The sequence below is a fragment of the Haemaphysalis longicornis genome, unplaced genomic scaffold (genome assembly GCF_048455015.1).
Source record: "Haemaphysalis longicornis isolate Haplotype H1 unplaced genomic scaffold, Haemaphysalis longicornis Haplotype H1 scaffold_14, whole genome shotgun sequence".
Lineage (NCBI taxonomy): Eukaryota > Metazoa > Arthropoda > Arachnida > Ixodida > Ixodidae > Haemaphysalis > Haemaphysalis longicornis.
The window spans coordinates 55,943,016-56,015,104 of record NW_027526245.1 but is presented as its reverse complement, the minus strand read 5'-3'; the positions used below and the strand labels follow the sequence as shown (position 1 = coordinate 56,015,104).

General features: G+C 46.0%; 1 protein-coding gene and 1 long non-coding RNA gene across 4 annotated transcripts; both read left to right on the top strand.

Moving 5' to 3' along the window:
• Positions 1-18,976: 18,976 nt before the first annotated feature.
• LOC144164917 (uncharacterized) lies at positions 18,977-24,872 on the top strand. Its single transcript, XM_077695146.1, has 3 exons — positions 18,977-19,089; positions 24,075-24,204; positions 24,708-24,872. The coding sequence occupies exons 1-3, from the start codon at positions 18,977-18,979 to the stop codon at positions 24,870-24,872; spliced, it is 408 nt and encodes a 135-aa protein (XP_077551272.1).
• A 23,338-nt stretch (positions 24,873-48,210) lies between these two features.
• Positions 48,211-62,973, top strand: LOC144165288 (uncharacterized). Of its 3 annotated transcripts, XR_013321443.1 has the most exons (6): positions 48,211-48,763; positions 48,861-48,925; positions 51,602-51,716; positions 52,141-52,265; positions 54,507-54,626; positions 60,971-62,973. It is a non-coding gene; the product is annotated as an uncharacterized LOC144165288 (long non-coding RNA). The 3 variants fall into 3 exon arrangements; XR_013321444.1 differs by lacking the exon at positions 51,602-51,716 and having other exon boundaries at positions 48,224-48,763; XR_013321442.1 differs by lacking the exon at positions 48,211-48,763 and having other exon boundaries at positions 48,798-48,925.
• The last annotated feature ends 9,116 nt before the right edge of the window (positions 62,974-72,089 follow it).

Sequence of the window (72,089 nt, the reverse complement as noted above, 5' to 3'; positions counted from 1 at the left end):
CGAGCCCGGCCCGGGCCCGAGAAAATGCGTGATAGCCGGACCGGGCAGGCTCCGACTTTCGAATCGGCCCGGGCCCGTGCAGTCCACTAACTAGAGCATTGCACGGGCCGCAATTTCTAGGCCCGGCCCTAACTTGCCCGATATAGACACGGCGCGGGCCTGGGCCCTGCCGGGGCCCGGCAAACTTCTAAAATGTGAGCCCGAGCCAGGCCCTCTGCGTCGGAAAACATTTTCCAACGCAGAGGACGATGAAGCCACGATTTTTTCTGCTCTGTGTCCGCAGCGTGTTTTTCCCACTTCAGCGACCTCGAGGTGATTAAGCAGCGACACGCTCCTTCGTCTGAGCGTCATAAGCGGTGCCGGTGAGTCTGAACATTTTTTCCAAGGCGATGGGTTTAAATGAATGGGCCCAGCTAGCCGGTTAGGCTTAGTGTGGGTTGCAAGCCATCCTGTATAGCCCGCAGGGAAGCCTGCATTGTAGCGCCTGGCGGGATCTTGCTTCAGGGACACAATGGAAGATCAGCCACCCGTCGCGCTCCACCAAACATCTCGTGGATCACTTGTTGACGGTGGTAACGGTCCGAACGGAGACGCTCAACGAGAGATTCAAGATGAAGAGTCGTTACTAGCTGGCAAACCTACTAGCTGGCAATTATACTATACTATACTAGCTGGCACTTACTAGTATACTGCACTAGTATATTGCACTAGTGTATTGCAATAGCTGGCAATTACTAGTATACGGGCGTTGTTGCAGCGGTTTCGTTTCACAGCCCAAGGTTACCAAGAAAAGTTCAGGAAGCCGAGGGCTGAGGATGGAGAAACCGGGAGACAACTAGCGGCAAGGCTTACGGGGTTATTTTGATAACTGGATCGAGATGGCGAATGTGCAAAAAACATTCGAGGCTCTTCGTGATCAAATGATCGGCGAGCAATTCATACGCTGCTGCCATCCCAAGCTCGTCATCTTCCTGAAAGAGCGAGAGTGTAAAACTCTGAACGACCTGGCCGAGACTACAGATCGTTTTATCGAGGCACAAAACCTCTCAAACCTTGGAAATTTTTCCGGGGACGACTGCGATACAGATTAAGTCGCGGCCGATTCACAGAAAAAAGTGCCACCGAAATGCTTTGTGTGCAACCGCCCAGGACACCGTGCACAAGAGTGCCGTTACTCCATGAAAGAACCGGCAAGATGCGCTACTTGTGGTCGCCACGGGCATAAAACTGAGCACTGCGGACATGGATTAAGGGGAACAGAGCAGGTTGCTGCTTGTGCCCTCACTGAGCCCCGGGAAGCTCAACAGCAGTGCATCAAGCTCGATGACACGCTCGATGAGAATCCTGCTATCAAGTATTCGTGTGGCATCGTAAAGGAACATTCTTGCCTGGGGAAAGGAATGCCGGTAGTCAAAGGAAGACTATTCGGAAAGCCCGTCACCATTTTGAGGGACCCTGGGAGCAATACCGTTCTTGTCCGGCGAGACTTGGTCGCAGAAAACCAGCTAACGGGAAGAGCTACCCAAGTACTGTTCTTGGACGGAACAGTCAAGAAGTTCCCCGAAGCCAAAGTCTGCGTGCAAGCACCGTACTTTGTGGGCGAGGTTATCGCCGCTTGCGTGGATCAACTGATCTATGACCTCGTGATCGGGAACATTCCAGGTGTGAAGAAACCTCAAATACCGGATCCCGACTGGCAACTCGTAACCAAACATGGCCCGAATGTAGCACTGGCTGCAACAGTCACCCAACTACACGCCGATTTTCCGGTTTCGGCTGTCGCCAAGACAAGCAAGGCCGAGGTTGAGTTTTTAACTGTGCCTCGAATCAGTTGCTCTGATATCTCAAGACAAGAGCTGGCCGAGGAACAACGAAGAGACCCGACCCTCCGATGTTGCTTCCGGAAGTTAGGGAAGATTTTTTCATCTGAAAAAGGACAGACGTACTGGTTCTTCCATTCAAACAACGTATTATGCCGCCAATAGCAGCTTGCCACCGGCAGAGCATTCACGCAGGTCATTGTTCCCAAGAAACTGCGTGAGCGGATCCTTCGTGTGGCACATGAGAATATCATGTCGGGGCACCAGGGGGTGCGACGAACTACGCATTGCGCTTTGCAAGACTATTTCTGGCCAGCCCTGAGGCGAGACGTTCGCCGTTTTGTCAGGACGTGCGATACCTGTTGGCGTAATTTACTGAAAAGAGACACGGAATTTGGTGGAGGAGAAGGAGTCCTACCATCCCGCCGGAACCAATGCCAGGACTCTCCTGATTCAGAAGCTTTCGAGGACAAAAAGCCACCGCGCAAACGCAACGGGGCCCTTACCGAGCCGACAGTCCAACGACCAGGATGTGAACCCGCCTTCAACAAGGTATTCACTCAGTCGCCGGCGTTTTACAACAGCTTGCCTGACTACCGGTCGACGAACCTAGAAGGCTTAAACGCGACCCGAAGGCTGAACTTCTGTGAAGACGAAGGAGGGGAAGACGAAAATTTTCCAGCACAGTCGATGCGTCTTCGCCTCTAACGCGCCAACCGGACCACAAACGACACCGTCTGAAAGGCGATGAGAAGACCATCCGCAGCAGAATCATCGTTAACTAGTCGGAGGGTCACCCACCGGAAAGCTCTAGTCAGGACAAGGGAACCGACAATCCAGGGGCCGACTACACGAGTGGAGTTTAATCCTCGCCTGTCGCCATCGCTTTTGTACATAGTGTGTGGTCCACAGTTGTGTGTAACGCGTAATTGCGGAACTACCTTTGCTTTAGTGTATTTTCCTATACCCTTCGTGCGTGTGCTGTGCGGTGAAGTGTGCCGATAGGATTGACTGTGCTCTGTGGACTGTGCGCAAAAACGTTTCCGTCGGTACAGTGCACTTCTCCCACCTCCATCGTGCCTTTTTTACTCTTAGAATAGTTGTTGCTCCCCAACAACTTTCTTAGACCCGGGGTCATTGTGATGTAGTGTCGGTGGACGAGGAAGAAGAGGAGACCGAGCGCGCAGCTGCAACGAGTGCGTGCAGAAAAATCGAACCAGGCCGGTGATCAGGGGACGCCTGTGACGCGCTGGGCTTGAGAGCGCGGCCCTGTGATCGTTTCGGGGAAGACCCGGAGCGCAACCGCTGCTGTTCCCGAGAGCCGTCCGCCGCTGATCCCGAAACCCGTGGGCTGGCCGTGCCTGGAGCTGGTGACACGCTGGGCGAGAGAGCGCGGGTCCGGATTCACCTGGAGGTGGAACCCTCCGCTCACACCCGCTGCTACGCCCTCGAGCCGTGACTCATCGGAAAGGTCGACGATGCCTGCCCGACGTCCCGCGCCTGGTTACGACGAGGCCTAGAGCGGGTCATCGAGCCAGCCTCGCCGTGACGTCCTCGTCGACTCCGCACGCATCGGGACTTCAACACCTCGAGGGGCTGCGACAAAACCCCGTAGAACGTTTGCTTTCTTTATTGCGGACATTTCCGTTAGCCCTTGCCTTTTTTAACGCTGATATCTTTCGTATCGCGTAGTTGCTTTCGTTCCCTAACTTCTGCTTGTTTCGTGTCATGCATAAAGCAACGTTACTTGCGCACGCACTGGCCTCTGACTCGTGACTTTCACGCCAATCCTTGGCCCATTCATTACAGTCACTTCAAATGAAGTCAATTCTGATTCTGGTTGTACCATCGGTACTTTTCCGTGTCATTTTTCTTTTCTTTCGTTTTTAGAAAAGGGTGTTTATCAACCTCAGGTTATTCCTCTTTGCAAATCGCATCGGTGCCTCAACTCTACTATTGCGATTTTCTATTCTGTATTTTCCCACCGACCTTTTTCCACTTCCTTCTTACGACCTTTGCGTTAAAATCGCTCTTCACAATCGTAAACCGGGTGTTTGCCTTCTGCATTGCTGGTTCGACGCCGTCGTAGTTGTTAATTAGGGCTTCATCATCATAGCTGGTTGTTGGCGCATAAGCCTGTGCTATCTTTAACCTGTACCGCTTGTTCAGCTTGATCACACTACCCGCGATTCTCTCGGTAATGCTGAAAAACCACCCCACGTTTTCTGCTATTTCTCTTTCGATTAACTCCCCTGTGTTCGTTCTTGCCTTGCCATCCACTGTAGCACAGAATATGCCAGCCAGTGAGCTCCATGAAGCCCTCTCCTGTCCTTATAACTTCGCTAAACCCTACAAAATTCCACCTAATGTCAGAGAGCGTCCTTAGTAGTATAGCTGAGCTTCCCTCTCTAGACAAAGTGCGTGTGTTGAACGTGGCTGGGGTAAAGTTCCAATGGCAGCCTGTCCGGTCCCAGGGATTTTTAGCACCCTGTGCTGTATCCCAGTTCCGAGCGCCCCCGTGGACACGTGCTTCACAGCTTCAGGCATCTGAGTGCCGACAGTGGACTTGGTTAGTCATGGGAGGTGGTGGCCAAAAAAAATTCACCCCCCCTCCCCGAAGGGAATTGTGAGAAAATGCGAATGCATTTCTTTTGCGCGAGATTGCGCGGAATTGTGTAATGCTCGAACTGGATTGTATTACACTTCTTGCTCGAGGTACCGTTGCCGGCAGACATTCCATTTATATATACTTGCGACCGAGCGAACGGGAGAGTGCGGCGAGCGTCGAGAGGAGAAGCACCGAAGCACCGCGCCTACCCTCGCTTACACTCTCCCACACACGCGGGAGCTCCGGCGAGCTCCCGCGATGCGAGCGCCCTCACACGCCCGAGCGCGCTCCTCCTCTCCACTCACTCACCGCTGATCCGCCCGCACCACCTGCTCCGGTTGCTAGGGGAGAGGAGGAGCTCGCGCGCTCGCAGCTGTTGCTATGGGAGAGGGGGTGAGAGCGGAGAGATAACACCTGCGGGCGCGTGGACGCCGCACGGCGCCTGACATGGCTCGACTGAGAAATGCATTCGCATTTAAAACTACAGCAAGGTGACAAGACACTTCTCTGGTGAGCGAGTGCTGTTTATGTCCGTAACTGCCTTCCTAGCATGGCTGAACTTTTCCAGTGTAGCCCCATAGGCATCACGGATGATGGTTACTTCCGGAGCAGGCAGCACTTCATACCTGCAGGGGTTGAGCATAGAGAGCCTGAAGAAAAAAAGCCGCGCCATCTCCACTAACATGAAACCTGCGGAGGGGCGAAGAATGCAGCGCATAAGTTTACTATGCCGTTTCTATGATGCGGGTTAGGTTTATGGGGCCATTTCGAAGTTATGAATTTCAAATGCGGTTTTGATGCTGAGCAGTCGGCGTCTCATGCCTTACCGCTCTGGCGTTTTTGCACACACAGATGAAAACGTTTGGGGGTAGAGGTATGAAGCTTTGCTGTAAAAGTCTCGTGTCTTTGAAGAACGAAGCGTTCTAACGCGAGGCATAGGAATGCGATTGTTCTGGTGTTTCCGTTTAGTACCCGTTATTGCATGTGGAGATGAAACGTTCTAGTGCGAGGCGTTGCAATACAAGTGTCCCGGTGTTTTGGTGGCATTACAAAATGAGACGCTGACAGCCCAAGCACATAAAGTGCTTCGCCACTAAAAGAGCGGGAGAGAGAGAGAGGTTTTCCGCGTTTGACGTTGCTGCGCGAGTCTGTAGTGATTTTAGCAAGCGTTTCTAGAATTTGAATTTTGTACGTGGGGTACTGAATTATTAACACGGTGGCTTACTGATGGAATTCAGTGACGTCTGGCCGTTGGAAATGTAAGCCACTGGTTTAGTCTACTGTATAGCTCTGAAAATATGGCTAGTTGGAAGCTCAGCAGGCCAAAAACACCGCTGAAGTTTGAATTAGAGTCATTCCATGCCTTTTTAATATTATTCACCTTTTTGTTAGTATAAAGCCCTGAAGTGTTCTAAAATTCCAAACACCTACCAGTAAACAGGTTTTACTCTTCGTTACCGCAGACGGTCACTATACTATTCTTCCAAGTAACCCGAAACACTTAAGTGATTAAAATTACTTCAGAGCTTGACTAATGTAAATTAATAAGCTAACGCGTAAAGATGAATGTAGAAGGGCTCAGTATGCGGCTTAGAGGCCCTCTGGTTTATATGCCCCCCTTGCTTTTTAAATAATAATGACGAGATTCGAACGCTTGTGCTACCAATGTAGAATACTCGTCAAGGCAAAATACAAAAAAGAAAAAGCTGACAGCATAACCTAGAAGCCATCGAACTTTACTCCGCTTAAGAGCTTGACTGTCTTGTCCTGCTGAGGCACTGCTGCAGCAAGTGCTATTCGCAAAAGAAGTAAGCCTTTCCAAGCCCATGAAGAAGAAGAGGAGCCCCCTCACCATGCAAACGCTGCCACGTTCGAGCAAATGTTCATTCTGGTGCAAACGGCTATGCCCTTGTTCCAGCTGCTTCTCCTATAGCTGACATCACGCTCCACACGCTTTATGATAAGTTTCAATGTAGGCTCAATTTTTGGCCTGCGTAAAAGAAGTTCACAGGAAAGGCCATGTTCACTTCAGCATATTTTGCCACGCTGACATATTGCGAAATCGCAAGTGGGAAGCCGCATAATGAAAAAGTGTTACAAAATACAGATATTATTTTCCATCGGCACTCTGGTGGTGCTAGCTGTTCATATTATCAAGACGAGAATACATGGGATCCAGTGGCATTCGCAGAAGAAACACGCTGTCTATTGTCCATACGAAGAGCTTAGATATAAATTAGTAAGCACACTGAAAAAAGTTGCTGTCGGTGAAAACTGCCTGAAATTTGCACAATCCAGATAATGTGGAGAATAATATTGACGTACACCTTTATTTCTACGGACTACGATAATTTGCCTCTTTAAAACAGTAAGTATGCTTGTGAAAACGGTAAAGGCAAGAACAGATATTGTACAGTGGCAATCGCAAAATCAAGAACCGGGCTGAAATTGAACAATACAATGACGGTCTTTTAACGGCCGCCCTGGTACAACTAACCCCCAAGTAGAAGGCAACATTGAAGGCTTTTTCTTGTAGAATCTGAGGGCCACAAAAGTATTTTAAGGTCATACAGATTTCACCTGCGTGATAAAAGTAATAAGCGCGTTAAATCAGGGGAGCCCCAAATTTACTTGAAACACTGCGCTAACATAAGTATGCAGACGCAAAAGAGGGAAGAAGGAAGCAATTAAACGGTATCATTTTTAAGAAATCTTTGTGAATCACTATGGCCTTTGAAATAAAACATTTCTTGTCCCCTATTTGTAGATAGCACTGCCGGAAGTCACTGTAGTTGCCATGTTGGGGTGAAAGGCTGCGAACTAATATGCCACCCTTATCTCGAATACCACTGGACAATGTGAGAGCAGTGTACCAGAAAGGGCAGTGGTGATGTCACGTGCATGCCATGTATCATTTGAAAACAAAAAGTGTATCTGAACATCGCCAACGCATTAAAAAAACCCCGCACCTGGTGTGCATCACCCCAACACTTCTGAAGGACAAATCAGCGTGACTAAACGTCCGTATAGGGTGACTGACGCAGTTAACGGTGTGATTAGATTATTCAATATAATTACTGGAGCGACAACAGTGTAAACGCACGTGTTGGTCCGGGGGACGCGCCCGCTGGTGAGCCCACGCAGACTCCAATTGATACTTCAATCGCATTCTGGACTGCGTCATTCACCATGTACGCTGTTTAGTCACGTTGATTTGTCTTTCAGGAGTGTTCATTCCATGTTGCGGGATTAGAGCACAGCTCTTAGGCGCCTGCTCCTGTAGTTCCGCATTTTCGTAGGGCTTGTAGTTAACCGAGTGAACGAAGAAGACACGCAAGACAGAGTAGATAGTGCGAGGAACACAGCCCAGTATGAACTATGGGCGGAGTGCTAGTGGGAGGGGTGGTATGCAGAGGCTGCGGGAGACATTCTCCGCGTTGGCTACGCGCTGCGATGTAACACCAGAATGGCGCAGGACGTCGTGCGTTCGACGCTGCCCCCATCAGTTCCTGAGACAAAGAAAACGCTGTTTACCGCTGCAGCTGAACGAGCATTCAGAGCAGAGATTCAGCGCCTACGACGAGGGAATGCAGATGTGCGCGACGATGGACCAGCAGTTGTGCGCGTCGAACCACCACAGCCGAGCGTCGGGAGGGTCTATGTACTTGCGTATGGGTCTGTCAGCAATGCCCATCGAAATATGTTCTACTCTGATACAGTTTCAAAGCTGTGCGCCGCAAATTTGGACAAGGGCTTGCTGGTTTCTTGTTGTTTCCCCAGGAGAACTGTTCTAGGTGGCGTGCTCATCCCATATCTGGCAGGTACAACGTGCGGGTTTTGAACTGTTTGAACTTATGGTTCTTTAAAAAACTAAATTGTGCCCCTTTAGGGAACATATATTATCGAATGATGCATATTCATATTCTAATGTGTCTGCCAACAGTAATTCGTATACCAGAAAAGAAATATTATTGTAGTTACGCCGTGGACAAAGCAAGATCAAACGGTTGAAGTAGAACAAATCGAACAAAGTTGCACTAGTATGATCAGAGACTGAATCAATATACGCAGTAATAAGGCATCTATTTTTGCTAGACGTTAGTCAGAACAAGAATCCTCAAGATTAAAGAGAACGGCGAATTTTAATTCCAGCGGACCTTTCAGTTATAATAAAATTTGTGAGTGTGGCAATGTAGGCACCTTAGGCTTATATTTTCATCAGTTTTCGGCTAGGGGAGCCTAAGATTTCTATAAAAAAGGTTAACCGATTTTAAAACAAGGTATATGTTCGAAATATTTCGGAACCTTCTAAGGATTGTGAAGATTATCTCCGCAGTTCATAGGCACAGAGTGCATAGGTTGAAGTGGTATTTTGCAATAGGAAATATCCGCAGGGAGTACCACACAAGGAGACCTTTATTCCCCACAAGACCATTGCGTGCAGAAATATGCAACAATGGCACTATTCCATCTCAGAGGCCATGTTGCTTAGGTCGTTGAAATTTGCCGACATTTCGTGGTTGTAATAACCACCTAGTTTTGCGACAGAAAAAGAACAGCCTGAGCAAGCCCTCCAGAGCGTTCTGGAATAATGAAATGATATATATTCGTGGGTGTCACTGTGTCAGTTTCTAGTGCGTGCGTCTGGGTGTGTGCGTTTTTTGAGTTTGTGTGCGTGTTTGTGTGAGCGCTGTGTGTGTAGGCGCAATTTCAATCATCTGTTTGATTCAAAAGCTGAATCTGAATCTGAAAGCCGAAATTGAATCAAAAACCTAAAGCAAAGAGAAATATCCACACTTACCTTATACCTTGTGGTTGCTAATTTCAGAACCGACTGAACCGACTGGCCCGACGGACATGTTTTATATGTAGCTCCTACCGCCTATCCCATTATTGGCACGATTAGGATTACGTTTGCCCGCAATTAACATTATTTTCAATTGTCCCCTGCTATCTAGATTGTAAAATTGGCGGTGACTGAATAACGATGTTTTGTCATTTTCAAAGTTTCCATCACACTGCTAAGGTTAACGACTCTCGTAACGGATGTGACGCAGAAAAACCAAAGCGGGTCGTTGGCTTTCATAAACCGGTATTGGTCGAAGAACGAAAAAGAGTCGCTTTGAAACAGACGCAATGTAGATAATTTTAGAATACACAACTACGAATTTTACCGGGTAACCAAAAAAATACAACGTAGTTTAGCGTTTGCATCATTGGCCTAAACTGAAAGAACGAGCAATCACCTTGCTTTTACAATTCCCTGATTTCAAAGCACGATATAGTGTTCCCTTAGAATAGGTTGAGCTTGCTGATAAATAAACAACGCGCGAAAAACTAGTTTCCCTAAAATTTGTCCTTTTCATAGAAGTTCTTCGGTATGCCTGTTTTAAGCCAGTGTCAGGAAAATAGGTTCGGTTGTCAAATGCTCAAGTTATTGTCTAAACAACTGCAGCTTATTGAGGCCGGTGGAAATAGGATTGATGTGGATAATAGGTGTCTTTTGCACAACAAGGAAATCCGAAAAAAAATATCTACGGATCCTGGCAAGCCCTTGCCAACAGGCCAACAGGTAACCTCCTGCTGGTGTCAACAGCTTAAGAAATAGGCAAAATGTACGCCCACTTAGAAAATGAAAAAGCGTCCAACATAAACTCCACTGCCCCGTGCGGTGCTTTATCTAATTCTGCTGGAGCTTCAATGGCAGTAGAAGGCTTTCAACTGTGCCGTAAAAACATGAACAGCATTATGTCAGTGTTTCGTTCGGCCATCCATTCTTTTCTCACATTCCAGCAGAAGGTTTTCCAGAAATCATGAACCACCTCGTCAAAGCCTAACAATACCTCAACAGCAGTTCGGTGTGACACTTCTGCTGACATTTGTGCTATCTAGGGGAGCTGCAACCTCCAGTGAGGACGCGATAAGGGGGGAAACACTCTTGTCACGCAAATGCTTTCCACACAAAGCACGTATCACGACTGGCCAGTCGGGAGATACAGCCGTGGGGCGAGGTGTGTCTGGGCGCTGCCACAAAGAGGGAAGTTAAATAGGCGCGAAGTGCGTATAGAACTGCTTGTACACAGCAAGTGACTTATCTGAACAGTACTTCACGGGCTCTCGCTCATCAGGCGTCACTGAAAGAAAGCGCAGAGAGGCAACAACGGCCCAAGGCTACGAGCTATCCATTTTGCTTAATTAAGGTGCTCGTGAACTTCTAAGAAATCCTTCAAAACGACAGTGTCCTGACGTTGAAACACTGTCTAATCGTTCCATCAGATACCAAAGTGGGTCGTGTTGGTTATGCTTGGAGGTATTTTGACCTCCACGCATTTTTTGAAACATTTGGCAGAAACTGCGCTATCTCTCGTACTATTCTCTCCACCAACTTCCTGAGGTCTGCTTCGAACAGTTGATATGCCTGCGGGAATGTGTTTAGCTTACTGCGTCAAAGAATGATTGTAGGGATTACTGCACCGACGGAATGCAGGCGATGAGGCTCCGGGTTAATTTTGACCACCTGCGGATCTTTAACTTGAGCGGAAATCTCGAACACACGGGCGTTATCGCTTTTCGCCTCCATCAGAAAAGCGGCCGCCGCGGCCTGAAAACGAACCCGCGTTCTCATGCTCACTAGCACAACGGATTATTATTGCGCTTATACGCCCCCTACAGTGCGTAAAACTAGAAAGTGTGCGTTTCCAAGTTTCCAAAGGCTCCGCAGAAATTACGCTTTGATTGATTGATTGTAGGGTTTAATGCGGCGACGCAACGAAGGCGATGAGGGGAACCGTAGTGGTGGACTCCGGATTAATTTTTGACCACCTGGGGATCTTTGACGTGCGCCGAAATCTCGTACAAGTTAAATTAGGCGCACAGCAAACATGTATGCCACTGTTGTAATTGTTGCTTCGGAAGTAGGAAATGGGGCGTGGCGGTTGTTACTTTCGGAGGAGTAGCCCCCTACTCTCAAGCACTTGACGCTATGCATCCTCCCCAAAATAAAAAAATTCCAAGAGCTGGCATATTTGACCCTTTTCAGAGGCGTAACTTTAGATTAGAGGCCCAAAAAGTTGCAAAAATAAAAAAATAAAAAGAGAAACCTGAGAAGCATAAATAAATAAATGCAAAAGTATTTAAGTTTTATACATTGCCCTCAAAGCCCTGAGGCAAAATGAAAGATCAGGAAGCCCAAACTCAAACATCAATTAAACTGATGGAAAAATACAAATTATTTTCTTTGGTATTTTTTCTTACTGGCACAGTCCCTTCTTTGTAGCCTAGAAGCTATAATTTTCGGGGTCATGTTAAGTCGGATGTGTACTTTCACTATTGGGAATATGTTTTCACCACTTGTGCCTGCGCCAAGAAAATCGATAAATAATTTTCGCACAAAACAAGTAATTCGCAAATCTAACACATTTATGTCTTTAATAGCGAAAATAAAGTTCGTCCACGGAGGGATAAAATGTTAAAAGTGAAATTACGAAAATATAAAAACAAAACACCAGCACAAATGATCTCACAATATCAGATATACTCTCAGCCACAAAATAAATTCGTCCAAGGGAGCGGTGCGCGATAATTATCGACACGACGCCTTCTGACCGAGCGCCTGCTGTCGAGGTAGCTGATGGACCACGCGCGTTCTAGGGCCCAATTCTGGACGCACTGAATTAACCGTGAACTGTGAACTTGCTGGACGTTTTTCTGATTGGCTTTCAATTTTGGTCACATGCTTCAGGTTGACAAAGCGGCTGTGTGTGCTTTCGTCATTTTGACGTTTCATGACGTTTACTGGCACAAGGTTTAGTGTTTGCCGTATTTACCTTTACTGAAAACTCACAATTCTTGGGCCGCAATGAACAACTAGAATAAATGTAGCGGACATGACAATGCAGGCTTGTCTTTGATATTCAACAACAATATGGCTTGTATGCCAGCCCTCTCTCTGATTGGCTGAGAAGGCAGGACGTAATTGGGACAGTTGGCTACAAAGTTTACGTAACACATTGGCAACTTAAGCCTGCGTAGATGCGGCCTGATGTTAGGTAACAGCTTGAAAATGGCGGCGGCTTTCAGCGTGAAATAGGGCAAAAAACTTCACTCACCTTCGGCGCCGTGAAATCCCGCTGAATTTTCAGCTGCCGCAGTTTCGCATGACGCGCGGTATGAAGATGTTTTCTACCGAAACGTAAAATAATTTAGACTGCACCCAATTAAGCGATCACGGAGCGCACAAATAACGTGGTCTAATTCGTTTTCATGTTTGTAAAAAAATAAAAGTATTTGTTAGGCGCAACAGCAATGTAAGAGGGCAGTACGAGCCTCTTCATCACAAAGATAACCCACTGCAAGGCATTTGTCCACACGCCTCCTGATCAAGCTCAAGAGAAAAATAACAACAAAAACTGACTTCCATTCATTTCTGCGCTCATTGAAGTCGATCTTGACGAAACAGCGAATCGGCGGCATCAGCAAGCTCCGCGGTTGTCATGTGTAGCCCTTCGCTGTCCTTTCACGTCATAGAACCTGTGGTCAGGGCTGTCTTTTTCTGTGTTTACGCCTATAAACATGTAACATAGCAGCACACGATGGAGTGGCGGCGGTAACGGCGTGGAAGGTGGTGACGCAACAAAGCTTGCATTGAAGCTGAGAGCTCAACTATGCCACTAAATGCGATTGGAAGAAGCACGTTTAAAAAGATTGTGTGGTGTCCTTTCGCTCAACAACCGCCTTTCTCTCGCCTTTTGATCAATGTAACTCGATCGCCTTGTGCTGTTGACGCCAATTTTGTGCCGCTGAAATGTGCGTCTCTTCCCACTCTCAGCTCTCGTCCTGATTTTCAGAATGCATGCCAAGAGTTTTGTTCTTATTTTCAAAGCGGTCTTATTTTCAAAATACATGCCAACCTTGATTGTGATCTTCATGACTGAAGCGAGAAATTACACTGTATGTCGTCATAGCTTGGCGTGCATCACTTCCTTGATTTCTTACGTTGTCCTTACGCAAAAAAGGCGCATTAACTGTGAATTTGGTCATTCGAGAGTAGGGCCTCCTATATTACCGTCAAGGCATGTCAGTTTTAGCGATCACGGCCACAGCGCTTCGTTATTCTTGATTGTGGGGTCCGGTGGCGCCTTGCGCGCTGCTCCGAGTGAGCGGCAGGATTTGTGGCAGCCGCTGACGCGCGTGGCTTGCGCTTAACCCGATGTTATGCCGCGTTTCTTTCATTGTAATCTTCATTAGTGTAATGAAAACTGTCGTTTCTTCAACTCTGCGCTAAAGAATCACGCACAAGTCAGGCAGTGCTGGTTATGTGACGAGTGTTCTGTTGATATCAAACATTGAAAAGAAACGCGGCGGTTATTTTGCTTAGGAAAAAACAGAACAAATACACAGTTATTCTGAAAATAAACAAATTGCAATTGAAAAGCCATGAGGTGTTTCAGTTGTTTCAAGCCCTGTCCACACACAATGAGCACTGAGTGTGCTCATGGAGGACAACGTGGTGTGTCAGCTGGTGTGGTATTCGTATGGGGAGACCTGGGCACCATTGATAATGTCTGTGGAATAAAAAAAATCCACCTTGCTAACGAAGCGACTGTGGCCCCACGGCTGACGAGTTGAGGAGTGCCGTCAGATAGAAATTTGAACTGCTTCGCTCCCGTGCAGAAATCGTAAAGTCTATTTACGAGTCGCTTCCTCGACGCCTTTGTGAGGTAATCGAAAATGACGGCCACTTTGCACATACCGGCTTGTAGTAGACCACTCGATGTATCGCCTATATTGTTTTAGGAAGCAAATTAACAACCGCGATTTTTTTAGTTCTTGATGTGAACTTTACGTTCACCCCATACGCAGAAGCAGTGATTGTTTATCGCAGACTTGCCAAAATGCCAGTTTTTTTTACAGTCAAATGAATTAAAACAAAATGAGCACCCGACTACATGTAACGATGAACGGCAACGTTGCGCGCCTAATAGCACGCCACACGGCTACGGCTGTTGACAAAAATCGTGTCGCTCGCTCGAAGCACAGCGCAAGGCCCCGGCGGTTGCCAAATTTGAGAGAAACGAAGTGCTGCGGCCGATCGAGAAAGCTAACATGCATTGACGAGACTAGAACGTGCATGCGCCCGCAGCTATTTCGACGCGATGCGCTCGGTCGGAAGGCGTCGCGCAAATAGTTATAGTGCACCGCTGCCCTGGTCCGATTTATTTTGTGGCCGACAGTATTCATCCTACGCATCACCCAAAAAAGAAAGAAAAAAGTAAGAGTACCAAAATAGCAAACTAAATTCTTAAGGAAAGCGAGAACCATATGGCCGGGTATCGCCTTGCTGATACAGAGAAGGAATAATTGTCGACTTCCTCAGTAGTAGTTTTGGTTTGAGGGAAGTGTAAAGGATCGAAAATGCTAATGGATTATTTTTGAGTTCGGAAGATGCCAGCTCACCTGCATGTAACCCAATTCGGGGGAAGGAAAGTAGAGGGGGATATAGAGGGTACAGCAAAGTGTCAATATAGAAAAAGAGAGAAGAAAAAATAAACACGGGGCTGAGTTAGACTAGCATCATTAGTCAGTCCGTGCACCTCAGACAATGACGGGTCTCTCGAGGCCACAGCCGATACATAAGGCCGGTCGTCTTCAGGTAGTTGGGCAGCTGGCTGAAGACTTTCCGTTGGGTGGTGGCAGGCATTTCGACAATAGTTTTTCAGCATTTCCGGCCGTTGATACCGGCGCAGCAAAGGCCTTGCCGCTGGAGTGCTCTTGGAGCTCTGCTCTGGGCGACGCGGCAAGGGTCGGGGGCAGAAGCAAAGTAGGTGTTCCAGCGGCTCTGGTTGCAAACAGTCCACATAAGTGGGGCAGTCTTTGCGCCCGTGCCAGGGCTAGTGCTCCGCCACCTTGCAGCAGTCGACCGGTATTCTTATCGTCAGGCAGCGGGCGTCCCTCCTTATACGCCCAGGCAGCCGCTTCGACTCCAGGCCAAGCAGAAAGTGGTCGGGGTGCATCGTCCGCACCATCCGAGCCAGGCCGGTACGTGATGAATTCAAGGCGTAGACGTCCCGGGAGACTGGGCTACCCTCCTGTTTGGCCTCCCTAGCTAGGGCGTCGGCAGGGGGCTTCCCGGATACCCCAGTTGCACGACAACCCGTGGACTCGCTTGTCCCCGCGTCGGGAACCCACCATGTGCTTCTTGGCCACAAGGGAGCACCGTGGATAGCTAATACAGTTCTTGAGGTCGTCGGACGCATGCAGCCCTGAAAGAGCAGTCCCGGAATCGGCGAGGATGACCGCCCAGGGGTGTCCGTGGGGTCCCACTCGAGGAGGAGGTCATCGGCCAGTGTGGAGGAGGACGTCGTACTCGTAACAGTAGCGTTAAAGGAGTTTAATCTGTCGAAGCAAAATTTGAAATATATAGCGAAGAAAAACACAAATTTATTCAATATAAAGTACAAAAGCTAAAACTACCTTTCTTCGAAACGTCTCTCACATAACAGAATTTTATTACAGCAGAACCTGCTTAGAGGTAGCCGATTTTTTACCCTAAATTTGCTATGTATATGCGAAAGGAAGCTACTAAAGCGAGCTGTAGTGTTGTCAGTAATGGCGTCTGTGAGGCGAAAACGCCCTGATAGAAATCCAACATGATGATGATGATAAGTGATCTTGGGTGAAGTGAAACAAAGAATCGCATCCCGTGGTCGGAATAGAACCTGGGTCCCCCGCGTTATGAATTCGTCGTTTAACCGATTGCTCCGCTTCAACACGGTCAAAACTCATTTTAAGATCAGACTAAAACCCAAGACTGCTTCACGAGAAGACTTTGTGTTCAAATATTGTCCTCGTTAGACGGATGGGTGCATAATTTTTTTGCTTCAAGCCACAAATAATTTTGAATAGATATTTGCTGTGAACACCTAGCATGAACAAGGACAGGGCCCTTTCTGGGCACCAGCCATAAGAACAAACAACGGAACACGACGCTAGCTAATTAACACCTGATTTTCTAAAAAGGCATCCAGGGGTAATCAATTCGATTAAAAATTGCAGTTCGAATAACAGTAGTAAAAATAACTTTAAAATTTATTTGTTATCTCTTCACCACATATAAAAAAGTGGAGTGCGCAGCGTCTTTTGGTTACGAATATGTGGTTCGCGGATTTCCTGTTGTAACTTTTTTTTTGAAGTGTTGAAAAATGTGTCTGTGCGGAGCTAAATCCAAATTATTCGGTCATACACAACACATTAGTAGAAATGTTATAATTATCTGCAAAACATTAAATCAAACAAATATATACTCTGGGTCATTGTTTCGAGTGCCTCGTAATTCATTATGTAATGGATTGCTACCTTGTTATGTAACGCTTCAATTAACGGCTTCAATGACTTTTTCCTGCGGGTGAGCTGGTGCTTTCACGGCTTACGGCTCCTGTGCATTGTTTTTTGGTTTTCAGGACCTAGTCAGGTGGCTTGTTGCCTTCAACCTTCTTATCCTAGCCAATGTATGTTTGAAAGAAATTTCCACATAATCAATAAATTGAATAAAATACAAAAATGCTTCAAAACAAGAACAATAAAATACTGGAAAAAAACAATCCGTTCACTACGCCATGAATCTGCACAAATTTACGTTGTTTGCGGCCATCAGGCATTTATTTATTATTCCAAGTGTCTCAATGCACATTATATGTGATATGCAGAACAAGAATGCTTACGCAATATTAGGCAATTCGGTAAATTCCTGTATATTTTATTCCTCCGTAGACTAGAGACGAACGAACAATCTACTAAACAGAGCCATCCGTGGACAAGAATTTTTCAGTACGAGTAACCATCGGCGACAGAAAATAAACAACGAAACTTTCACCCGCTCCAATAATAACTACTCACAGTTGCCATAACCAAGGGCGCAATAAAAGCCTCATGGCATAGAGAATCCCGGTGCTCAAGGCTTAGTGCGGTGACCCACTGTGCTATTCTTGAAGGGGAGCGAATTCCCACTATCTGTGAAATATGCAGAGTTAATAATGTCCGCCGCTGACATGACCTTCATTATGACAGGCGAAACGACCGAGGCAATGGAAACATGTGGCTCCAATTCATGCTGTGAAGGCGGTTCGATTGCGAAGCTATTAACGACACCACAAAGATTACCCCTGCAGCGTCACTTGAATTTACATACGTGGCTCTACAAAAAAGGAAACCAGATTATGTGGAAGCTGTTACCTGGGTTTCGCAGGGGCGGCGTTCCGGACGCAGCAGTGATAGGAAGAAGAAAACCGAGAGGAGCGCCTCTTGGCGCTCTTGTCAGTATATATATATATATATATATATATATATATATATATATATATATATATATATATATATATATATATATTTATACATATATATATATATATATATATATATATATATATATATATATATATATATATATATATATATATATATAAAGGAAATGAGGTGCTCGTAGAAAATAACACAGAAATAAGGGTTGGCAGTCAAGAAAACCTCGGAAAGTAAGGGGAGGTTGTGGTAGGTCATTGAAACTGATAAAGCATTTGGAAAGAAAGAAAGAAAGCGGAGAAAAAATGCCCGCCAGATGGAATCCGAACCCACGACCTCCAGAATACCATATCTGGTGCGATAACCACTACGCTACCGGCGGGGCGATTTTCCCCCTCGCTTTCTAGGGTATTTATGTCAATGTAAATTTTCCTCTGCTTGGGGGTGGTAACCATGTTGCTGGCAGTATCGGAGATAGCGGCGCCGTAAATCTAAAGACACACATCCCACTCCGGGAGAACTGCGACGTATTAAGGCCTTTCTACATGGAGCGAATTTCGCCTGCGAATTCGCTGGAACGAACATTCGCACTTGCGAAGTTCGCAATGCCTGGAATTGTCGTCTACATGGGGCCTGCGAACGCCGCGATTTTCGCATTTCAGATGCGCCTTGTTTGCAGACTGAATTAAGTTTGCCACCAGCAAAGGTTGTTGTGATTTTAACAAGGGTGGTTTTATTTTACTTTCTTGGCAAGTTGTTTCTGCCTGGTTTGCGGTAAATATAAGTTTATTTGCGTTTTTATATAAGAATCGCCAATTCTTTATTTATATACGCGCACACAGCAGAGAAGACAAACGCAGCAAGCAACCCTGAGTTTGTTGCGCAAGCTTCTTTTCTCCTTCGTGCGCATCGGCGCATCGTGCGTGCCTAGCACACCACCTGGGTAATCTTCGGACAGTTCATTTTTTAGTTCGTCTGTACTTCTCTCCTGCCGTGATGTCCGGCAGTTGCACGGACGAGGAGCTTTGGCTCCTGGAGAGGAAGAAGTACCTTCTTTTGCAGAAGAAAAGGCTGTTGATGCGACGATGGTGGGTGAGACCGCTTTGGGAGAACCACCGCACTGAGTCGGAGTACTACACGTCGGTAAGTTGTTTGAGCAGGGTAAACGATACCAGGTAATTTACGCAATCTTCATTCCCTGCAGACTCTGTTCATGCTGCACAATGACGCGGAGTCATTCCAAAAATATTACCGGATGGCTCCGCGTACGTTCGAGAGGCTGCACGCCCTCACGGAGCACCGGCTCACCAAGCAGTTCTGCGTGCGAGCACCACTGCCGTCGCGGCTGCGGCTCGCAGTCACACTGAGGTAATTTCGCACCAAATTCTCTGCCTCTGAAATGAAAGCTGCCTGGCCTAAAATTCGCGGATTAATATTACCTCATAACATACACATATCCTGCCCAAATGCAAAACTAACCTAACCCAGCCCAACGGCACAGAACAACAGTACTGTGCGGCGATCTCTTGGTATCGCCGCACAGTAATTTCCGGGTGACGTGCTTAGCCAATCAGAGGCGGAAGCCGTGAACACACTACCAAATGTTACCGGTAACCTTTGAGTGAACTTGCCTTCATGAGTCTAGCAAGCCTCATGCCACAGCAAAATCCATTTCACTTAAAAGCATTGTGAGCATGGGGATTTGTTTCGTGTTGATAAAATTTCTAAACTGCAGCGAATGAACCTAACAAATGTAGTCATTCAGGTTGTTTGACAAAAAAAAAGAAAAGAAATAAAAAGCATTGCCAACAGTCCTTTCTGGGAGCACTACACAGCAGCAGTACAGGCACAAGCTATGGGGTTACTTAGCTGATCACTTCCACCGCAGTTTGTTCATCCCACATTTTAGCGAAACATGTGCATTTATTTATTGAATACTGCCAGCCTGCGACCCAGGCCTTGGGGCAGGGTGGGATTACATGTCTACATTCACAAGGACGCAATAGTTAACTGGATACATACTAATAGAACAGAAAAAATAACTCGACACACATTGATAACATTCGTCAAAGAACAAAAGAAAACATGACAGAGAAAGCGCATACCTGCACAAAATTTTACGCGCATGAGGCTTTACGCGCCACTGCATAACAGTGAGCCGATAACAACTATTTGCAATTAGAAAACCACGGCACGATGAAAAAAATTGCTATACCAGGTATTCATTGAAGCTCCGCTCCGCGATGGCGCCACCTGTCTCACCGCTCATCCGCCATGTCGTTGGTCGCCGACTCTCCTGTCGGTCGGGTGGTCGTCCCGTACAGCCCTCGTGCTTCCGCATTGCCGGCGACAGCTCGATTGCGACGTGCGGCATCAATACTGTTTTGCATTCAGACTGTGATTGGGATCACTGATGATTCCAGATGTTATTATATCAGGTTGGCGTCGCACATGGGTGTTATATTGTCACAAAGCCACAGACGATGCAGTTGTCTTCGAAAAAAACACGTTTATTGCAGCGAACTTGTGCTCCCCTAACAATTCAAAGAATACAGAGGCGGCGAAGTAGCAGTCAACAAAGTGACTTACGCATGCGAGCTACAGCGAGTCGAATACCCCGGCGTAAGCTCTGCAGGCTTTTTATCTTTCAGCGCGCGTGGTTCTCGAACCGTCGATTATTATCTAGAACATTGCAGATCCAAGAAGATTATTCTGGGCTGTTCATGTTAGATCAGACTGCTCTCCCTATCAGAACAGATTACACATGCGGCACAGAGAGAAATAATGGAACACGCGCTTCCCTTGGCACGGAGATAACACAGACCGGCGCAGCCGGGCGGTAAAAGCAAAACACAAATAAACACAATGCATGGTTCGCAGCATTACCCCCCCTCTAAGAGTGCATCGACCCGATGCTAACATAAGCGACAGTCTGAACAAATAAAAATGTTCGTCATCGTCCGTAGAAAGGTTTGAGCTAACCATTTGGACGACTTCGGGCCGCGTGTGTCGTCGTGATGTGCCGGAGTCACCATCAGGGATCAGTTCGTAGTAAAGTTGGCCAACACATCGTAGAATGTTGCAGGGTCCGAAACACCGTAGCAGAAGTTTCTCACTCAGTCCGCGTCATCAGATGGGAGTCCAACCTCACACACGATCCCCTGGGTGGTACTCGGCGGCTCGGCGGTGGAGGTTGTAGCAGCCAGCATCCACCACCTGCTGGTCCGTTATATGAACTCGAGTGAGCTGGCGGGCCTCCTCCGCACGCTGAAGGCATCCTTGGACGTCGGCGTTCAGGTCGTCGTCTTCTACTTGCGGCAGCATGCCGTCAAGCACTGTAGTCGGCTGTCTTCCAAAGACGAGCTCGAACGGTGTCATCTGCGTGGTTTCTTGGATAGCCGTGTTGTACGCAAACGTGACATACGGGAGCACTTCGTCCCAGGTCTTATGTTCAACGTCGACGTACATGGACAGCATATCCACAATCGTCTTGTTCAAACGTTCTGTTAGTCCGTTCGTTTGGGGGTGGTACACCGTCGTTCTTCAGTGATCCTAGTTGCTGTAGCGTAAGGTTCCTTGCATGAGCTCCGCAGTAAAGGCCGTCCCGCAGTTCGTCATGAGGACTTTAGGGGCTCCATGTCGCAGCACAACTTGTCTTATGAAAAACTTGGCAACTTCTTGTGCAGTCCCCCTCGGAAGAGCGGCGGTCTCCGCGTAGCACGTCATGTAGTCTGTTGATACGACAATCCACTTGTTCTCGGATTGTGATGTAGGGAACGGGCCCGGAAGGTCCATTCCAATCTGTTGGAAGGGCCTTGATGGGACGGCGATCGGCTGCAGAGGTCCGGCGGGTCTCGTCGGTGGTGTCTTTCGTCGCTGGCAGTCATGGCAGCTCTGGACGTAGTGGGTGACTTCAGAGGTAAGGCGGGGCCAGTAGTACCTCGCCTTGATTTTTCTGATACTGCGGGCTGTGCCGCGATGCCCGGAAGACGGGTCGTCGTGGCACGCTTCCAAAATTTCGTCACGAAGGTCTGCGGGTATGACAAGAAGGTAATTCGTTTTGGTTCCGGGGCTGAAATTTTTCTTCACGAGGACAGAGTTTCTCAGGCAGAATGCTGGTAAGTCGCGTTTGAAGGTCCTAGGAACGGCGACGTTGCATCCCTCGAGGTAGTCGATTATGACGCGTAACTCGGGGTCGGCACGCTGCTGGGCGGCTAGGTCGCTCTCCGTTACGATTCTGAAGAACGCGCTGTCTTCATCAGAGTCTTGTGGTGGCAGGTCGACGGGGGCGCGGGACAGGCAGTCGGCATCGGAGTGTTTCCTCCCGGATTTATAGACTACTGTAACGTCGAATTCTTGCAGGCGCAAGCTCCACCTACCGAGATGGCCAGAAAATGCCGCGAACCATGCATTGTGTTTATTTGTGTTTTGCTTTTACCGGCTGGCTGCGCCGGTCTGTGTTATCTCTGTGCCAAGGGAAGCACGTGTTCCATTCTTTCTTTCTGTGCCGCATGTGTTATCTGTTCTGATAGGGACAGCATTCCGATCTAACGTGAACAGCCCAGAATAATCTTCTTGGATATACAATGTTCTAGATGTGAATCGACAGTTCGAGAACCACGCGCGCCGAGACATAAAAAGCCTGCAGAGCAGACGCCGGTGTATTCGACTCACCCTAGCTCGCATGCGTACGTCACTTTGTTGACTGCTGCTTCGCCGCCTCTGTATTCTTTGAGTTGTTAGGGCAGCACAAGTTCGCACCAATAAACGTGTTTTCCACGAAGACAACTGCGTTGTCTGTGGCTTCGTGACATCTGAACACAATGCATGGTTCGCGGCAATATCGTTTTGTGCCATGATTACGCCACTGCTTGCGGCGTCGTGTTGCCGTGCAACCATGGTGAACTGCTGTGTTCGGATGCAGCAACCATTCTAAAAAGAAGCCCGGGGATGAAACAGCTGCCTCGGTTGGAATTTTTGCCTTACCCCGGGTTGTGAAGAACCAATGCAAGCGGACGGAAGGAGTCACCGCTCGAAGGAGGGCAGAATGGTTGCGGCGTATCAATCGCAAGAACGTGAACCCGAGCGCAACACATTACAAAGTGTGCGGGAAACACAATGCACTTGCCTGTAACGAAGTGTTTCCCGCACACTTTGTAATGTGTTGCGCTCGGGTTCACGTCCTTGCGATTGATACGCCGCAACCCTTTCTGCCCTCCTTCGAACGGTGACTTCTTCCGTCCGCTTGCATTGGTTCTTCACAACCCGGGGTAAGGCAAAAAATCCTACCGAGGCAGCTGTTTCATCCCCCGGCTTCTTTTTAGAATGGTTGCTGCATCCGAGCACAGCAGTTCACCATGGTCGTACAGCGACACGACGCCGCAAGCAGTGGCGTAATCACAGCAGCAAACGATATAACACCCACGTGCAACATCAATCTGATGTAATAACACCTGAAATTATCAGTAATCACAATCCCTAATTCTGAATGCAAAACAATATCGGTACCGCACGTCGCAATCGAGCTGTCGCTGGCAATGCGGCAGCAGAGGGCTGTACCACGGGGCGACCCGGGCGACCTACCGACCGACAGGAGAGTCGGCGACCAACGACATGGAGGATGTGCGGTGAGACATGTGGCGCCATCTCGGAGCGGAGCTTCAGTGAATACCTCGTATAAAAGGAGTAACTTAAAAAAATGTACTTGGAGAAAAACGTTTACACATCGCTGAGGAAATAAAAATACTGAGCACGTCTAAGGAACAGACATGCCGGGAAGTTTCAGAGGCTGCTTGATTTGCCAATACTTGTAGCAAATGCGTTAGTAAAGCTCCAGCCAGCCTGTTGCGGAAAAAGGCTCATTTGAATGTGGACACGTTTTGATAGTATGATAAGAGGCTTAGTCACTACGTAACAATGGTAAATCTTGAAATGCTATGTCTTTCTCGTTTCCTGATTTATTTTATCCCTGTGTGTGGCGCTTGCACTGTTCCATCCCTATGTTATTCTGTCCTGCTCTCTCTTGTGCTGAGTAGTTATGTGCCACAAATACTGACCTCAGGCACGGCTGCTTAACGAGCTTCCATGGGCTGCGTGCCACAATAACTGCCCTCTGTAACTTAGATTACTTGATCTCGCTATCAAGCAAAAACGCCCGTGTGTACGAGATTTCGGCGCACGTTAAAGATCCCCAGGTGGTCAAAATTAATCCGGAGCCCTCCACTACGGCGCGCCTCATCGCCTGCGTTGCGTCGGCGCGTTAAAACCTACAATCAATCAATCAAATCAATCTCGCTATCCTTCAATAGCAAACAAAAGCAAATTGTGTGAAAATTTATTGTTCACTTTTCCAGGTACCTTGCAACAGGAGACGCGATGCAAGACATTGCACTGAACTTTAAGATAGGGGTGTCCACTGTGCCGAACATTGTGCATGCCACAAGCCGGGTGTTGTTTGAAGAGCTGCAGCCAAGGTGCATGAAGGTAAGCTTACCATTTTATTTAATTGTCATGCATAAGGTAGCACATTCAGCAATTAGGAGAATTGTTGTTCGTTGGCCAGCTGAGGTCCAGCTGTGCTAGTAGCATTACAAAGGCCGCTTTGGTTCGTTGTATACGCAGCAAACCTATTGCCGTTAACTAAGTCAAGGCATCCCAGACTAGGGATGCCTTCCACGGAGTCAGGCCCACACATCAGCCTCTGCTGGAGAAATAAAAATATCTCTCTCTCTCTCTCTCTCTCTCTCTCATGAAGTTTAAGTCTTTATGCAGTGACTATGACGTTGCACGTTAAAATAACAAATGTACTCAAATTTAATGTATGCGTGCTTTGGGCAGAAGGCCAAAGACTGCCAGGCTACGTTGTGAAACTCATCTAAAGCTACCCTGCCCATTTTCCAGGTTGAAAATTTGCCACATGTGCACTTTTTTTTAACTGCCACACGTGAGTGCATGAAAACTTAGTTTGAAAACTGCTATTTTCACAGTTCCCCAAGAACAGTGAGGCCTGGCGTCAGGTTACGGAGCAGTTTGAACAGTTGTGGAACTTTCCCAACTGCTTGGGAGCTGTGGACGGAAAACACATCCAGATCGAGGCTCCTTCCCACTCCGGAAGCCTTTATTACAACTACAAGGTAGGCAATACTGTTTAATACACTTTGTAAGGTGTAATTTACATTTGTGCAGCATCTTCAGTTTTTGAAAGTTTCCATTTTATGCATCAATACAGGGCACCTATTCAGTTGTGCTGATGGCCATTGTGGACAGCTCACTGCGGTTTGTCGGAGTGGATGTGGGTGCGTACGGGCACCAAAGTGATGGGGGCACCTTCAAGCTGTCGAAGATGGGGCGCCGGCTCAGCAAGGGCTCCTTGAATCTGCCACCACCCAGCCAGCTACCTGAATCCACGACAGTGGCACCCTATGTCTTCGTTGGGGATGAGGCCTTCCAGTTAAGGCTGGATTTCCTGAGGCCATACCCAGGGCGATATTTAGAGGATGACCGCCGCATCTTCAATTCTCGCCTAAGCCGAGCAAGGTAAAATATTTTCTCAGGGGTGCTATAGGGAGTGTGCAACAGCTACTGAGGGCACAGAGCGTCATCATCCCATGGCAGAATAAATGCGCCTTTGCCACCTACTAGACAGGCATCCTCTGTGGCGAACAATATAATTATCCGGCAAGCTGAACTTCGTTACGAATTTTTTATGCGTGCAAATCAGAGAAAGGCAATAAAACATCGCAAGAGCAAGCACGTCTTTTACGTGTCTGAGCAATGCGTTGATGCACAGAACTTCACTGTAAAAGGTGGCTGCATCAGTCAAGCAAATGTAAACCCTGTAAACAAGGTCTCTCACCACTTCAATTCAGGTTTTAATCATTTTTATTTAACTTCAGCGTTGTTTACATGCAAATGTTGGTGCAACTGCTTGAAGCAAGAGGCCATCTGTCAGCGAAAAAAGGCTAAAAAGGGACCGCCTATGCAGGCTTGTCCGTTCTTCTGCCCCTGCACTGAAAACCAGCACATGCTTACTTCAGAAAAAAGGTGCTTATATTTTGAGAAGACTGTCTTAACAAGTTTAATTGAGATCAACGAGATTCTGTGTGAGAAAGGTGTTTACTATGCGCACTAGTCGCTGGAAAGCTGATCCCTCGATCAGCTACCACTAGCGAAATGAGCACTGCATATTCTTATCCTCTTTGCCTGCTACCAGTCATGGGCACGTTACCGAAAAAAAGTAACAGTGTTACAGTTACAGTTACCTAACCCAAAAAAGTAACTCTGTTACAGTTACAGTTACGAATTTTCCAAAAGTAACTAGTTACAGTTACAGTTCCTGGAAAAAGTAATGTCGTTACTTTTCCGTTACTGTATAAATAGCTAAAAAAATTGGCTTATTTAATAGAAACGTACGAAGGCATGCAGGCAGTAAAAATTACACGTAGTAAAGCCTACACGAGGGGAACCTAAAATGATGCGCACTCATGCCCTAACCAACAATCGTTGTGTACGCCTCATTTTTTTTCATTACGGAAGTTTTCTATCCATCATGAGGAATTTTATTTTTTTGTTGCTGCACTCTCGCTGTAAGAAATGTATTTGCACACATCATTGTAGCATAGAATTAGTTGTTTTTCAAAGTTGGAATCAGAGAGGCCGAACTTACACTATACAGAGCTGGAGGATGACACAGGCGAAACAATCTTTCAATGTCAAATTAATTTATTTTCGCCTACAATGCCGTCGCTTGACCGCCCCGCGTAGTGAGAGAGAATGGGAAAAAGTGGGCGGAGGTGGCGGGAAACGGGCGTGGGAGTACATCGATTGTCGAGGTGTTTTGAAAGATACCCCCCCAAAAAAAGCGCTTCGTTAACTTCTTGTTCCGTACTTGCGGTCGGAGACGGGGACCAATTTGAGCCATTGACGAAGCGGCGTTTGTCCATGGGCCCTCGGAGTCATTCTCCCGCCCCAACCCCCCATCCACCCCCAACCCCGGAATGAGACAAGATATTTCCAAAGGGAATAGAAACTGAAGTTAATGCTTTACTGTTTTCCCCCTCCTCCCCCCCCCTTCCCCCCATGTCCCCACAAAGGCGGATTTTGCCGTTTTGACGGGAAAACACTGCTCTCACAATCCCAGCCTTCCACAGCAATCACGTTGCCGATCCCACGAACCCCTCCCTTCGTTTGCTTTGAGGCGTAGGCCGAACGAAGCTCGCCCAAGTATTCCTTGCACCCAACATTCAGGAGCACATATAGCTACTGTTTTCGTTTCGGCCACAGCCTTCGAAATGAAGTCGCGAGGCTTTCCAAGAACATTTTTTCGTGCAGTGGCAGTGTGGTCAGACGCCTTCGGGCCAAGATGCTGGCTGGTGTGAGTGCAGTCGGGGGCCACCATTGTTGGGGTCGTCGTGTGTGTGGAGGGGCGTGAAATTTATTACTTCCTCGACCTCGTTCGAGCACTGTTGACAGCTCGATGAAGCCTCTAGACCAGGGGTCCCAAACGCGTGGTCCCAAATACGGCCATCGGTCTCGCACAATGGTCGCAAGTAACTGCGACTTGTGAATCGAACACTCTAGAGTGCGCTTAGGGCTAAACGAGCGCGAGGCCGCCGAGATACTCCCCGCGGCGTTTTATGACCCGGCAAGCGGGGCTGCACGTCGCTAATGAGAAAGAGACGCCCTGACCGGAGTTTTCCAGGCTTCCGCGAAAGTGCAAAGGTTTCAGAGCGTTGTGCGGCGTTTGTGGGTGTTGGTTTTCCTGTTCGCCTTTGTGTCAAACACTTTTACTGCGCCCCAGATGTGGCGAAAATGGTGCAGCCGCGCGACGGACTATAGGTTCTGGCCCGTCAACATGCATCCACGTGCGCTTAGGCGCGTGTCGCAGCGTATGGGTGAGAGCGATGTCGCGCTGATGGCTAAAATACTGCAGCTTAGACTTAGAAACTTCGAGCCCTTAGTGGACCGCGTGGGACACCACGCACACGTGCATGCCTAAACATTTCTAGACCAGATCTTTTTCACCCATGCAAAGGGAGGGAGCTGGCATAGATGAAGTAGACGAACGTTCTGCGGAAGAAAGGCCGAAAAAGTGAAACGTGCAAACTGTACATCGGTCGTTAATGAGTGTTGCTGTTGGATAATTTTTATAGAAATAAAGTAACTGTAACGATATTTATCCTTACAGTTACTCCACAAAAAAGTAACAATGTTACAGTTACAAGTTACTGAAAAAAGTAACTAGCTACCGGTAACGCGTTACTAGTAACTAGTTACTGCCCAAGACAGCCTGCTACCATACGGCTCTGTTGGCTCCATGTTAAAGAAAATTTATACCCATCTTCCGCACCCGGACATACAATGAAATTTGAATAAGCACTTGCTTTACCCGAGGCGCACAGTGTTTTTGTCGTGTTCGCTGGTCATTGTTTGAAGAGTACCATTAGACGGCAAAGCAGTATTGCTGCATGGTCTACAATATTTAACTTGAGTACTTCTGTTCCACTGCAGGCGCTGCGTGGAAAATGCCTTTGGCATCTTGGCTGCAAGGTGGAGGGTGTTTCGCCGCACGATAGACCTGTTCCCAGAAAACGTGATGGCAGTGACTCTGGCGGCATGTGTACTCCACAACTTTCTGCGGAACGATGTTCTGTACATTCCACAGAACTATGTGGACAGTGTTGACAGGTCTGGCAACATCGTTGAAGGCCACTGGCGCCAAAGGGTGCAGCCAAATGCCTACCTGGACCTTGAGCACCGCTGCAGCCGGAACCATGCAAAAGCCGCAGCCGACGTGCGCGACAAGTACCGTGCCTACTTTGCCAATGAGGGCGCAGTGCCATGGCAGAGGCAACGTGCTGGACTTAGGCCCTGAGGTGAGCAGAAAAGCCGGTTGCCACAGCAAAACATTTAATGAAGACCATTGTACATGATAATACATTGTGCATGCCCATTGTCGGCAATATTGTCAGCTTAATGTGGTGGGGTACAACATTATTCATCATGCATGTCCACTCGAGGGAACGTTGTCAGCATTAAGCTGTTGGGGTAGATCCCCCGACTATAGCTTGACGCAATGTGGAGGAGTTCTATTTGCAGATGGTGTAGCATTTCGGGTGGTGTTGCTGCAATGTATGGCTCCAGTGTCAATCCAAAGTGCGCTGCTGCACTCATAGGCCTGTGGGAATTCATCCGCCGGTCTATGTCCTCTAATTCTGCATCTATTTTTTCTATTGCCCTTCTTTTAGTTGTCTTCGACCGGGCAGGGGTGTCCAGAGGCCTTTTCATGGGAGGCCTTTCAAGTACTGCTTCAGGTGCCGAGCTGGCGGCCGCATCCTCTTCCAAGCGCCGAGAGACAGTGCTAATGACTGGAGTACTCGTGAATACTTCAGGCGAGCTGGAAGTGCTGCACTGTGGAGTGCTCGTCAAGTCTTCAGCCAGGCTGGCAGTGCCAAAGACCAGAGTGCGTTCAGGCGGACCGGCGGGGTGAAACAGCCCAGTGCTTGCCATTATTTCAGACGGGCTGGCAGTGTCAGTGCTGGTGTGCTCCTCGGGGCTGTGCGTTGGCTGGTCCTCCTCTTCACTGTCACTGAGGTTGCTGGCAGTCCTGCGTGCAAGAATGTGTGTTACTCTCCCCTTGCAGGGGCCATGAAGGCAAAATACAAGTTTGTTGAAAGATTTGGTGTTGTAGTTGTGGTGTTCTAGTGTTCTTAATGCTCCTGCTAAATTGCGTGTCGTGACGTCAGGGAGCATACCTAACATGAAAATTAGTATGTTGATTATGGCTGTCTTTTGTAAGCCTTGTAAGCTTTGACTTAGTGGATCAAAAAGTGCTATGGCATGATGTTTGCAGCCAGTTTGTGTGTTCATTCATGACTATCTACATAGTCGACTAAACTTTGTACTGATAGGTGGGATATACTGCCTAAACTCGTCAGGTCCAAGAAAGGTGTCCCACAATGATTTACCGTGGGCCAACTTTTGCTTAATGTTTTTATTAATCACCTTTCCCTTTTTGTTAGTAATAGTCACTCTCTTCTGCCTGCAGGTGACATAAAGCTATTTTGAAAAGTCACACGTGATGACTCAGCCATAGTGTCAGATATTTTCGTTGATTCTGCGCTACGCTTTCATGCACATGTTGACTTGGTTGTTAATTTGTTAATAAGGCTTACAGTCAGGTAGGAGCGTTGTCCCACATCATGTGCCCTCTTTATAATCTATCACTGCAACATTTTGATGTCAACACTTCAAGTGCAAGTACTTTATAAGTCATTTCAAGAATGAATGGTGTTTGCAGGTGAAAATGTTAGTTCTCGTGCAATGATAATTTGTATAATGTGAGGTCTAATGATGCTGATATTTTTAGAATCATCTGTCTGCATTTGATTGGTTCTTGCTATGTTATGGTGGCGTATTATTAGAACTTGTATTTTCTGTCTTTTTGGTTATTACTTTTATTTTTTCCTTTTTTCTCTTTTTTGTGCACCAATGGCTAAGGCACAGGCTGTTGGCAAGCACGTACAAATAAAGGTGACTGAGTGAATGAATTGTTTACCAATTTCCTTCATAGATGGCTTGACGATACTGCTCATGAATGGCTGTTCGCACAAAGCTCTGTTTTTTACCTATATTGCACCTGGCTTACTGTTTACTGTTAGTACAGTTGACAGCAGTCGTTTGTGAACGTTAGAGTATGCGTCGAAACAGCATCACGTAACTGGCGATGTCACTTATGTCAGTTGGCTAGTGTTATGTAAGACAAGCCCATGCGCCCGACGACTGTGCAGATGCACCCGGTATTGTGCGTGCAATACGCACTTATGCTTCTACGTTTACGTGCTTGTCATTGCTATTGCTTACTGCACCAATCCTACTGCTATAAAAAATGTGCACTAAAATTAAGTGTTAGTAGCTCGTTCTGCAAGCTTACAATCTGTTTAATTTGTGTTATATTATTGCAACGAGGTGCCCAAAATACAGCATAATCTAGGGGCAGAAAATTTACTAGTGAATCGTATGGCTATTCTCTACTTGCCTCATTACACAGCCTACTTGAGTAAAGTTGGTGATAAAAGTGGTATCAGCGTCATTCTAAGAGGAAATCCTTCGAATGAACCAAACTTGAATTTTGTCTTTATGACCTCTATAGTATATACTTTAATAAAACAGCATCTGCAAACTATGTATATTTCTTTCTGGCACAATGCTAATTTTGAACAGTTGGATGGGCCTGTAAATTTTTTTTTTCACTGCTCCTGTCAGATGCACCACTTCATTTACTACTACACGTCATTAACCAGCTATTCTGGAGCCCCTACAGGGACATTGCTCACCGATTGCACATTATAATCTGAAAAATATACGTACAAGCGTTCTTCCATTGTGTCCTTCAGGAAGTCCAACAAAGTAAAATATGGCCATTGTTTTTTCGTCTTTTGGGGGTCGCTTTGAGAGCCGCTTTTGCCTGCAGCTTTTTTCTCCCGTCGCTTCTTCCTGTATGTGTCGCGCAAATTGCGCCAACGTTGGAACACCTTGTCTGGTGTCACTGTAGTAAAAGAAAAAAAGAACAGGGGATTGAGAACAGAAGCCGCAAATTATTTAGCAGTGAACGCAAACATGCGACGGCGCAACGTTACCGCAAAAAAATCGCGTTAAAATTACAAATAGAGAATGGTTCTGATGTCCAAAAAGGGCAATGCGCCGTTAACCACGAAAACATGTTGCTGCCGAGGTCGCACGAGACTGCCGCATCGGCTGCTTCGCGCTTGTTTTCTAGTACTTCTGCTTAAGCTTAAAAGTACACGAACAGCGGGAAATTTCTCTGCTATGTATTGCGTATAGCGCAGACACCGATTGCATTGAATGTCATCGCTTTATTACGGGACATAGCGAGGAAACAGACGCCAATAAAACGTTGCCGCCAAAAGCTGACGTGACGGCGACCGCTTTCTTGGCACATGTAAATTCTCGTAAATTCCGCCTTTTGCTTTATTCAGGGCGTGACCTTTCCAAAGTTTAAACTGAACCCTATGCGCAACGCAATAGTTAGTGCTGGAAACGTGCATGCAAAACGTGCATGCAAGCGCACTTACCGCCTGGCTCCAATCCTTGCAAACTGGCGGCCACTTCCACCCACAGACTGTCTCGCAGCGCAGCATTGCGGTAATCTTGAAGCCGCGTGTTCCATAGACGCGGCCTCCGTTCCACCTCGGCGATCAAGCATTCGTTGAATACGGCGCGGGACATCGTGTCGTGAACGCACGTGCGTTTGTTTTGGTGTGCCCGCGCTCTTGTTGCGCTCATACAAGCAACGCCATCTAGTTTCCAAGCGTGCAAGTGGTGCCGAGCTGTGCTCCTATTGGCCGCAGGTCCGGCCCCTCTACGCCGCACGAGCGGCGTTCGCTCGACCGCTTCAAATGTTTGGCACTTCGCCGCAGCAACGAAAAAAGGTGGTTTTGCCGCACGAGCGGCGCCGCATCAGCGAATTCGCAGGCGAAATCGCTCCATGTAGTACGGCCTTTACATAGGTCAATCACATTATGGTGAATTTTGGAGCACACGGCTGTTTGCGAGAGCCGAACTTTGATGCATCAAACGTAGAAAACAGCACGGCGTACACAGTTCATATAAAAACTTGCACTGTACACAAGCGCTTACCGGCATTGCGTTATCGATTATCCAAGCGCAGAGACAGACCTTGACAGCTCGGAGCACATTTTGGAGCACTCGACAGGCGGGCCCACGATGAACTGGACTGAGCGGTCGTCTAGGGCTGGCGACCGGGTCGTATTATATGTATATTTTATATTCGGAGATGAGCATGATGAGCATATCTTTTCACACATGATAGAAAAAGAAAACACGGCGCACCGCACAGCAGACGCTGGTACTCGTGCTTTATCTGCTTCGACGAGTATCGGAGGCATTCTTTGTCGTACCTTCTGCAAGTGCTTGTGGTTTTGATATCACAATCAAGTTGCGCGACGCACACCATCCCCGTATGTCGCCGCCACCATCTTGCCGAAGGCCGATGGGCGGAGCCAAGTCGTGCTGGATGGCCGAGCCGGATGAATTCACTCGCCGAGTGAATTCGGCATCGGCGTCCAACTTGGCCTGGCACAGCCTCTCCGACAGGGCACAACAGGCCGAGTCGGACCATGTCGGGCTCACTCGGACTACGAAGAAAACAGGCTTTAGTGGAATCAGCTCTGCTGCTGTGATGCCACGGCAGCAACTCATTGCTGACCCAGTGCACACGTGTTTTCTACACCTGCTGCCAGTGGCTCTACCTCCCAAGAAATTTTCACCAGTGGCTCCGAGATCAACTTTGCCTCGCCGCCATTTCTGCTTTGGTTTTGGCCCTTTCTGTTCGGTTTTGGCTGACTTACTACTTATGAAATAAAAGTGGAAGCCAATTTGAAGAGGCTTTTCGGAAAATGCTGACAATAGAAAAAGGTCTGCCCCTGACTACTGTTGGTACCTAATGACAATCTTTTAAACAATAAAAATTACAAGAAATTGGCAGAATGAAAAGGGAAGTTTTAATTTTTATTTGTAGCAAAACTACGCACTGTTAGCTGTTCAATAAAAGCCAAGTGACCTACAAGTGATTGCTTGCTGAAAAATAGTATTTCAGTGCAGCTTTTAATGCATTTTTACGAAACGGGTGCTGTTTTATTTTGCAGTTTATATTCATCGCCCCTGCAGCCGCCATTGGGACTTTCAGCTCTGTTCCAAAATAAGTCAGGCAAGCTTTCACTCACGCGCAAGACGAATGTCAAAACTTTTGTAGGTGAGTATTCCCAGAGGCATATTGAAGATTCAGTATCGTTGTTTATTTGCCTAGTTGTGGTGCTAGTAATCGTCGTCATATGCATCGACGAGGTCGTCGTCTTCTTCGGGCCAGTTCGAAGCGCAAATGATTCTCAGCATTTTAAACTTCCACCAGCTCGTCGCCATTGACTCCAGGCAGCTGTGGCGGTATCTGCGAGTCGTATCGGGAAGGATGGGCACATCGATAGCCGTGTCCCCGATTATCCCAAATGCCTTGCAGAGAATGTGGTGGCCGTTCTGACGCCTTCCAGGCAGTGTGTTTTTTTGAGCTGTTCCATTAGCTCTCTGGGTTTTTCCCATGTCCGGTAGCCCTTGACGACAGCGCTGGAGGTTTCTTGCCTTTTTTCCCTATAGCCACAGCGTGAACCTGGGACTCGGCGCCCGCCGGGACATACGCGCTCCCGATTGCTGAGAATTTTTTCGCTCCTCCCGATTTTTTGGAGTACCTTTTATTTTCCTGCAGCCTCTGCGCACGCTGAGGACGCTGGGCGGTCACCGTGAGGCAGGAGGTCACGAGGGCTTCGCATTTTCTTGGTATTTGTTTCTGCAACAGAACACTTACCGCCTCTTATAAAAGCATTGGTGTTAAAAAAACATTCGCCGTTATTTTTGGTGTGGCGATGTCATCAAGCCATGGGTCATTTCCAATGTCAACAGTACAGGCCAGCGTAATGCTGCAGCAGGACTTCTGATGTGGATAAAATGAACTACCCTTTCTTAAGAGAGAGATGGTTAAAATGCGAAGCTTTCTCCCATTTAACCCTAGTCAAAACCAAAGAATGTGTGCTGCCAAACGATATTTTGCGTATTGCCAGAGGCCCAGTCCGTTTGGAAAAACATCCCACTGTTATGGTATGCGGTGTATGCTTGGTGTACCTTTTGTGAATCCCAATGCTTAATGTTGGCTTTGCTGTAGTGTGTTTTTCTCGCATGTCAACGCCATCAGGAAGGCATAGAAAACTTCGCTTTAAAATGGGCATACAACAAAGAAACCGTAACATATATGTGACTGATTGTGTGCACAAAATAATACCTAGCTATTTAATTCCTTTTCTGTGCAGCCCTGTTCCCCGTTTATAATAGAGAAAGTGTTCCCTACGACAAAACGCTGAGGTTGACGTCTGCGCCAGGAGCTGGGTGATATGCAGCGCAAGTAATATCATCATCAACAGCCAATTTATGTCCACTGCGGAACGGGAGGCATCCCCATTGACCTCAAACGAGTCGTGGACTGCATTGCACTATACCATTCTTTACTCCCAAATTTCTATATTTCTTCCCCCCATTCAGGTTTCTGTACTCATAAAGAGAAGCGCCCGACTGACGTACTGATTCACAGATTCATCAACACCCAACCAAACCTGCTACACCTACAGACTTGCAATTTTAAATGCGGAGCATTTCTTAGGCTCGCCTGGTCCTCCATCGTTGATGGCGGCGCCGTCCAACCGCTTACTGCGCATGCGCAACTCTCCTCATTATACCCAAAACTCCGCGATACTACACTATAAAAAAAGAAATAGTTAGCGGCGCCGGGTTTCGATCGCACGACTCTCTGGCCGCAACGGGAGGTACGCGGTGCTCTTCCCACTACGCTACAAATCCGGGACAGGAACAAGTGCTACGAACGCGCCTTATGTCCTTGACTCATTCAAACTACGTCAAGAAGCTACTGATACAACGAAGGCACGCGAAGCTGAACGTCAACGGAAACGACGAACTGAAAACGACGAACTGAATTTCCCGTGGGAAAGCTGTGGCGGGAAGCGCCACGCGCCTTGCAGCTCAACCAGCCCCGTCCGCAGCGCCTCTGATGCTTATTGTGGCAGGATGCCCCTAGGGATTGGACAACCAAAGAATCCATCACGAGATAGGTTCGCGTTCAACCACCGTCGTCATCTTCCCGTAGGGGAACCACCGAAGAAGAATGAGAAGACATTTCTGAATATTTTTTTTATTATTCTCCTCCTTCTCCCTTCTCCTTCGTCTTCTTCTTCTTCTTCTTCTTCTTCTTCTTCTTCTTCTTCTTCTTCTTCTTTTTCTTTATTTAGTTATTTATTTATTTATTTCCTTTTTTTGTTTCAATATTGACGAAATTCCAAACTCAATTCCTCCAACACAAGAAAGAAAAAGCTTCCAAATTATTCAAATTTTCTTTGAATCATCCACCTAGGCAGTAATCTCATTCGAATTAACGACTGATGTTTGGCCAATACACTGATTGGGTATGCCAATAACATCAAGGAACAACAACAACAACAACAACAACAAAGCTGCGAAGAGGAGGGCGTGTACATTGCTCTCAGCCGGTGCACCAATGTCAACAACCTTTAACTCACCAAAGCTGACGGAGACTACCGATTCTACCACAGAGACAACATCGACAAGAACATGATGGACGAGTTTCGGCGCCTCGAGAACCACCGCCTACTCACCGTACCACAACAGCACTTGCGTGCCTTTGCAATTTTTATGGTGTTGCTATTGTAATTGGAAGCCAGTTGAGGTATTGAACTGCTTTTTGTCGCTAAGGTAAATGTGACAGGTATCTAAACACTGTTTTACAAGATCATTCCACAACACCGAACTGATATGAACAATCATTATTTCGGGAAAACTCTGTTTTCACAGATTGCTCAAGTGATGACGCACAATATCAAGAAAGAGACGACAGCAGTGGCTATAGAAGAAGGGAAAGCGGAAACCGCTGTTCCTCCGACGCACGAGACGGTCATAGATAAGATCACGAAAATCTCCAACCAAACAAACGACTTCACAACAATAATTGAGAACGTTGAAACCAAATGCGGTCAATTAAAAGTGAGAATGACGCTAGAGGCGCGCTTCAAACGCAAGACAATGACTAGCATTAGAACTGCGAAAGACGAGATAAGAAACAAGCGGCGACCGTACTGAAAAAAATCATCCCATAATCTCAACGATGCTGAAGTACGAGGTTATGGAATTGCTTTGGAAGTTGTTATGGAATTGTTATGGAAGTTGTTTTCCCATGCGCTCTTAAGGCCTATAACGGCCGACCGTTCTCTGGATCAGTTCAAGACCTGCTAGAGCATGTGATTTTAAGCAGAGTACTGCATTCGCAAACGTGAGACCCGGAACCAGTACTCCTTTCCTCATTCCTGTCACTACTTCATAATTGCTATACAACCAGAGAGGTCTAGCTTCATTATAGCAGCGTTTCGCTTTCCCTTACCCTTAAGGTCCTCCGCGTGAGTTCTAAGTAGTTATCCCCTTCGCTTTTCCACACTCCGAAATAATTGTATTCCTTGAATCTGGGGAATTGGACATGCTGGACTAGTACCGCATGAATACTAGGGTCATTGAAAGCCATTATACCCGATTTTTCTACGCTAAAATTTGGCCGTGGCCGATGGCTTCCTGACGGGTAATATTTATGAACATTTGCATATCGGTATGGTTATCAGGTAAAATAACAATTATGTATGCGTGTAACATTCCCGGATTAAGGCGTTCACCACATCATTTTGCAACATATGCGTTCAGTTGAACCGTAATTTATTTTCTTCTAGTTTGTATTCCAACCCTGCCACGTAAATCATAAACAGTGTTGGGCTTAATGGGGCATCCCTGTTTGTCACCGATGGGTGTTTACCGGCTGTGGGCGTACTCCGCCCCTTAGCCATCATCCACTCCGTGAATGATGGAAAGGGGGCGGAGTACGCAGACTCGAAATGACATCCATGTTGCGCCCTGAGTGACATCCGATTTGCGACCCGACCGTCATTCGCTTTGAGCCGTGAGTTGCAACTTGATTATTTGCTAAATGAAACTGCAACTCACGGCTCAAATCAAATTTAGCTTGATATTTGCTCGATGGTGGTGTGCGCACGGATGGACGCGGACGGACATTGGGAGGTCCTAAGGTACTCCGCGCCGTTAGAGCCGTTTGACTCGGGGGTATACTAACTTATGGTCGTAGCCCAATGGATTCTGCTTCCAGCTCCGCTAGCGTGAGGTCACAGAATGTCGAGCTCTGCCCAAGGAGCGGCTTCAGCGGGCCTTTCGGCCCGCGGTGAGAGGATGTTTGCCCAGGATTCTCAGGACTACCAAGTACTTTTGCCCCAGTTTCCTACAGGACAGTCGCTGCTAAACACGGTGTTTCTGCATGCGGACATGCGTGCCCGCCCCTACCGTGTCGAGGATTTTCGCGACACGTTGGCTCGTCTGGCGCTGCTCCCCGATGTTTCGGCATTGGGGGTGTATCAGATGAGTCCCGTCTAGGCGGTTACGTTCAAGTCAGCGAAAGGAGTGAAAAAGATTTTGGAAGCAAATGACATCAAGGTGAAAGACAGACGCTGCCTTGATATCGACCGAGGAACCCGGAAGCGCGTCTTAAGCTACATTGGCTTCTGCACAACGTGCCGCACGAGGCAGTGCGCGCAGCGGTGGCGTCTAACGGGCGTGTCGGCGAGGTGCGCAGAGAGCGTTGGCGCGTTGACGGAACTCAAAATGAAGGTTCGATGCTGCGGTCGGTGACTCTGAAACTGAAGGCCGGAGTGACTCTGGATGACCTGCAGCACAAGCTACGCGTGGCGGGCGACAAGGCCCTTGTCATCGTCAGCAAGAGGGCCCCGCCGTGTTTGCACTGCAACACGAAGGGGCACGTTCGCCGGAAGGGAAAGGTGCCACGTTGTTCGGCGTGCCGTCGCTACGGGCACGAAGCGGCAGGCCAGCGAAGCGGCCTGCGAAGCGGCCTGCGTCAAGTCCTACGCTAGCGACACCCGGCCTTCGAAGGAGGAGGACCTCCGCGAAAACCTCATGGACGAGGCAGACGCCGAGGAGGCCGCAGCAGGAGTCACAGGCGGGGCGCAAAGGAGGAGACGCCGGCGGAAAGGGTCGAGGCCGAGCCTGGCCAGCGCGGTCCTGAAAAGGAGCCGCCCGGTCAACCGAAGACGCCACCCCAACTTGCCGCGCCGAAGGAGGCTGGCTGCACCGGAGCATACAGCAAGGTGACGACGGCGGAATCGTCTACCGTAGAGGACGGCGTACAAATAGACCTCAGTGGTGCCGCCGCAAAGCGGCAGCGCGAGGTTAACGACATAGGGCAAGGTGACGGACTCCCCGGTAGCGGGGAGCCGCCTACTAAGGCAGTTATAGTGAGACGTTCGAGCTTCAAACCGAAGCCCCACGTCCCCCCAGACCACAGAAATCCCCCGGCTACGCCCACATAGTCAGCACGATGCTTCGAAAGGTAGTTGGCAACTTTTTGATCTGTGTCTGGTGTTGCACTGCTCTACCGAAGCGCGAGCGAACTAAACTGAACTACGTAGTTGGGTCCAGGTTTTGCTTTTGGAGCATCTTCGGCGACTTTGTTGCCTATAAAGTGTCTTTCGGTGTGTTTTGTAGGGTGGGGAAGGGAGAAGGGGCAAGTATAGCACCGTGTTTAGAGGTGCCCATGAAGCGCTTAGAGTGTTTGCAGTATAATGTATGTATGTATGAGTGTTTTATTTTATTTTTTGTCGTTGTAGTTGCGTGTTAGAATGCGCGTGAGTTCTTTAGTGTCTGCGGAGGGCTTTTTATTGGAATGTACGGACATAAGTGTTTCACGGTAATCCCCGTCTTTTTCTTGGAATAACTTATTTAGGCAAGCCTATACGCACAGCCGCGCTTAATTTCAGGGGGCTTGCGGATCGGAGACGTCAAAGTCAGTTGTACCGCCTTCTTGTAGATTAGGATCTGGATATCGTCACCTTGCAAAAAACCAAGGTCGAGAGAGAGGACCAGACGGACCGTATGGTAAGGCTATGCATGTCGCGTTATGACGTCTGTGTTTCTCCCGCAGTCGGCTTCTCGGTGGTTGCACGCTCATAATACGGCGTAGTTTAGGGGCCACCCTGAATACTGTCACTGCGTCTGATTCGGGGCGGTTTGTGGTATGCGATTTGGCCTTGTTATCAAATGAATGGCGTGGTATTTGCGTGTACGGCCCTACCAAAGCCGCCGGAAGGAAGTTGTTTTTAGAGGAAATTAGAAAGTGGTGTGAGACAGACCGGCTGGTAATTTTACTGGGTGACGTTAACTGCGTGTGTTCTGCACGCGACAAAAGTAGCCCGTCACCTTGGGGCTATTACGGCAGTACTAAGTGATATTGTCGCAGACTTCGCAGTAGAAGGCGTTGGTGATAGCGTCCGTAGTAATGGCGTCGTTAGCTATTTGCACTTCCAAGGCAATAGCCATGCGCGTCTGGATAGGGTGTATTTATCGCTTGATCTACTGTCGCAGTGTGAAGAATACCGTGTGAAACCTGTCTCATTCAGTGATCACTGTTTGGTATCTTTAACGCTTGGTAGGAACACGAAGCGGCGACAAGCCTTTTGTTGGGGCTTATGGAAGATGAACAATAAGTCAGTCGAAGACGAAACATTCGTAAAGGCAGTAAACACAAGCGCACGAAAGATTTTCGGCAGCGATGAAGATGCGAACTTCGCTTTTACAAGGGAACTCTTCAAACAAGACGTAAAAATGAAAGCCCTGGAAATATCGGGGGCAATGAAAATGAAGTTAAACGCAAAGAAGCCCTGCTACGAATTAGCCTTGTTGTCTTTGTAAAGAAGAATGAAAGTCGCCGGGTACGTTCAAGGATGACAATCGAACATTGAAGGTGCAGCTCGAAGAATTAGATGAGGAAAAGTATCACGGTGCACTTGTACGCACAAATGTTGCACGGTTCCTAATCGGTGAAGTGCCTACCAAACGAGCACTGAGTTTAGAGAAACGATACGCACGTAGAAACGTGATTGCGGAAATAGAGTACAATGGCGGAAACTGTAATGACCAGGCAAGCATCGAGCGTAGTTTCTGTGACTACTATGAGAAGTTGTTCGCGCGCCAGGCTATCGATGCTAAGGAATTTATGTGTTTGTTGCCGCGCCTCATCGAAGAAACAACAGCAGGTCTCGAAAGTGATATAACAGTAGCTGAAATAAGGAGAGCCATTGTCGAGGTGAGCCCGGGGAAGACCCCGGGTCCGGATGGACTGAGCTCAGCCTTTTATAAAAAGTTCAAGGAGGACCTAAGCCCTGTTTTGCGTAAAGTTAACGCCGAGTCTTCCCAAACAGGAGAACTACCTCCGTCCTTTCTTGTGTCACACACAGTCTTTATACCAAAATCAGAGGACGATAATAAACTGAGGGAAGTATCTGCCCACCACCCAATCAGTTTAACCAACATCGATTATAACATAATAATGAAAATATTAGCGAGTCGCTTACAGTGTGTCAGAAGAGACATTGTTGGACCACACCAAACTTGTGGAATAAAGTAACGGTCAATAGTCACGAACATTCACACCGCCAGAAGTGTTCTTGAATGTTGTGACAGTATGCAAAATGTTGGGGCCATGCTCCAGATATACCTGGCAAAAGCATTTGCCCAGGTATCCCATGAACTACTTTTAGGCATGTTACAGCATGTAAACGTAGGATCTGTTGTTCGCGAGGGAGTGCGTATGGCGTACATTGGGTGTTGCACTCACCTTGTTGTAAACAAAACGACAAGCAAGCCCATTCCGGTTCAACGAGCCATGCGTCAGGGCTGCCCATTGTCAACGTTGGTTTTTTGCGTCTCCATTGAGCGTTTTGTTTAAGCGTTATAAGAAGTAACAAGTGAGAGCGTCAACGGGTTTCAATTAAAGTCAGCTGAAGTGCGTGTCTTGGCCTACGCTGATGACATTGCCCTTTTTTCTGTTAATAGAAGCAGCATCAGCGTTGCTGAAAACGTTCTGAAACGCTTTTGTAAATATAGTGCCAGTGGAGTAAACTGGCAAAACTGTTTAGGATTTGGCCATGGGGACTGGGACAGTGCGCCAGGTGCGTTTGAATGTGTCAGCTGGCGGACGACGCCAGCTGATACATTCAAACACACCTTTGAAAACCGTCTTCACAGTTTTCTAGGGGCTGATACTTGGCAGTGCCCCTAGAAAACTGTGAAGACGGTGACACTTACTGGCGCAGACAGACCGCTGAACTGCGCGAAAAAGCTGACAAATGGAAAGACACTGGAGTTTCCATGTTTGCTAGAGCATTAGTATGCAACATATTTTTGATAATCAAACTGTGGTACGTACTTCAGGTGTTGCACTCTTCGTGTTCTCATGTACAGGCCCTGCAGAGGGTGTTTGCAGTGTGCTGATCTGGGAATCGACGTGGGAAAGGACGAGCCGCATGAATCTCTTTCGGCGCGTCATCAGGGGGGGGGGGCTTTCATTGTCCCATTTGTTTTTGCGGCAAGTCGCCAATCAATTATTGTTCTTTCGTGACGTGAACGATCCTTTCCTGCGCACAGTGTGTCAGCTGAAGTTCCCACGGGCATTACCTGAATTTGTTGTTACGTCTGCACACTTTTGTGTCGGAGTAATCAAGGGCTACTTCCGTGAAGTCGTTCAAGGGCCCAGTTTTTGCGTGCACGTTTCTGTACAAAGTACGTATCTAGTGTTACGCGGAAAAAGTTGTACCGTGATTTGCTTGACAGTGTATTACCTGTGTCGTTGTAAAGGTCAATGTACCATTCAGGGCCGGGAGAGGACGTGCTCAAACGGGTGAAACGAATGGCGGTACCGCCATGGGTAAGTCATTCTTTTTTAAACTGCATGCGGGTGTCCTCACCGCAAAAACGTGGCGAGAAAGAGAAGGGTTTGTACAGGCCATGGGGGGTTGAATGCTACCCGTGTAAGAAACCCGAAACGGTAGAACATGTGTTCCTCGAGTGCTGGGATGGGATATTTTTTGGGGACGGGCTTCAGCGGACCTTAAAAAAGGACTTCCCTCTAGGCGCACATGGGATCAGGTTCCTGCCCATTGAGAGTGACAACGAGGTACCATACGACCTTGTCATGGTCCTGGCTTTGCAAGGCATTTGGAAGTCGCGTATGGCGATTCGGCATCCTGACATTGATGCCAAACGCTCAAAAGAGTGTTTTGCTGATACTATGCGATTGATGATTGAAGTGTGGAGGGCTCAACCTGAACCTCGAGACTGGCTGTCCGTGATGGAGTCGCTAACGGACCTCAAAATTTTAACCGCTTTCTCCTAGCAAGGTTTTTAGCGAGCAGTTTTATCGTTATCCTGTTTTTGGTTTGTTTGGTTACAGTTCTGTGTCAAAATATGGCAATAAAGAAGAAAAATGGTCGTAGCCCAATCGGTAAGACGACTGACACTATCTCTGTCTGGTCTACCAGAGACAGGCTTGAATCCTGCCGGTACCTGTGTCATTGTTTGCAATTGTAAATGCCAATCGCATGGACACGGGTGCACTTTCTGCGATCCTAAGGTACTGGGAACATAAAAACTTCATGGAAGCAACATGACGCCGGCGCTACAGAGGTGCCAGGGGTGCGTGACTGCGCATGTCCGTTGCACTGTAGTGCCAAGAGTATTTTGAATAGGTGAACCTAAGGACCATGTTCTCCAATCTTTCAAAAGACCATGTTCTCCAATCTTTAAATCTGTCGCGAAAGTAGTTTTGATGAGGGTCCAATACTGCACTTCCGTATTCTACAATTGGTCTGACCAGGGTTCTGTAGGCGGGAGTTTAACAGCTGGAGGTCCTTTGCTCCATTTTCTGCCCATAAATCCAAACAGTTTAAATGTCTTGGCGCATGTATTGATAATGTGCTGTTCCCGCTTTATGTCTTCTGAGAATGTGACCCGCCAATATTGTACTTTGTAAACTTTACTACTATTAAAACCGTTTATATTATACACAAAAGATAAAGGTCGTTTTTTCGTGGTTGGGCTGATAAACGTTGTTTTAGACACGTTTATTTCCGTTGCCCACATCTAGAACCATTGGGCAAAGTTTTGTAAAGAAGAATTGAGCTTTGATTGGCCATCAATACTGCGTATTGTAGTGTAAATCACGTACTGTCATCTGCGAAAAGTTGCAATGTTACATGTGGTTCCGCGCAAGAAGAGGTGCATCTCTTGATACTTAACAAGATAATAATAACATGATAATAACAAGAGATACTACTCTTTTCTATTTTTTGATGATCTGCCCTTTTGCCCCCCTTACCCAATGCCCCGCTGGGCCTATTAGTTATTTTGAATAAATAAATAAATTAACGTATATTAGAAGTATTGTTGTTCCCAAAACAGACCCTTGGAGTACACCGAAAAAAAAAAACCGGGGCAGTCGGAATCTTCATTGTTCAAAGTTACATACTGGAAGGGATTGGTTAAAATACCCAAAAACCATGCAACTACTTTGCTTTTAATTACAAAGGATACAACCTTGGCTAATAATTTGGAATAAGGGACGCGATGGAAAGCTTTTGCAAAGTCTATGAATATTGCGTCAGCTCGAAGTTTGGAGTCAATTATGCCAGCGAAGTCGTGTTATTTCTGCAAGGTGTGCTACTGTTGACCGCCTCCTAAGGAATTCGTGTTGTCTCGTCTACGGCATGTTGTTAGACTCCAGGTAATCTATAATGGCTTTGTTGAGCATAAGCTCCATTAATTTGCAACAGCAATTCGTTAGCGGTATCGGTCGACACGGGTCCACCAGAAATGTGTTACCCCTTTTATGGATCGGAATTATTCTTGCGCGTAGCCAGTCTCTCAGAAATGCACCAGTTCTCAGTGAAAGCGTAGGTATTTTAAACAAAAAAGTTGTAAGTTTTCCTGCATAACGCCTAAGAAACGCATTTGGGATTTTATACGGACCCGGCGATTTCTTAACAGCAAGTGGTAAAAGCAGGTTCAAGATACTCGGTGCGGTTATCTCGATTTCCGCCATTGCCGAGTCCCGTTCAACGTGAGGGCCTTGGACAGGGCATGTCTGGGTGAATACAAATTGAAAAAAGGAATTCAACGAGTTAACTACTGCGTAGGTGTTTTCAGTAACGATGCCGTTGACTTCAATCTTACGGATTGGACTGTCCGTGTTGGCTGGGTAACCCAAAAATTTTCTCGGTTATGTTGTCATAAAATCAGTTAGGGTATGTAAAAAAAGTTTTTTCTAGCTTTGCGCAACTGGCGTTCAAAATATTGGTAGCACTGGTTTATTAAAGCTGGATCGCATTTACACTTGCGTATTGTTTTCAGTTTTCGCTTCGATTTCCCGCGCTATCCAAGGTGTCCTTCGTAATGTCCCCTTACGTTTTGTAGGAATGTAGGTTCCTTCACAGTGGAAAATTTAAAATTGCTGCCTGAAGTTTCAGCCACGAGATGTAGACATCGTCGGAAGGTTCAGCGTAAAAATCGCCTCACTTCATTTCTAGGTAATCAAAGTTGCTTTCATGGGCCGCCCCGGAATCTTCTTTAATAAATACATGTGAAATTTCTTTGCCACTTTTTTTGGGGCTAATATTGGGAAACTGAACTAAACGAGCTTTCATTCAGAAATTCAATCTTCCGTCAAAGCGTGAGCATTTATTCAGCTAGAAGTTATTGCAAGATCTTAGATATCGGAAGCAAGCCATTGGATGCGTGTCACATGCGTTACACGCTGACATAACGAGAAACTTAGCATGGTATCTAAAAGTTTCTCGCAGCTGTTTGCCTCTCTATTGCTGACGGTTAGGTTATCCCACTCTATTCCTGCCAAGTTCAAGTCGCCAACAAGTACTAGCTTGAAAGCCTCGACCTTGATTCTAGCGAACACACACATGGGTTTCCCTCTCGCTGCCCAGCCGTAGGCATCTAATTGTCTGGGCAACACACCAACCCAGACCCAAACCGGGCGATTGCGGAGGACAGCTGACAGGATGCATTGAGCAAGGAGACTCCCACGTTTAAGTCTCCTACTACCACGACGGCTACGTCATCGGTGGCGGCTTTAACCCCTGCTTTGCGTGCATGCCCCATTCCTCCAACCCCAACCCGGGACGCCTAAACTGGCAACCGGGGACTGGCGCATAATTACGCGTGAAATACACCGGCGAAGGGGCAGAGAAAGACTCTATACAGCCATATTAGGTCTACTATTATTCTTCCACCAGAACTATGACCAGCTCTTCAAAGGGAGCCGCCGACGCGACAATGCCTCGAGGAATGGTTTTCAAGTTTATGAAGAACTATGTGCTCACGCACGGGTTCGAACGGGGAAAGTTGCTTTCAACCGGCAGCAACCCGCAGCTAGTGGGTGACGTAGAATTTTAGGGAGCAACAGCTGCGGCTACATTCTCGGCGCTGGTGCGGGCGGCGGCGTTTGAACGTTAATACATGCTGTTGATTCTCCCCAATCATCTGATAACGGTGCTACGACCGCTGTCAGCGGACTCGCAACTTGTGAAAGAGATATCCCTGGTGGCGAATGAAATAACCGCTGTGGTAACCGTTGTGAAAAAGAGGTCGGCGGTGGCGAAGAGGAGCACCGGAGGAGTGTCTTGCAAATCTGGTTTACAGCAATGAAAAGGGGGGGGGGCAGAGGGGGGCGCGCGTGAGACATATACTGCTTTGCAGTAAAAAGCGAGCGGGAATTTTTAAACTGAACCTGTTATGCGGTTAATTTAGTTCAATCTTCGACATTCGGAGAGCGCGCGCGATTTTTTTTACGTTCTGTATCAAGGCGGCTTTGGTAGAAGAACCCTGTTATTACCATAAATCCATAAGGGATGGTTATCCCGCACATGTGCTGGAATAAAACTTCCAAAGAGAAAGCAATTGTTGGATCACACTATCTTCGTAAAATATGCGAAGGAGGAGTTCCAGCTGATGATTATAACCAGTTGCGTCCAGTTCGATTGACCCGCGTCCCGTTCGACCCCACGTTTTGAGCGCAGGCGGGAGTGTCTAACTGGGTGCAACTCCACGGCGAAATATTTATTACGAGTAAGAAATACCTCAACATTAAACACCATGACACCTTGGTGGCTAGGAGGAGGGCCGAAGCGGCACCGAGTAAATCGGCTTTACAGGATTGAGAAGTGAGGGGGTGAGGCATTTACTGCTTCAAAGTAATAAAAGTTTCTGTAGCTGTGAGAAAATATTTACAATAAAGCGAGTTGAAGGGTTCTTGATTGACTCTATTAAAGCAGAAAAATAACTGGTAAGGGTCCCAGGTCGCTGAACTACACTCTAAGAAAAAGGGTGGTCAAAAGTGAGTCAAAGCGACGACGACTCTTCTTGCAACTTGCTGACTCCGGTAAACGATTAAAGGTAGTCACACAACAGAGTCGTCGTTTCATCGACTCTTTTTTGACTCGTTTGCTTCCGAAAGAATCTCGCATGCATGCATACTTTGCGGCATACATATTATATGCATGTTTTAGAGCTTTGACGTACATTCCGGGTTATACGTGTATAAGATATGCATACAGTTATTTCGTTATTCCACTGTTATCATTTCATTTTTATGTTCACGTATCTTTTTTTTTATATTTGATGGATGATTCTATAAATGGTCTTCATTTACGTTATTATCACGATTACACCTGTTAACTCCGCGAACTCGTATTTTTTGTGCGAAAGCAGGGCATTACGCAGTTGGTTCGCTTTCACGATTTTTTATTCGTGTTTTCTATGTTTTCGAGACTTTTTGAAAGCGAAGCCTCAGTGCCCTAACTGATGCCGTTGTATGCCAATTCGCCCTGCAGGAAAGCCAACTTTCTGTGAAGATGATGATGAATGATCTTGGTTGAAGTGAAAGTAAAAAGCGCTTCACGTCGACGGAATCAAACGTCGAGTATCTCGCGTTGTGAAGCCGGCGTCTATCTTATTGCCAAATTTCGGCATACACTGTTAAAAAATTCCGTATTGTTACGAACAAAGCCTACGTGAAAAAAACGTAAGCTGCTTCGTATTTGAGAAAACGTAGGAAGTGTCCATAAGCAAACGTAAACAGCTTCCGTATTTTAGAAAACGAAAACAATTTCCGTAATACAACAAAAAGAGTGAGGAAAACAAAATTGAATCTGGCTTAATGGAGATATTAGCAGAACGTAATTGCGTCACCTGCAGTCGTGATGGAGACCTCCTAAATGTATTGTCACGTAGCCAAAAACGACTCGGTTGTCTTGAAGGCAAAACGGTTTATTGGAGCGAACTTGTGCTCCCCTAACAACTCGATGAATACACAAGCGGTGAAGCTGCAGTCAACAAAGTGACGTCGTGACGTCGCAGGAGAGTGTCACCGAATCAAATGCCGCGGCGTCTGCTCTGCGGCATTTATCTTATGGCGCAAGCGTTGCTGGAACCGTCGAATTACATGGAGAACACTGTAGCTCAAAGAAGACTATTGTAGGCTAGTGACGTCAGGGCGAAAAATTCTCCCTATCAATATTTATTTGTTCAGCTTACTACATTCACTCAGAGGGCATTGTTGTAGGAGATACATAAAAAGTGTCCAGCGCAGAAACGGGATCACGAATCTCGTAATATACGAAAATAAAAATCAACAGAGGCGTCTTTCAAAAGTTTGAAGCAAAGAACCTTGTACAACATCAAACGACCACAGAGCCGGAGTCAAACAAAATAAATAAAAGAGAGAAAAGTAAACAAGACGAAAGGCGAGATTTAAAAAAACATGGACATTCTATAAAACGAGTCACAGCGGTCATCGCACATTGCAGTGGGCAGCATCACGCAGCAGCAATAATGAATAAAAAAACAAAAACAAATAATTGACAGCAACAAGATCACGGCAATTCAAGAAACACCTGTTTCAATGTCGCCACGCAGATAACACCTTAGAGCTGTGTCAAATCTAACGCCAGATGCGCAAACGATTCGGGAAGCTTATTCCAATCGCCAATTGTGCGTGGAAAAAAAGATGTTTTAAAAAGGAAGGTGCGGCAATGAATTTCTCTGATCAAATAGGATAACCCGCGCGGCATAAGAAAGAGTGGAACACGCGCTTATCTTGGGATGCAGATAACACAAACGGGTACAGCCGATCGTTAAAAACAAAACATAAATAAACATATCCACTGCATGGTTCGCGGCAGTATCTTTTGTCTACAACGCGCCGCAGAAACAAAATTCAAGCGTGACCTGCAATCGCGGTGGCGCTAGTTACCGCACTTCATCACTGGTTGCTCTCAAGGACTCGTCGTGCGCACGGCACCGCATTCGTCCATCGCGCGTGGTATGTGTTGTTTTTCCTGTGGCGGTTGTGGCATGGGGTTTGAGCGCGATAAGTCTCTGTTCGCGCTGTGTTTGCGGTGTTTTCTTGATATCTTTCGCACGTTCGCAGTTATCGCTCGGTCGACAGATAGCGTGACAGCAGGTAAGCGTCATTTCATTGCTTGCTTTGAAGTACGGCGTCGCGGGGCGCATTGAACCAACGCCTTGGTTGAACCTGGCTTTGCTCTCCCCTAATTCAGAGCCGTGTTTCGACGCACGGAGACTGACACGTCGCTGCGAGACACCCGTCGTGCTTTTAGAGAAGGTGAGCGCGCTTTTTTTCTTTCCTTGAAGTGTTAAAGACTTTCTCCTCGAGGCTTGTCGTGGTGCAAGCGCGACATTTACGAGCTTCGCACGCTCACACGAGTTATCGGCGTCGTGGCTTAGCTGGGCGAATGAAATATGAAATGACTTGACAAGCTGTACTGTAAACACGCTTATGGGGCTTAGTTCAACTGGCACGGGAGAGCATGTCATATTGGTTGGCGGTTCTAAACAGCCGTAGGTTGTAATTGGCGTCCATTTCAAACCTACGCTGGCCATAACTGTCGCGTAGTTTTCTGGTGTAGTTCCGCAGTCGAGTAAAATTGTTCGAGCCCCACATTCATGTTCAGTTCTCATTACAGTGTAAAGTCCTTTGAGAAGCACGCTTACGAGCATGCGGCGAGTATTTGCTGTTGCTTCTTCAGTTTTAGCATATCGTTACCGTGTTTGCATTAGCGTGTTACCGGAAGCCGTGGCGACGGGGAAGCCTGTGCCGGTAATTTACCGTTCGCGGTAACTCTCGCGCTGCGCACTCGACTCCCACAAACACGGTAAACGGTAACGTAAACACGGTAACGATATGCTACAACTGCCTAATAAGTTTTACTCGCACATCTTTTGCGGCAGTCAAGCTGCCGGTTCTGATTTTACGAATCTCTTTCAATCGTCGAAGGCGTAGCTCACTATCAGAACCAGCGCAACACATTTCTGTGTTAACCAAGGTACAGGTGCGCCAAAAATGTAACTATGCAGCTAAATGTCTCCCAGGTGTCAAAAGTGCTCACGTACTGAACATGTACAGAACAACAGAACATATACAGGCTGCAGTGCTTTTTACATTTAAATAATAATGTCATGGGCAGATAGCAATGCAGGATGAAAAGCTGCAGCTGGTGTAGAGAAACCTTTCCTGCGTGTCTCGCTTGCTTTGAACATTTTGCATTTCACAGCAGTGGACTTAGGGTTATGCCTTGTCCCACTAGCTTGCGCGGTGTGGTTTTCAGGAAATACAAAGCCTTCAAAACCCACATTTTCAGACACAAAAAAAAAATCAGGATGGACGAACAAACAATGTTGCATTTTTGTATTCTCTGCCGTCATGTGGGAGCCACGAATCAAGACGTATGAAGCCCATCCCACACATTGTGGACCACTTCAAGAACAGGATAGTCTGTTGTGCATTCTTTCATAGGCTGTGTCAGCGTGCTGAAGTCAGCTGGCTCATTTATGACCCACAAAGAAGCAAAGGATACATCAGTGCACTTTGACGACCTAAACAACAATTTTTAAATGGAACCAGTAACTGCCCCAGAGCAATTACAGGGCCCCTGCCCATATGACAGCGAATTTTGCACTTTGACTACAGCTGCAGAGCCAGCAACGAATGCTGTAATGGCTGTCCAGAGGTATTTTATTTAATATTTGCGCAGGAAAAGTACTGAGAACAAGAACAAAATAAACCGCAACCCATAGGTGTATGTTGGTGGCACAAGGTGGGGTTTACTTTGTTCTCTTACCTCCTGCCAACTTTGCATCTCTTGGCTCCCATACTGCCGTTTCAGCTTAGGCTGTCCGTGACGGTAGATTATCAGATCTAATTTTCAAAGGAACTGTGTGAACAATGACTGTTAAAAAAGAATCGTGTGAAATGTCTCTGGGTGTTCAAAATTAATTGGAAGCCCTGCACAAAAGCACACCACATAGCACAGGTGTAGCTTTGATAAGTTAAACCCCATACTTTTTTAAATGCACAGCATTTCTTTAACTCGCACTGTCACCCGTCGTCCCTCGGCGTTGTCCGCAGCCAGCCTCCCCCTACACTATTAAAAAAAATAATAGTTACGGGCGCCTGGTTTCGATCCCAGGACCCTGTGGGCGGAACGCAAGGTACATGATGCTCTTCCCATTGCTCCACAAAACACACAGAATCAAAGGCTACGAACGCACCTTATATCCTTGACTCATTCAAACTACGTCAAGAAGCTGCTGATACAACACATTCACTACCTGTGGGCGGAACGCGAGGTACATGGTGCTCTTCCCACTGCCCCACAAAATCGACACAGAATCAAAGGCTACGAACACGCCTTATATCCTTGACTCATTCAAGCTACGTCGTCAGCGGCGTGGGTTGGCGACTCAGCGGCGTGATAGCTGCGTGGTGTACACGTGATACCACCAACCCCCCAAACACAAACGTTAACGCAATACACCCACCCCCTATGCGACGCATTTACTCGAGTCCCCTCGCGGGGAGATGGGCGCATTTTTTTGTTTTTTTTTACATTTCTAAGAGTTGTTTTGGGGACTTCCTTAAATAGTGAATTGCGGTCACGTTTCCTTCAAGCCACTCAGAATAGTTTGTCGACCTGCCAGTAGCTCAGAGACAAAGGCGTCTGCTCCTGCTTTGCACAAGGTCACAGGTTTGATATTTGGCTGTAACACGTGTTTCTGATGGTGAAGTAATAAAAGGATTGTGTACATGCTATGTGCATGTTAAAAAAACTCCAGGTGGGCCAATCGAAGGCCAACTGTATTCAAATTTCGCATCGGCAAAATTTATTTTGGACGTACAGTGCGTATCACCGAACCAATTGCGACATTACTCGTAGCCCTGTGAAATTCTTTGATAATCAGGTGGAAATGTTTAAAAAATAGAAAATAAACTTCATCGCAGACAACGTGAGACCTGCCAGCGGATCGTGCAAACAGTGATGAAGCAGAAGTGACATTGCAGCCAACCAGGCGATTGGTCCTCCAGCCAGCCAGGGGAACCAGTCAAGCTCTGCTGGGTGGGCTTTTCCTGGACCTGATGCAGACATGAAGCTGTTGTGCGCATGTTTGCTCTGGCTTGCTGTCTGCGACGTCACTTCAGCCTGGTTGTAATGTCTGCACGCTTCTCAATTTCGGTTTCAGAGTCGCTGATTTTTGATGGTCATTTGTGCCATGCATACGCGTATGTCAGCTGTCATATTTTGTATGTTGCTGTCTTTTGAGGCAGACTAAATAGAAATTAGGTTTTCAAGAGGTCACATTTTTGAGTGCACTTGGCTTTTAATCTGGAGTGTTGCCCACCTTGTAGCAAGTTGTCGAGTGTTGAGCCCAGGATTTATTTTTAAATACCTCTACTGAAACACTGGAAGGCAAGGTTTATCAGAAGTGTTTTCAATTGCTTGCAGGCAGCATCTAATAGTGGTGCCGCTGTTTTTTTGCTAGCAAGAGCCACCATACACGGGGCTGACGATCCTTAGGGAGGCAACTTGCCTGCTGCTACTCGTGTGCTGTGGACTCGACCTGGAGTAGGCTGAGCCAGCAGCTACCACAGTTGAATTTCTCCAGAGGTTAGTTACTTTTTCAGCAAGTCCAGCATTGTTTTCTTGTTTGCCGTATACTTAGGTGCTGAGTTCATTTGTTATGCCCGGAATTTTCTTGGTAAAGCTTGGACATGTAGGGCAGACACGATTTCGTAAATTTTTAACAAATTTTTTTTCTTAGGTATTGTGTCTGCCATGATATTCAATCAGCAGTAGAGCGCAGAAATTTTAGTAGTTCTGTTAGGTTTTGTATGAAAACTATGAACCAGATAAACAAAGAACATAGAATAACCTGGATTGTTTAATAAGAAACCTGTTGTCCTCCTGAGCAAAATATTATGGGGTTCTCGAGTGCCGTGGGTATATTTAAATAAGTTATTCATATTTATCATCATCATCAGCCTATGTACGCCCTCTGCAGGGCAAAGGCCTCCGCCATAGATCTCCAAAAACCCGGTCCTGTGCTAACTGCGACCAATTTATCCCCGCATACTTCTTGATCTCATCTGCCCATCTAATTTTCTGCTGCCCCTGCCACGCTTCCCTGCTCTAGGGATCCCACTGTGTTACATTTAATGACAGATTGTTATCTCACCTTCAGACGTACAGTGTTCATATTATCCCATTTAAAATGGGACCTAAAATGGGATCCGTGTGGCACATATCACAGGCTTGGCTCAAGGCATAAGAACTCAGATTTAAAAAAAAAAGAAGAGGATCCAGTAGCGTATAGGGTGTATGCACTGGCCCCTAAAACGCACGGCGGGGCTACACTCGCAAGGAGGCTGACTTTATTTTTACAGTGAAATGCTGCCACACAGACAGCGCATTTTCCGACGCAAAACATGGTATAATGCTTGGTGTTCGCAAAAACAACTGTGTGTGGCGCTTTTTTTTTTGTTCATTCGTCGGTTTACAAATGCCTTGTCGTAACGAGTAGCTGGCTTTTTCTTTTGCTTCGGGATGCCAGACTGCATGTTCATGCTTCTAGAACCGCGGGCCTGAAACAGGCCGCATGATAGAAAACAAACGCCAGGTTTTCGACTGTTTCAAAGCAAAGAATAGGGTACCGTTCGAAGACGGTATGGCCGCATGCAACGAATTCACAAAGAAGGCATTGATGATGGGGTGAATCAATACCAAGTCTTCTGGGCACATTTAATTGCAGGTGAGGACGATGCAACGTTGACACTGTTATCTCGCACCGCGCCACATGCTTGAAACCTTAATTAGTGCGTGAAACTTTCACTATTTAGTTCATGCAGTGTACCGTATGGATTATGCGCACCCATTCGGGCATTCAGCATCACCCTGGGCTATTTGAGTGTTTTGAAGTGAATGTGCTATACAAGGCCACTGGTAAATCTGGGCTTCCAACCATTTCCTTTCAACTGTTTCCTAATGACCAAGCCTGTTCTGGGAGCTTGTTCTGTTCATGTGCATCAAAAAAAAAAACACTTGGAAACAATCGGCATAGTCTTCGTCACCTCAAGTCAGTGAATTGTCCCTGCCTCACTTTATAATGCATACACACCTCACAAGCACTTAAACCCAGACCGTTTGCATAATCGCTTAACATCATTGGAAACCCAGTTTGAGGATGGTCGCGCGTTCAATGCATCAGAATACTGTCGCTAGAGCTCCTTAACGTCTCACACTCCATAAGAAGCACGCTACAGGCCTTGGGGAAATGGTAATATGAATGGCTAATTTGCACATGCCCCTACCACATACAATATTGTCACAAGCTTTGGTAGAAAAATTTTTGTAACTCCAGCCATGGTCTTTTGGAGCAAGGCAAGAAATAAGGAAACGGACGTTCGGGGATGATACTGAGCTAGCGCAGAACGACTGCACTGCTCGCGCAGCTCTCAAACCACACAAATAATATTGGCTCCACTTTGTGGCTGAGTGGCCAGTGCATACACCGTATAGAATACAGTACAGCATGAATGTAAGCAGCATGAAGAAAAAAAAATACCCGCCGCGGTGGCTCAGTGGCTAAGGCGTTGCGCTGCTGAGCACGAGGTCGCGGGCTCGATTCCCGGCCGCGGCGGCCGCTTTTCTGATGGAGGCGAAAAGCAAAAACGCCCGTGTGTACGAGATTTCGGCGCACGATAAAGATCTCCAGGTGGTCGAAATTAATCCGGAGCCCTCCACTACGGCGCGCCTCATCGCCTGCGTTGCGTCGGCGCGTTAAACCCCACAATCAATCAATCAATCAAATCAAGCATGAAGAAAATCAATCGTGCCTGCCCTCTTTTCCAGGCAGCTGTTCAAGGTCAACCCGCCACGGGCAGCAAGTAAACAGGCAGCGAAAGGATGCGCACTAGCGTGCACTCGGAGCTGGTGCAAAGGCTGCGGACCAGTGAATCAAGCTGACGGCAGGTATTTTACTTCTTTTATATGACGCTTCTTTTGGCAGCCATTCTTAAATTCACACTTTTTCAAAGCTTATAAGCTATTTGTCAGGCTAAATATTGCAATTTAAATGAATTTTCAGTGTATAACACTTGAAGGTTTGAACAAGCGCTTACAGAAGAAGACAAGCCTTCTGGGTCTTTTTTTTTTGTTGTTGTCCTTTGACATACGTCAGTTTCTCATATTAGGCCATATTCTTTTATGGCACTATAAGACAATTTTAGGAGGAGAGGATAAGCATGTGTATCTGTTAGACGTCTGTATAAAGACGTGATGCCATCAGCACTTTCAGACTTTGAAAAGGCACTGTCTGCACTGTTGTTCACAAAGCTCAGCATTTCAGAAGCTGCAGACTTAAAAAAAAGCAATTCAATGTTGGAGAAATAGTGAGTTGTGCCTCTATTTTGGTAAGCATGGGGCCAAACCATTTATACCCAAGATATATCAACTTCGAATAACCATAAACAAAATTTTTCATTGGGAAATAGGGCTTGACATAGTGGTTACAAAAGGCAAATCACCCCTCTTGTTTAGCTAGCCAGTCATCTTGTTTATTTTTTGTGTTCGGTGTTATAGCGTTCTGCAGCAATGAACCAACAGGCTCAAGCAGTGAATTTATCAAAACTGGGAAGCATATTACCTAAACATATGATCTTGCCAGTATGACTAAAATTTTAGAAGTTCTCATTAATGCGTCAAACTACATTTCGCATCCTAGTTATGCCCGTGATGCTTAAAGGTTATACCACGCAAGAAATGCTGCGTTGGGTGCTAACTCTGACTGTGCACAGTCCGCTTTACGCACATTGGGAACATTCAACCACCTCAGGAGCTGTACACCAGGGCCGGCTGCCGTACCTGCTTATTTCAATGCTTTTTATTCTCTTCGCATTGAGCTGTCTAGCCTCATTAATGTAGCCTTCCTAAGATTACAAGCTTTCTTGTGCACATAGTGGGCATAAAAAACGAGTGTAACACAATTTTGTGGCCCTTGTTGACATTGCAAGTTAAGGGGCCTTTGATTTTACAACCAAATCCAGGTAACACACAATTTACAGAGCATGAAGGCAAAGCACCGCTGAAGAGGACGTCGGGCCAAATAGAATCGTAGAACCTCACTTTCAGCACCGGCACACCATGACCATGGGGCTGTATTTAACGTGTCTTCTAGCTAGACCGAATACCGGTATTTGTTTAACAGACCTTAAGACGCACCAACAACCTTTTCATTCTGGCTCTGCTGCCAGGCAGGCTGCCAGCAACTGGTTACAGCAAGTCCAAAAATCAAATAGAATAGGTTGTTTTTAGAAAAACAAGCTCATAGTGTAAGTATTGGGTATGATGATATATCATCATTTGCTCTTGTTGGGAAGTTTGATGTGGGTTCATACGTGCGCACAAAACGTCTTTTAAAGGAAAGGGGCAGAAAATGTTTCAGGCTGACCACGCTGCGAGCACTTGGCTACCAGTGAGGGAGCAACAAAAATGAAAACAGAAGTGAAGAAAAGGGGGTGCTTCGGCCACTGCAGATTAGTCACGCGAGCGTGCGCCTGTTACCGTGACATCAGTGTGAAAGGCGTGGGTGACGGGTGGGTGCAGGAGGCACTGCAGGGCCACGATATTTCGTGCTCAGGTTCCCTGAAAGCCAAGCATTTTTGGGGCATGCCTTACTGCCAGTTCAGGTTCACCGTGGTGGCCGCTGGGGGACCGGTACTGGAAAAAGGTCCATTAGGTTACGGCGCACACTGCACGCCTGCGAGGTGCGCTGGGTAATTTTTACCTGATTTTTGCCAAAAGCGAGGTGGCTAAAGATAGCAACGTTATTTAAATTATGATCGGGGTGAGCATGTGCTTTGGAGTGTGAAATGGTGCAACGACTGCCACATCGCTTTGTACAACATTAGCTGTGGCTCGATCGGGTATTGCACAAATAATAATTGCAGCATTCAAATACGATTGTAATGTTTTTCAATTTAAAAACTTTTTACTACATTTTACGCTGTCTATGCATACAGACTCAATGGAATCTAAGAAGTTTGCAAGAACGGAGTGCAGTTCGTAGGTTGCGGTACTCTGTTAAAAATCGTTTCTGTAATGCAGTGGTTCTCAAATAGGGGTCCTTGGACCCCCTGGGGTCCGCGAGGGAATTTTAGGGGTCTGCAAAGCTCTCCCTGATGCTCTCCAAGAACCTTCCCACCCCATTCACTCTTTCTGCTAAACCTTGCTGGAAGTGTGAAAAGGTGGCTTTGCTCCATGACCTGTACGTTAAATTTCTTCATGAAACCCGTTTTAATGTTGGGTGGGTTTAGATAAGGACAGCCCAAGCGGTGCCATGTCCATTTTTTTGTTGAAATGAAACTTTAATATTGAGTAGAACATTGTATTTTCACCATGGAACTGGCATTAGTTTAGTGAGAAGCACCATCGTTGATTTAATAAAAAAATATTTAGAACGCAATCGGCCGTGCTAGTTTCCACATTGCTTGGTGTGCCAACTTTGGGGACCCCTAACACGAAGTGAAATTTTTTTCAAAATTTTCCTATTAAACAAATATTTGCAAACTTCTTCTGGATTCGCGAAAATTGAATTTGCAATATTTATATTTTTTGAGAAAATATTTCTCAAACTTAGTAGCGAGAGCAATGTCGTTCAAAAGTGACACTTCTAAAAAAAAATTTTTTACACATCGCCCTAAAGGCTAAGCAGTCTAGTTTTTTAGACGTGTTTATGAGGGGCTGCTGAACACCTCATACCCTTCTCAATGCTCTACAAAGAACATTTATCAAAATAACGCTTTGTGAAATGCGACCAAAAATGAAAATTTGGAAAAAGGTCCACCTTTTGACGTCATTTAAAAAAATAATGCTTCTCAATTTTCGCGATATTTACACAAAATGGCACTCAATTCCTGAGTATTTAGAAAGCTAAACATTTGTTGCATTATTTTTGTTCTAACTGAGAAAAATGAGGTCACATTCAACACATTTTTTAATGTCCAATCAACGGTTGAGTAGCAGTTCGCAGTGAAAAAAAACAAATAATTATGGCTGTTTTTTGCAGTTTAGAAAAAGAAAGCGACTGATATAAAGAAAACTGATCGTAGTATTCATATTTACCCTATGTTCAACTTGTTATTTGCGGTAGACATTAAAATAATTGTGAGGTTTTTGAGCTTGTTTCTTCCATCAGACTAAGGCTACCATTTTATTTCGTTATCGCATTGCCCTAGCTGTGTCATAAACCCATATGTTTCATATTTCTGACGCTGCTTAATCGCACTTTATTGGTAATTTACCCCATTTATAAGCAAGTAACCTCACTGCTGTCACTGAGAATATTTGACATGCGATCGTCATAGTCAAATGTGTATTTCTGTTCTACCTGGTACATGCGAAATGCTAACTGCAAAACAACTTCGTCTTCCCAACTGTCCGTCTTTCAGCCTCCCGGGGATAATAAATAGATGTGCTTTTTGAACATTTTGTTTTTAGCTGTTGGAAAGATAAACTTTTATCCCACTACAAAATCGGCCATGCTTTACTGTGAACACTTCAATGTTAAGGGGAAGGTGCAGCGTTCTAGTTCGAAGGCCCTTCAAAGTGTCGACAAGCAGAGGTGAAAACCGTCGCTGCCCCTCCAAGTCCGAGTGCGATGTTGGGTACCTTCATTTTATTTCGTTTGAGTTTGCTATTTCCGGGAGGATACGGGATGCCGAGTACCGGCGGAACATTTTTGCTTTTCTCTTCTTTGTTCTCAAATGTGGCAATATTGGCATCGTCAAGATATAGCACGACGAAATTCACTTTTTCAGGATGCTGTCCACGAACTGTTTCGTACTTTGTGCGGCTTCGGTTGAAGGTCAACGCAATATATGCACAGCAGCTGCTTCACAAGGCTTTCCATGCCGTTGTACGCACTTTTGTCATGTCCGGTTCCAGAGAAAAGCCACTTTGTCACACTAGTGACCCTACATTCACTTCTGTGCACCTCGAGGAACTGATGCCTAAATAGGGTGGCACCACCGTTATTTATACACATTATTAAAGCGCATATTGATGCATGCTCTTCAAGAAGTCGCTTGATTTCGACCAACCCCAAGCATGCATGAGCCGAATCAAGGCTGTGCTTCCTCAAAGAGTCGTAGTCTTTCTCGACATCGCAACGCACGTGAACACACTTTTTTGCCTCTGGTCAATGGTATCTTCTATCTTCGTCGGGAAGTAATTCCTACAGCACAAGCAAAGCTTCTGACCACTGTTTGTCGGATCTTTGAAGATCTCTGTAACTAGAAAGCTGCACCTTCCCCTTAACCTTGAAGTGTCCAAAGTAAAGGTTGGCAGATTTTGTAGTGGGATAAAAGTTTATCTTTCCAACAGCTAAAAACAAAATGTTCAAAAAGCACATCTATTTATTATCCCCGGGAGGCTGAAAGACGGACAGTTGGGAAGACGAAGTTGTTTTGCAGTTAGCACTTCGCATGTACCAGGTAGAACAGAAATACACATTTGACTATGACGATCGCATGTCAAATATTCTCAGTGACAGCAGTGAGGTTACTTGCTTATAAATGGGGTAAATTACCAATAAAGTGCGATTAAGCAGCGTCAGAAATATGAAACATATGGGTTTATGACACAGCTAGGGCAATGCGATAACGAAATAAAATGGTAGCCTTAGTCTGATGGAAGAAACAAGCTCAAAAACCTCACAATTATTTTAATGTCTACCGCAACTAACAAGTTGAACATAGGGTAAATATGAATACTACGATCAGTTTTCTTTATATCAGTCGCTTTCTTTTTCTAAACTGCAAAAAACAGCCATAATTATTTGTCTTTTTTCACTGCGAACTGCTACTCAACCGTTGATTGGACATTAAAAAATGTGTTGAATGTGACCTCATTTTTCTCAGTTAGAACAAAAATAATGCAACAAATGTTTAGCTTTCTAGAATACTCAGGAATTGAGTGCCATTTTGTGTAAATATAGCGAAAACCTGTCGCGGTGGCTCAGTGGCTAAGGCATTGCGCTGCTGAGCACGAGGTCGCGGGTTCGATACCTGGCCGCGGCGGCCGCTTTTCTGATGGAGGCGAAAAGCAAAAACGCCCGTGTGTACGAGATTTCGGCGCACGATAAAGATCCCCAGGTGGTCAAAATTAATCCGGAGCCCTCCACTACGGCGCGCCTTATCGTCTGCGTTGCGTCGGCGCGTTAAACCCTACAATCAATCAATCAATAAATATAGCGAAAATTGAGAAACGTTTTTTTTAAATGACGTCGATAGGTGTGGACTTTTTTTTCCAAATTTTCATTTTTGATCGCATTTCATTAGGCGGTATTTTGATAAATTTTCTTTGTAAAGCATTGAGAAGGGTATGAGGTGTTCAGCAGCCCCTTGTAAACACGTCTAAAAAACTAGCCTTTAGGGCGATGCGTAAAAAAAAATTTTTTAGAAGTGCCACTTTTGAACGACATTTCTCTCGCTACTAAGTTTTCTCCAAAAAATATAAATATCGAAAATTCAATTTTCCCGAATCCAGCAGAAAAGTTTGCAAATATTTGTTTAAAAAATGAGAAAAATTTGGAAAAAATTTCGATTCGTGTTAGGGGTCCCCAAAGTTGGCACACAAAGCAATGTGGAAAGTAGCCCGGCCCGATCGCGCTCTAAATATTTTTTTAATAAATCAAAAATGGTGTTTCTCACTAAACTAATGCCAGTTCCATGGTGAAAATACAATGTTCTACACAGTATTAAAGTTTCATCTCAAACAAAAAATGGACATGGCAACACTTTGGCTGTCCTTATCTGAACACACCCTGTTGTTTTTCTGCGCGATACAAGCTATGCGAAAAAGCCAGACTCTCAAAACACCTGGCAAAACGATTCGCTGGCAACCCATTCGGTTTCGTTCGCATGGTTTGCGAGCATGTGTGGTTTCATTTGGGTGTAATCCAGTGTCCAATCCTGTGTGCAATCCAGGTTGATAAGGCTGACGGTGCCATACCGAAGAAATATAAATAACGATGTGCAAGTTCATATCGATGCAGACTTTCAACTGATCGTGTCGATCACTTTTATGTTTTACTGATTACCGATTTACTGATTCCTATGAGGAGTTCACCGACCCCTATGAGAGGGATCAACCACATTTTTTTTTAGCTGACGGGGCCCACATTTCAAAGGTGTTCTAAGAAATAGGCTTTTTTAATAGGGCTGTTTATTAGACAAAGGTTCAAATGAATCTAGCTCTTAGTTTTTGTTAAGTGGCTAATTGCTCTTGCGGTTTTTGTTTCCTTTTCTCTTCTTTAGGTGATGCCAGGGAACACGGCAGAGGGTGAACATGGCAGTTTGTGTGAAAATAAATTGCAACGCGTTGTAAAAGACATCAAGCGCCCGCGTGGCTTACCGATTAAAGAAGGTCGCGGGGAGGTTTGATGTCAAGGTAGTGTTCTCGGCACCAAACAAATTGTCCTGTTTGTGTGGGGCTATTGCAAGAAAAGTCAACCAAACGAAAGAAACTCGGGCAGACAGGTGCGGGGTCAGGTATGAAAAACAATTCGTAAAATGCGCGAAAGGCGTTGGTTACCGAATCCCGTTTGATTACGGTGGATCCTATGTAGTCCAGACGGGCAGGTGCCTGGACATCCGTCTTCGAGAACACTCGTCTTCCTTGAAGAGGACCCCATGTTCCCATCTATCTGACCATTGCAGGAAGCATGTGTGTGTGCCTCTGCTGGAAAAAACAGAAGTCCTGTTTGGGCACCCTCAGCAACGTACACCCGAGGTAGCAGTGGCTTACTTTATCTATCTTTTTGTGCTATAAGAATGTAACTTGTGTGAGCGCCCCATCCGTCGCCCTTCTTAATGAGGAATTCGCCTATCTTGAAGACAGCGTCCAGTGAAAAGGCAATAATTTTCTTGGATTCGCAATGTTCGGTGCTGATGTTATCGATCTGTTAACATTTGCGCGGATCATCGGGCAATTTGTTGCGGCGCATGTGATTGCTGATTCCTTCCCGATTGCTGTTGAAGTACGTCAGTTTTGTGTGTATGATGCGGCAGAAGGGTGCGCTGTGTCGGGATTTGTTGTTTTTGTTTTCATTATACTCGGTTGTTAGTAAGTGCTCGTCCTTTGTGGTTCTTCTCTTCCCGCGTTTTTCTGTGCCTTTATTTAGCAAATAAATACATTGTCCAGTGCCAGCAAATCAAGTGGTGAGCGTTGCAACATATAGTTTCTGAGTAAATTTCTGTGTTCTAAAGTGAACAAAATATTCTCAGAAAACTATAACAATCATCAATTAGGAATTTCTTAACACCGTTTTTCTTTTTAATGTTCATTTGCATTGGGTATGAGTGGTAAAAGTGGCCGTTTCATTAAGCCGAACCAAGCTGTAAGCATTAAATATGAATGTGTTCAAGATTACTATTTTATAAAGGAATAGTACTCCCGAACTCTTTTTTGTGTATTTTATTGCCGTGTTTTCGACTTGTGAGTTGTATTGTTCTACAATTTTTTTCACTTCATTTGTCTAAAGGGACATTTTTGAATATTTGTTCTAATGGGGTTTTAAGAAAATTTGTGTTTTCATATTCACTTATCAGCTGATCACTGTTGTAGGGTTGTGTTTTGTATATGTGAGCTCAAGTGTTGCCTGTCCCGTTGAATGTTACAAGTTTTTGTTATTTGAGACAAATGTTGTCTAAGATGATAATTTTGAATCTTGTATTTCTGTTTCTTCTAGTGTGTATATACAAAAACCCGTGATTTTTATTTCTTGGAACATTTTTTCTAGTCATTGAGCCAATGCATTATTTAAAAGGTTGTAGGCTTTATTTCAATAAAATAGTTCTTTTGGTACTTTGCATTGATGTTTCTTGCATGTATGCATACCCTTTCGACTCTCAAGGGATCCTGTTTGGTCGATTTGCAAAATAGTCGACTGGACTTTTTCTTTGCAGATTTTGAGTCTCGGTGACTGTGCTGCAGAGTCCTGCATGCTATATCTCTGGGGTCACGCGACTCCCTTTCAGCAGGTCAGGGCAACTTGGCTGGGGTCATGTAGTAGCCAAAGTAGCCAAGCGGGCTCTTTCTAGCCAAACGGAGAGTATGTGTGACTACTTTTACTGGTCGCAAACTAGTCATGACGACTCTCTTCGTTTGAAAATTAGGAGTCGAGGTGACTTCTTTTACAGAGTCCTGCATACCCTTTTCTGACTCGGTCTAACAGAGTCACAAGACTCTTTTCCGAACAGAGTCAGGACGACTCTTATTACTGGGTCATAACGTAGTCAAGCGGACTCTTTTTGTTTGCTATATCGGAGTCGCCGTGACTAATCTTCAGGAGTCCTGAACACTCACTCTTGACTCTTCGTCACGACTCCCTCCCTAAGAGTCCCAGGACTCTGTTTGAAAGAGAGTCTGGTGACCCTCCCCATAAGAGTCCAAAGGTAGTCGATTCTGTAGCAAGCCAATGACTCTGTAAAATGAGTCACTAGTGACTACCATTTTTCTTAGAGTGTATACTGAAGTTTACGTATATCAAGCGTTTTATGTAAATACAGTAGTAAGAAGAGTGGCGCTAGCGAAAAATTTCGACGCAGGAAACCCGGCTCGGGGTTAGTATTGTAATGATATATTTAGAATTCTTGTGCCTTAAGGCATCTCTAATAATGCGAAAACCTACGTATTTTCAGGAAAGAACTGAATCTAATACAGTTGAATTATGAAAATATTCGGCAGGTTTTAATGACTAGCAGTGTAAGAATTGCCGAAATATTTGCACCTATTAGGGTTAAGGTTTGTGAGTAAGTTGTTACACCAGGGTAAGACGTTGTTGAGGCGGCACTGTAGTAAAGAAGAGTCATTGGATTTGGTTATGTTGTGATTGATATTATTTTGTCGTTTGTTTATTTTGTTGCTTTTAATTTTATAGATTTTGTTATTCTGCGACAGCTTTGGTCTCGTCTGGGTCTTATGTTGGGTTGTGGTTGATGGGGTACGGGTGGGTTTTGCTTGATTGGGGATGTTATTTGGTTTGTGTAAGGGTAGTTTTGGAGTTTGAGTTTAAGTTTGGATTATGCTGACTGGAGGCAAGCCTCGCGGCATTCGTAATCTTTTTACGGGTGGAAGGGGGGGGGTTGAGGATCCGGGTAGTTTTGTTTGATAGAAGTGTTACTGACCCAGCGTAAACGCAGTGTTCTGGAGGCGTAGCCTACTCGTACGCCTCCTTTGTGCAGTGCGGAACAAAGGAGGCGTACGAGTAGGCTACGGCGGGTACTAAACAAAAGGTACGTGATTTGAGCTTTACTTTCTCAAACGGTCCGCGGGCACACGGTGATACAAAGGCTCTGCGCTAGTTCGAAAAATTATGCCTACAAACTGGCGTTCAATTACGAGAATTTACGAAATGCTCTTATATTTATTTTGCTGCAATCGCTAGCTCAATCTGTATTTGAAAAAGTATAGATAACGTCATGCAGTAGAGGCACCAACGGGGCGACGACGTTTCAAAAAATGTACAGTCGGTAAAACATTCGTCTATAACAGCGAGTTAAATTTCGACTTGTTATATATGAAAAGTGCCGAAACATGCCCTTTACAAACATGTTGGAGGAAAGAGGGAGGGGTGGGGGGGGGGCATAGACTTGTTTCGTCGAATTCTAGATCAGACGAGGAAGTATGGCACTGAAAGTACGAAAGTTGCTTTATATTGAAGCGTTTTCCTGAAGGCGCTGGGCTTACCATTGCGGCGAAAATTCGATGACAGCTGTCTATAAAAGCCCTTATGGAGGCGTATATTGCGATTCCAGGCTATATTATCGCTTCCTTTTCCGTGTGTGGAACTTTATTTTTGCCAACAGTGCCTGGCATGCCTGTAGCCCTGGCTATATACACCCGTTTGTGAATGCGCCGGCGCCCAGTTGCCGCTCGCGGGGCCGCGTGTATCAAGTGACGTCACGAGGTTTTGACGACTGCTCTCAGCGTCACTTATTTTGGATACTACCGGATTATGTCACGCTGATGTCCATTTCCTGAGTGCCGCTCTGCATGCTATTTCATAGGCGCGATAATTGAGATCCAATTTTAAAGTATGTTCTTCGCGTCGTACGCCGCTCGTATTTTAGTAAGAGTATTCTGTTGATAAAAGGAAGCGAACCGTGCAATAATATGAACGCTGAAGATTGGTGTCAGTATTTATTTAAGAAAAAAAACGCTTTTCCCTGACTTAGAATACCTGATATGCCGCACCCCAAAATTTTAGGCCCCCAAAGTTCCTTCTCTATGAACCTCGTGCACTACGGTATTACGTGGCCTAGGTATTTCCTAAATTCAAATTACCCTTCATATAATCAAGTAATTCACAGGAGCAGAGGGAAGGCATGCTGTAACCTCAGACAGATTATTGGCAGACGATGACGTCACCGGCATGGAGCGCATTAATCTGACAATGATGCCTGAATCGTCAATCCTTACTTAAAAAAAAAACAGTACGCTGCTACTCGATAAATTATTTTCGCCTTCGTATTTTTATGTTATTCTTCATTCCGGCTCAACAAACGCTTTCTCCACCATTTCCCTACCCTTTACCTCGCTCATTCAGTTTTTTTAGTGAGAACGCCTGTAGGAGTTTTCCTTTGATAAGTGGGAGCGAAAAGTGCTAAGTTGGTTTTTCGCTTCGTCAGCATTTAATAACGCGCTTCGGCGTGTGCAGGCGTTCAGAGATAAGGTAGCTCGCTCATGAACTGTTTTCAAATTTCCTTCAGCAAATTCGGCCCCAGTGTGTGCATTGGCGGCTGCTGCCTTGAAAGTGTGGCTCAGGATCCGCAATTGATTTCCATCTGACCGAGATGACTTGGCACGTAGTAGCCGCCTTGAACATAAATCTCTCATTGCCGCGTCAGAGGCACACACCTGTAGTGCAAAAATAGACTTAAACGCTGTCTCACAAGCACTGGAGCACGTAGCGACGTTTACCTCTAAGACAAGATGTATTTATGTTATCAGTTGTTTAGCTCCAGCCGATCAACGTGTGTTCCGCGACTTCTATTCACGCCGTTCAGAGTACTTCTCCATTGCAAGCAATAACTGACCCTGCCTATAGGGACCGGGCAGCTGGACGGGTGGCGCCACCACTCGGCGCTCCCCTCGTCAGTGGAATGAGCCGGTGCATTGGACTACACAGGCTCCCGTTGTTTTTGTCGTGTTTGCTTCGGTGCTTTGGATGTTTTGGTGGTGTTGTGAGCGGACACGTGAGATGAAACGAAGTCTAGACAGATGTGTTGGATTCTTAGATGCAGTAACGACTGCGTAAACTTGTCGGACGCTTCTAAAGTTGGGTATCGGCTGCAATGCCATGAGCGCTTTTTGCAGCGATTTGCGCTTGGCTACACCCGTTCTGAGTGCGAATAAAACTACTATTATTAGTATTGATTTCTTCTTAAATGCACTAACGGCTACGAAAACTTATTGGATGCTTCTAAGGTTGGGAATGGGCTACATTGACATGAGCACTTTTTGCAGCGCTCTGCGCCCATGGCTCTGCAGGATCTGAGTAGGAATAAAACTATTAGGAATATCAGTATTCATTTCTACCACTTTAAATTATCTTCACTGGTTTCAATGACTACGGTTTCCGCGCCAGCCTTAGCGCTGAGATACCTCGATACGTGTGCTTTGAAGAGAAGGCACTTGCGTACGATGTGGATTACCGTATAGCCGTAGAAACGTTGCGGTAGTTCACACACTCTGAAACCGTGAGCTTTGTGCCTTCGGTTTTGGTGAGCGACACTGTGACAGCATGGGAGCCTGAAAGCCGAAGTGGAACTCCCACGTTTGTGGTGGTCATTTTATCAAGTGCCAAAGTTATTCACCCACCCAACAGCACAAGCCACAAACCATCCCTCCTCCCCTTCCCGTTTTACCACCTGCGTGGAATAAAGGCTGGCACCGATAGTTAAAAAAATATGGCAGTGTTAACGCCAGCCGGTGTTTTTTAATGCTTAAGTATTCTTTACAGAGTACCTAAAAAATCGTGTAGTGCCTTGTGAAGACACCAAAAACGCGCGATTATTTGCCTCAAATATGGGTGCATCAGCCCGAGACCTTCAGCACAGATACATTTCCGACACGCTGGAAAAAGTTTAGATTTGGAGAGGGGTGCATGGAAGTTCAAAATTAAACAGCAAAATCATCTAGCCCCTCGTCTAATGATTACGAAGGTTGAACGCAAAGTTTTCTTCGTGCGAAATGAATGGGAAATGGTCAAAGACGCTGCGATCGAAAGACCAACGCGTGCTGGTCAAATTCGAAGCTCAACTAGTCAAAGTTTAAATCCAGAAGGCAACCAAGAAAACCCATACGAGAAAGCTTTGCGACAAACCATCATCGTCGTTAGACGGAGGAGTGCATGATTTTTCAAGCGTAGGTGACAGCTTGTAACCGCAGCATTCAGTTGTGAAGCTGAGTACAGGCTTCGGGCACCCTCCTGTCTTGCGCCCTTCAGCCACGCAGGAATTGGTTTTTGAAAAACCATTTAACAACTAGCCACCAACCATTGCAATTCTTATAAATCAATGCTTCTCCACGACAAGCAATAACGTTCTACTATCATGCGGTATTTATTCTATCAACGATTTCCGATGACTGTAGTAAGATCATTTCTGTGAAATTAAACACGTTTAAGCCGTATGTAATAAAGTCACGGAAGCGTCGTACATAACAATTTCTGTTTTAAGGTAAATCTTAGAAGGCAGCCCCCAACTTTGTCTTTCGCTTGTGCACGACGTCGACGCCGTTTTGTCATCAGCTGCCAAAGGCCAGCACCGCAGCATTCCTGGATCGGTTGCACACACCGGCTTTGTGGGAGCATTTAGCTGCAATATATACTCCTCGATACGCGAAACTGCATGCAGGCATGAAAAAATTACATGAAAGAACGAAGTGTCACTTCCAGCTTGACTTCCAGCTTGGCGGATTGAGCGTCGTCTGCTATTTGTAAATACTGAGTATGGGCGTAAATCACACACATGGCATGCCTCGTAAAGGTCACATTACGCTCAAGATTTACCGATCTGAAAAAAGTCCTTGTGGTTATGCACGCTTTGCAAGCCGCACCGCAGAAAAACGAGAGAAAGCCATGCACAATAACGCTGCGCTGACCGCCACCTGCATTCCACTGACGAGCGGTTCGCCACGGGCGGCGCTGTTCGCTGAAGCGACGGTGGTGCCATACAACGGCCGCCCGGTCCCTATGAAGTCTTTTCGCTGGAATGAACACTAAAGATGAGGGGCAATAGAAAAGGCTTCCCTAATTGTACAAAGTATTATGCCAAGTACTTCCTAGTTGGCCCATTATGCGTACCTTTTTCTGATTTTTTGCAGCTGTTTCCACGGAACATTCGTGACGAGGCCTCGTGCATTTCGTGATATTTGGCTCCACCTTTCATATTGTTCTGGAAAGCAGATAAAGACCTATATTGAGTTCACTTCAGAAAAACGCCATTAAGTCTTATCGGTCTTGACGAGAACGTCATTTGGACAACTTAAAGTTTATTTGGAGTACAAAATGGGTTGCCCGGAATAGGGATAACATATAAGAGAGGAAAATTCCGAAGCTAATTATTGTGCTTCTGTTTATTTTTAATATAGCTGAAAGCATGCTTTCATAAATCGTTTTTTGGTGTTGGCCGCTTGGAGAAGGCAATACCATGCTTTGGACCTCCCCTACTAGTCATTATATCATTGTGTCAAATTTTTGATTAGAATGCTACTTGCTAACATGAAATATCAATTTGTTTTAGTTGTAATTGGAGCCTTGCACACCCACGAGGGCGGTTACTTCAAATGAAGGGCTAAATAGGCGGAACCTGATGAGTCATTCGCTACTTCTCAGAATAATGCTGCCGACAGGATGTGCGATGAGCTTGTGAGATCATGTGCGCTTAAGTTGGGATGGCCTCTTTTCCAACAGGAACCAGGCAGGAGTAAGGAACGACGTATTTCTTCTGTCGACCAATGTTTTTGTGAACACAGTGAATGCGGCTACCTAAAAACAGTGATATAGTATCGAGTTGTGATAAGGAGTTTTGCAAAGGCCTTCATGCATGCCGATCCAAAAGTGCAAAAACATTTCTGGCTTTATGATCGATGGCTACAGAGAGTATTCTGTTCGTAGGGCAGTTTAGCGTAACAATAAATGGCCAAACTGTTCATATAGTATAGCAATAACGAGCGATTCTGTTTCCGCTTTATTTGCCAGTTATTAAAGTTTATTTGTCATAAAGGACACACAAATCTTTATCTAGGGAAATCGGGAAAAAGTTTCTCACGTGCAACTGGACGGGCCCAAAAACTATTCCAGCAGCAGGGCGGTTCGCTAACACAGTCGTCTTAATTGTAGAACAGGAGAGAAAGGAGGAGAGAGAAAAAGAAGGAAAACACAACAGTGCAAAACCGAAAGGCATACAGACAGCGATTGGTATCAAGCACGGGGTAAAAAATAAAGGAACGCTAATACTTTTACTCTGCATGTCATCCAAAGAAACGCGACAGGCACATAACGGGAATACAGTCACCGACATAGCTGTAGGGAATGGTAAAGCAAGTAAAAATAATCAAAACACCGTAGTGGCAGTAATAATTTTCAATGGCTCTGCTACAAGGGAGAGGAACAAAAGGGCGAAAACGAGACAACAAAACAATTGTACAAAGCAAGGTTCGAAGCATGCAGACCATTTTAGACAATAAAGCAATCTCTCTAGCGAGATAAAGAGGTCATATTATTAATCTTGGCTGCAAAATTGTTCACAAAAGTAGGCAATGTATGGCAAAGCACTTGCGTACTCGTTCGTGAGTGAGGTAGCAGTCAGTATTCTGGCGAACTAGTGCTGTAGGACTCAACCCGTCGACTTAGGAAGGCTATGTTACTTAAGCGGTTTTTGACAGATGTTTGATCCTTTACATTTGGTAGAACTAATCGATAGTGGAACAAGTGAAGAATCTTGAGCACATGTAGTTGTCGAAACAACGGTTCGGTGGGGCCGCTGAATAGGGTGTGGCCGAATAAACAAATTATTTTCTTCTGTAAAAGAAAGAACTGATTTAAATTTGGAGCTGATGTCCTGCCCTAAACGAGACCGGAGTAGTTTATATCACTGAAAAAAAGCATTGTAGATTGTAATTTTTACTTCAAAGGGAGGCATTTCACACAGAACATCATTCCTACAACTTTAGAACGTTTGCCCGCAAGAACGTATGTGGTTAGTCCATGACAGGCAATCATCAAAATCACACCTAATATTTTAACTGAGCTTACAATTTTACTTCTGGAATGTCATTTTTTAAGCTAATGTTCTTGTTTTTTGCCTGAACAGAAGGGCTTTGGTACTATCGACATTTATTTTAGGTTAAGTATCAATGCTCCAACGGTAAACTTTTTCTAAAGCAATATCTGCAGTAGTTTGAAGGCTGGCAGCACAGTTCGAGGTAAATAACACAGTTCTATTGTCAGCATAAATTACATATTGGTTGTTGTGATCAATAAGCACTAATTCATTAATATAGATATTAAAAAGACAAGGACCCGGTATGCTTCCCTGCGGAACACCCGCTTTCTCTGGTAAACAAGTACGCTGTCAGTAATACTCTGCTCCCTTCCAATTCAGTCTTTATTTATATTAAGGTGATTGCTTCCGGCGCTGGGGGTGGAACACAGCGCCTCTCCGATTAGTCAGGGCAAATGGGACCTTCTTGTTAACCTCCAGGCGGCATCTGAAACTTCTACGACGATTCCGAAGAGGCTGTTTAACGTTGAACCCTCTGAAGTGAACTGTGGCATGAAGACCATTAGAACCGAGGCCCTCGCTATGTATTTAGCCAATAAAATGGGAAATGAGGCGCTATTTTATATGGTGTTGCAGCTACATCTTGCAGTATTCTTTTTATGGAATTGCACCCCTCGGACCTTTTTAAACTACTAAAATGTGTTACGGTTTACTTCGTTTCATAATATTTTTACACATGTACAGTGCACCTAGATTGTGTGTTATATTGCTAATCTTGTTGTTTCTTTATTTAATAGACTTATAGAAACATCGGGTGTATTTTGTGGTGTCACACCTAACTGTTATACGAACATTAAGTAGAATTGTTTCGATTCTGTAACCTGTGGTGTGAAGAACTGTTTTATGTGCCCTTGTTGCATTGATGCCTGGTACAAAGGGGGCTCGGGCTTATTCAAGTGAAACTCCTTTCACTTCTCGCTCGAGCCAACCCACATCTTCACGATGTAAATAAAAACTTGAACTTGAACTTGAAACTTGAAACTTGAAACTTGAAACAAGTGAAAAGCACCAAAACAGTTTTCACAATTGTCTATTTTTGTCGCCGGCTCGTTGATATGTGGAATAGGTTCATGTAGATGTAGGTAGCCCATACATATGCTTAAAAACTCTTTAACAAACCTTTCCACGACGGCGGCCTAATTGGTAGAATCAGAATTTTTAGAGCACTTTCACGCATTTACGGGTTAATTGTGAACTTTTACTCCTGTAATAGGTCAATTTGTTTGTGCTTTTAAATAACGCCTATAAAAAAGTTGCCGTACCCAAACGCCTCTGTTTAAACCCCTTGCTTTTTATTTATTTAAAGTACCTCAGAGGCCCGAGGGCATTGAGTTAGGGGGGTTACATGAAAAGCATAAAAAAGCATGCAGCCCACGCAAGGAATTACAGCCATTATGTTATGACAAGAGACGAGAGTTTCGGTGTTTATCTCCACGGTGAGCAAAAAATGGCAAGTAAGAAATAACTCAGCACGTGTTATACCGATGGTGTAACTAGTACACTGGCCCACTCGGGAATCGATTCGCAATACCGCAAGTATATACATACGGGAAGATTGATATATAGAGGGCGCTATGGTGGTAAATGAGCGTCTTTAAAAATTTTCCTTACGAATGCACGTCATCATTGGTGCTCAGGCTTGGCACGAATGTCGCATTTTGTGTTTCTTCATACTGAGCGCAACAAACACTGATGGCGATTCCCTGCCTATTCATAAAAAGTATGCATAAAAAATTACGCATGTGTTGTTGGTGGTTTGTTATTGTGTTATCGCCGGAAAACAGCCATAGTTCTGAATAAACATCATGCACCCCTGCGGCTAACAAGGGCAATGATTGAACCTGGAGCTGCCTCGTGACGAATTCTTTGGTTGTGTATACCGACAGAATAGCACGCGACGAAATGGCACGCGACAGAAGAGCACCGACACATCAGCACGGCTTCATAAGGGAACACGACAGAAGAGCGCAGCGTCAGAAGGGCACAGCGACAAAAGCGCACACGACAGAAGAGCACGACGACAAAACAGCATATGACGAAACAGCACACCGTAAGGTGTAGAGAACTGAAATAGTTGTGGGCGGTG

Excerpts from the sequence above, each read along its gene's own strand:
- LOC144164917 (XM_077695146.1), top strand. The coding sequence starts at position 18,977 with ATGGCTCCGCGTACGTTCGAGAGGCTGCACGCCCTCACGGAGCACCGG. Across the intron at positions 19,090-24,074 it reads CGGCTCGCAGTCACACTGAG|GTACCTTGCAACAGGAGACG; the intron begins GTAATTTCGCAC and ends TCACTTTTCCAG. Across the intron at positions 24,205-24,707 it reads TGCAGCCAAGGTGCATGAAG|TTCCCCAAGAACAGTGAGGC; the intron begins GTAAGCTTACCA and ends CTATTTTCACAG.